The 72,089-nt window shown below is 38.9% G+C and overlaps 6 protein-coding genes across 6 annotated transcripts; 2 read left to right on the plus strand and 4 right to left on the minus strand.

The window, feature by feature from the left end:
• Positions 1-16,447: 16,447 nt before the first annotated feature.
• Positions 16,448-17,092, minus strand: LOC146724902 (uncharacterized). The gene has a single exon (XM_085488328.1). It carries the CDS (start codon positions 17,090-17,092, stop codon positions 16,448-16,450), a length of 645 nt encoding a protein of 214 aa, XP_085344454.1.
• Positions 17,093-17,140: 48 nt separating this feature from the next.
• On the minus strand, positions 17,141-18,331 carry LOC146724903 (uncharacterized). The gene has a single exon (XM_085488333.1). It carries the CDS (start codon positions 18,329-18,331, stop codon positions 17,141-17,143), a length of 1,191 nt encoding a protein of 396 aa, XP_085344459.1.
• Positions 18,332-18,522: 191 nt separating this feature from the next.
• On the minus strand, positions 18,523-19,452 carry LOC146724904 (uncharacterized). Its single transcript, XM_085488342.1, has one exon. The coding sequence runs from the start codon at positions 19,450-19,452 to the stop codon at positions 18,523-18,525; it is 930 nt and encodes a 309-aa protein (XP_085344468.1).
• An 843-nt stretch (positions 19,453-20,295) lies between these two features.
• Positions 20,296-21,477, minus strand: LOC146724905 (uncharacterized). Its single transcript, XM_085488347.1, has one exon. The coding sequence runs from the start codon at positions 21,475-21,477 to the stop codon at positions 20,296-20,298; it is 1,182 nt and encodes a 393-aa protein (XP_085344473.1).
• A 35,934-nt stretch (positions 21,478-57,411) lies between these two features.
• Positions 57,412-58,611, plus strand: LOC146724906 (uncharacterized). Its single transcript, XM_085488352.1, has one exon. The coding sequence runs from the start codon at positions 57,412-57,414 to the stop codon at positions 58,609-58,611; it is 1,200 nt and encodes a 399-aa protein (XP_085344478.1).
• A 3,346-nt stretch (positions 58,612-61,957) lies between these two features.
• Positions 61,958-64,157, plus strand: LOC146724907 (uncharacterized). The gene is given in 2 exon segments (XM_085488212.1): positions 61,958-63,747; positions 63,749-64,157. Coding segments are annotated over 2 exon segments (1,785 nt in total). The 5' UTR covers positions 61,958-62,007; the 3' UTR covers positions 63,794-64,157.
• The last annotated feature ends 7,932 nt before the right edge of the window (positions 64,158-72,089 follow it).

Below are 72,089 nucleotides of genomic sequence, written 5' to 3' on the forward strand. Positions count from 1 at the left end.
ATATAATTAACGGATGACAAATTAAATTTTTTAAACGTTTTGAATTTTATTACGTATATATCATAGATATTTTTGTTTATATTAAATTTAGTTTTTAAGTTTTTTACGCTGAGGATGGCCCAAAAAAAGGTGCCGAAACGTACGTTATTGAGATGATATTATTGTAATGTTTTTGTATATTCATGAAAAATTTTTAATTTTATATTAATAAAGGTACGCGTTTAAACATCGTAGCGCTTGCTCGTAATTGCCGTTTTTATTTAGATTATATGTAATGTATTAATATTTCTTTTTATAATTTGAATATTATGAATTGTACGCGCTGAAGAGAGTCCAAAAAAGGACAGAAATGTTCGCGATTGTATTATTTTAATGTGATTGAATAAATCTAATAATTTGCGCTTTATTTACTGCGTTGGTTCCTTGGCTCATTTTTATTGTTAATTTATTATCTTATGGAACCTTTGTTCTTATGTTTATTGATCTTATTTTTTGTATTTAAAATATTTATATATATATTATTGTTTCTTACTGAACGTATCGGAAAGGAATAGCGGAGTAAGGTAGCGAGCCAATTATTCTTAGTTTTGAACTGTGTCTTTATTTTCACTGATTCTCTCTCGAGATCCGCTCCCGTACTGACGCTAGAATTGGGCTGGTATCGATGAACCATTGATTTAGGTCCGCGATGATTGGATATTCGCAGGTCGCGCGACATTTCGACCAATCCGACGAACGGGATTTTGAATAGAGAGAGGTCGTGGAATGTGGGTTTTTGCATGTTTTCACGGATAAGATTTGAACCGTATGTGGCAAATAATATCATGAAACATTCACGTGCCGGAACATACCGCCCGCCTCGTATTGATCGATACGAAAGCAGATCTCTACGATTAAATATAATGAGATCGTAGCATTCGGTACAAAAGAATCTGTTCGCAAATTTATGTGAACATTAATCTGAAATGTAAAGCAATAGGAATTGTTGTGTATTTCGTGGGCAAGAAAATGAATGAATAGGGCACTTCGTATGAATCACTCGGAGAACGATTACCAAAAAATACTACTTTATTGTAAGGTATGGCTATCTTTACAATAAGATGAATTGGCAGGGTAAATATCTAATATGTGCCTGAAACGCTACGTCCGTTCTCGCACGCGGTCTACAAAAGAGTCCTCGCTCAGAGGACGAGGCTCACTTTCACGCTCTGCGTACACGGTGTGATCACGCTCTAGCGGCGTGATCCGCGAGCGGGAAGGGGTATTATAGCACGCGCGATCTGAACGCGTTGTCTCGCATAACACTCCTCCCCTCGTAACAACAAAAAGAAGAAACCGTCGTTACTTCCGATAGTATACAGTGTCCGTATATCTTTCCGGTGGCTTCCTCATGCGTACTGGGCGTCCGACGTCTCCTGCCTGGTTCTGGACGGATACTTCTGCTCTCTCTGGAGATTGATGCACTTCCGGTGGTCGTGGTTGTTCGGCGCCGCTATGGGTGTGTTGTATTTCCGTTTCCTCCGGTGTTTCTGGGACGTTTGGTTCTCTTTTTGTTTGCGGTTCGTCGGGGTGGTCCCAAAATTCTCCTGATCGCAGCAATTGGTTTACGTGGCGTTCCCAGACTCTGCCATCATCCAGTTCTATTTTATAATGTAATTTACCCAGGCGGTGAATGATCTTTCCGTGTTTCCATTTGACGTTTCCACTGTAGTTTCGGCATTGCACACTCTCCCCCACCTTAAATTCGCGGATTTTTTTGTTTAAATTAAAGTTTGCAGATACTTGTTCTTTTTCCGGTACACATGTAGTATAATATGTGCGCATTTGTCTATTGAACATTTTCTCGAAAGGTGCAACTCCTGTGGTACAATGAGGGGTAATTCTATATTGTACTAAGAATTGTTGTAATGCATCTTCTAAATGTAATCTTCTATTTGTAGGGTCGGTTAGTATTTTCCGTAATGAATTTTTCATTGTCTGTATAAATCTTTCCGCTTGCCCATTTGTGGCAGGGTGATACGGTGCAGTGTATTTTGGCGTAATTCCGTTAGTTTTAAGGAATTGTACGAATTCTGTTGAACGGAAATTGCGCCCGTTATCCGTTACCACGATTTTTGGGTTTCCAAAAATCGAGAAAATGCTTTTACATTTTTGAATTGTCGTTTTCGCAGTAATATCCTTAACTATATGTACAAAAGGCCACTTTGAACACGCATCTACTATAACGAGAAAATAGGCGTTCATAAAGGGGCCCGCGTAATCGAGGTGTAATCTATCGAACGGGACTAACGCGAGTTCCCATTCGTGAGGTTCGACTTTCGGTGGGTTATTTCGTAGGGAGTTACATATTTTACAATTTCTTGCCATTTCTTCGATGGCTTTATCGATACCAGGCCACCAATATAAAGTCCTCGCTAAAGCCTTCATTTTTGCTATGCCGAAATGGCTCGTATGTAAATCACGTAAGAATCGCTTATGTAATGATTGTGGGATAACAATTTTTCCATTGCAAAAAAGTACTTCCTGCTGTATACTAAAGGCCGCTTGATTAATATTGAAACGCAATTTAGCCGGTATTTCTTTGTTCTCGCGTAGCGCTCTGAGTATTTTTTGTAATTGTGTATCTGCTGCGGTCGCTTGTACTAATTTGTCTGTAGACACGGGTGTGTTCTGCAATATTTCCATCTCGTAGACGTCGACCACGTCGCGCTCTATGTTAGGTATCATTGGAACTGGTAGGCGAGATAGACAATCAGCGTTGCAATGTTGTCGCGTATTTTTGTACTTAATGTCGAAGGTATAGCCCTGTAGAAAAATAGCATAGTGTTGCATTCGTAATGCTGTGTAAGTAGGTAAGGCTTTTGTAGGTGAGAGTATTTGTACGAGAGGTCGATGGTCTGTAAATAGTGTAAATTTGTTTCCGTATAAATATTGATGAAATTTCTTAATTCCGAAAATAATTGCATACGCTTCCTTGTCTATCTGCGCATACTTCCGCTGCGTGTCTGTCAATGTCTGTGATGCGTATTGCAGGACACGCTCGGACCCATCCGGATAGCGGTGAGATAGTACAGCCCCGACGCCGTATGGGCTCGCATCTGTAGCTAGAATTAAAGGTAATCGCGGGTCGAAGTGTACTAGCACTGTATCTTTTTTAAAATTTTCTTTCGTGGATTGAAAGGCTCTTTCACACTCTCGTGTCCATTTGTAATTTACCTTTTTCTGTAGTAATTTATGTAATGGGTGAAGGATTGTGCTTAAATTTTTTATAAACCGCCCGTAATAATTAACCATCCCCAGAAAGGAGCGCAATTCGGTTACGTTTTGTGGCGGTGGCATATTATCAATGGCTTGGGTTTTCTCGGTTATCTTATGTATTCTGCTTTTGTTGATCTTGTAACCGCAGTAAAGTATGCTGTCTTTAAAAAATTCGCTCTTTTCTTCATTAATTCGTATGTTTGCGTCTGCTAAACGTGAGAGTACTTGTTCTAAACGGCACATGTGAGTGTTTTCATCAGGTCCTGTGATTTTGATGTCATCAAGAAAAACAGACACACCCGGTATGTCCCCTAAGATATTTTCAATTTCACGCTGCCAAATAGCTGGCGCCGACGCGATCCCGTACATTAGCCTTGTGCTTCTAAACAGACCTTTATGTGTATTCAATGTCAACAATTCGCGATCTTCTTCCCGAACTTCTAATTGTAAATAAGCCTGTTGTAGGTCAATCTTTGTAAATTTTGTGCCCCCGGCCATGGACGCAAATAACTCGTCGACGGTGGGGAGCGGATATTTATCGCTCAATAAATTAGGATTTATCGTGACGCTGAAATCTCCGCAAATACGTATTTTGTTGTTTTTCTTTAATACGGGCACAATAGGTGTAGCCCAACGCGACGTATTGACCTTTTCTAAAATCCCGTCCTCTACCAGTGTTTGTAATTCTTGTTCCACTAAGGGTACTAGTTTAAAGGGTACTGTACGTGCTTTTAGGAAGATAGGATTGACATTTTCCTTTGTAGTTAAACTGGCTTGTAAGCCTCGTATCTTTGTAAGACTCGGGTCTAATTTCTTTTTGTAGCAATCTAACAGTCGTTCGATTTTACTTCGTGTACTGTTTTCAATGACTTGGGTCATGTTTATCGAATCTACTAAATGAAATAGGTGTAGCTGACGTATCCATTCGCGACCTAACAAAGGCTCGCGATCGACCTCAGAGACGTATAGATTTAACGTAAGTATGTCGTCGCGCCACGTCACCAATACCGGAAGCACGCCGATTACTTGGATAGGTGTTTTACAGAAGGTCATCAATTGTATGGTCGTCTGTTTAAGCCGACGGCGGGGAAATAATCTTTGAACAGTGCTAGTACTTACAATAGAAACCGCTGCCCCGCTATCTATCTCAAAACGCAAAGGCTTTCCATCTACTACGAGCGTTTTGAAAAATTTGCCCCTATGTTCGCAATGCTCCACCTGCAATACTTCCTCGACCTGGTTCGCTGAGGCGCGCTTCGCCCCCATACAGACCTTGCGCAAGTGGCCTGGTGTACCGCAAAAATTGCATTTGATATTCCTATCTAAAGTGCATTTGCTAGCTAGGTGGTTTCTACCGCATCTGTAACAAGATATATTAGCATTCACGGACGTACTCGAATGGCCTGTACGTAGTTTACCGACATTCGTTTTGTGCGCTTCAATCTTCTCTTTCGCGGGCTTTCCCGAGGTGAATTTCTTCTTCCGCGGTCCCCGTTGTTCCGGCTTGCGGTCCTTCGGGCCCACGTACTCTATTTCGGCCGTCTTCGATTGTAGCTGGCGTGAATCTTTCTCCGATAACTCCATAGCGGTGGCAACCTGGACCGCCTTATCAAAAGTGAGGTCCTTAGTCTCCAGTAGACGGGACTGGGCCCGTGAACTTGCCAGTCCGAAAACCAGTTGGTTTCGTAAAGCTGTCTTTAAGTATGGACCAAACTTACAGTGAACGCTCAATTTTTGTAATGCCGCGACGAAGTCCTTAATCGGTTCACCGTCATTCTGTTTTCTTTGGTGAAAACGGAAGTTTTCCGCGATCTCCAACGGTTCCGGCGCATAGAACTCTCCTAGGTTATTTATTAACTCTTCGAGAGTAGTTGAGTAAGGATCCGCCGGTGCCATTTTGTTACAAATCACATCGAAAGCGGCGGACCCGATATAATGTAATAGGTACAGTACCCGTTGTTCTGCCGGAACTTGAAAAATAGTGATCGCTGCTTGGAATCTCTGCAACCATCGTTTCCATTCTGTGGTCGCCGGGTCGAAAATATCGATCGAAAGATTCCCGTGTAACACTACACTCGCCATGTTGGTCACACGCGCCGATGGCGTGTTCGTCTCCTCGGATTTTATCCCGTTGCTAGCCAGCGTTTTCGGTCTGCTCTCCTTGCTCCCGTTACTCGAAGCACGGAAGAATGAATTTTTCGGTCTCTAAGATCCCATCCTCGTCGCCATTTCTCTGTTGTGTATTTCGTGGGCAAGAAAATGAATGAATAGGGCACTTCGTATGAATCACTCGGAGAACGATTACCAAAAAATACTACTTTATTGTAAGGTATGGCTATCTTTACAATAAGATGAATTGGCAGGGTAAATATCTAATATGTGCCTGAAACGCTACGTCCGTTCTCGCACGCGGTCTACAAAAGAGTCCTCGCTCAGAGGACGAGGCTCACTTTCACACTCTGCGTACACGGTGTGATCACGCTCTAGCGGCGTGATCCGCGAGCGGGAAGGGGTATTATAGCACGCGCGATCTGAACGCGTTGTCTCGCATAACAGGAATGAACAATTTTCAAATAAGACGACTACATTACTTAAGAATATAGTTTACAGCGTTATGGCTTACTTATGAGATACGGAGAAGAAGAAAAGAAAAGAAAAAGACTTATTTAGTAGATGCTGCGTTACGATCAAACGGTACAGGCAGGCGACAAATCTGCGCTATTGGACGTTTATATACTGCATTGGTAGTTCTGAGTGTGACTACTCTTACGCGATCGTCGGAACCCGGATGTATTTCTTGTACACGAGCCAGAGCCCACTTAGATGGGGGTAGTAACGGATTTTTTTAAAGTACTAACTCGTTGACAGCGATATCCTTTTGTGGCTCTGCCCACTTTTTTCTCGCCTGTAATGATAACAAATAATTGTGCGTCCAGGAACGCCAGATCTGTTCCTGCATCGACCTCACGAATTGCCATCGAGACAATCTGTTGTTTTCAATATCTAATACGGATTCCTCCGGCACTGAAACAATAGGTCTACCTATAAGAAAATGACCGGGGGTCAGGTACGCACAATCATTTGGATCGTCACTCAAGGCCGCGATTGGACGTGAATTCAAACAAGCTTCAATTGAGCAGAGAAGTGTTGAGAATTCCGCTTTAGACAGGGTACGCGATCCGGCTACGCGGCGGAAATGTCTTTTAAAGCTTTTTACTCCGGCTTCCCAGAGACCTCCGAAGTGAGGTGCTGAAGCGGGAATAAAGTGCCACGTGATGCCATCGTTTGTCAAAACATTCTTTAATTTTGGATCAGAAGTTAGAACCGAAAAGCTTTTCGAGAGTTCGCGGTCGGCGCCTTGAAAATTTGTACCGTTGTCACTGAACATATGCGATGGAAGGCCGCGACGACTGGAAAAACGGCGGAAAGCTGCTAGAAAGCTCTCGGTAGAATAATCATCTACATTTTCTAAGTGGATAGCTTTTGTAGCTAAACACACGAACAAGGCTACATAAGATTTCGTGGTTTTTTGTCCTCGTCCCACATGTGGCGTGACTAGGAACGGTCCAGCGTAGTCTACTCCGGTGTTCGTGAACGGAGAGGAGCGTGTTACGCGAGCAAGCGGGAGATCATCCATGAGCTGGGTGGGAGAGAGAGCGGCATAACGTGCACAAATGACGCATTGTCGGATGTGAGCCTTTATCAAATTACGTGCACCGATTATCCAGTATCTTTGTCTGAGGACGCGCAAGGTTACTTGCGTGCCTCCGTGGAGGGTAGCTTTGTGGGCTTGATCGATGAGTAAATTTGTAATGTAATGTTTAGGAAGCAAGACAGGGTGCTGTTCGTTATAACTCAGCGCGGCGTTTTTTAACCGCCCGCCAAGGCGGATTAGTTGGTCTTCCCCTATGAATGGAACGAGCATATATAGGACGGAAGAGTGTTTGACAGAGGAACCGCTAGACAGAGCATGCCATTCGGCGGAAAAATGCAATTGTTGAACTCGACGTAACCAAAACGTAGTCGTATCTTGGAGTTCAGCTACCGTAAGAGAGAGGAGAGAACAGGAGCGCGTGAACGAATTTTTTCTCTTAAATTTTTGACAAAACGTCGCACGTAAGCCGTGACTCTTATCAACCTCGTCCAACTGGAGCAACTAGTAGGAAACGTCCATTCTGGATCACATTCAATGTAATAGACGGTCGTAGGGCGCGCCTCAGTTTGCATCTGATTCATAGCAAATTGATCTAGAGGAGTTGACTCATGTATGGGCCAGACAGTCGAAGGCTTTTGCAACCATGAAGGGCCTGACCACCAGAGTTTGTGAGCCACTAATTCTGATGCAGAGATACCCCGGGAGGCGCAATCAGCCGGATTATGTTTAGATGACACGTGATTCCAACGAATAGTAGGAAGAGTCGTTTGAACTTCGGAGACTCGATTTGCGACATAGGTTTGCCATTTCGACGGGTGTTGTTTGAGCCACGCCAGGGCGATTGTGGAGTCTGTCCATCCATAAAATGGAATGTGAAGCAGATTTAACGAATTTATTATCCATTTCATCAAGCGACAAAGAAGCACGATCGCGTTGAGTTCGAGTCGCGGAATACTTACAGATTTGATCGGAGCGACTTTGGTCTTTGCCGCGAGCAAACTTATTTGAAAACTGTCAAGCGAATGAAGAACTCGTAAATATACTACTGCCGCGTAGGCGCGATTGGACGCATCGGCAAATCCGTGTACTTCCATTCCGAGATTATCCTTTGAACACCCAGTCCATCTGGGAATGCGAGCAGATTTTAACTGAGGTAAATCGGAATAATAATCGAGCCATCGTTGCTTTAAATTTGGGGGAACTGGATCATCCCAATCACTCTTGAGCAGCCAAAGTTCTTGCAAGAGGATTTTGGTCGTAATAATAATAGGAGATGCCCAACCGAGAGGGTCGTATAATTTAGCGACAATTGAGAGTATAGAGCGTTTAGTTAAGTCCCTTTGCGGAGAGGGAGAGATCACGAAGTAAAATGAATCTTCTTTGGACGACCATGATAAACCGAGAACTTTAAGATTATCGTCTTTTATCAACAAATTGTCAATTGAATCTTGTTGTACGGTGGAAAGGTCTCTCAAGAGTTCGGTGGAATTCGCAGTCCATTTACTAAGCCGAAATTCTCCGCGTCGCAATAATTCTATTAACTGATCACGTGCTTTACGTAGTCCTTGCATGTCGTCATCGCCGAACAGCATGTCATCAACATAAAGCGAATTTTTTAATATTGAAACAGCTTTGGGGAACGAACAGCCTTCATCTTTAGCGAGTTGTAGGAGCACGCGTAAAGCTAAATATGGCGAGGAGGCGAGACCGTATGTTACGGTAAGCAGTCGGAACGATTTTATCAACGAATCAATGTTAGGTCGCCAAAGAATGCGTTGGAAGTCAGTATCGATCGGATCGACTAGAATTTGACGGAACATTTTTTGTATATCGGTCATATAGACATAACACCATTGACGCCATCGTAAAATTAATGCCGCGGGATCCGCCTTTAATTTCGGACCGATCAACAAATGATCATTTAAAGATGTACCGTCTCGCGTTTTACACGATGCATTAAATACAACGCGCAATTTTATCGTAAGGCTGGATTCGCGTAATATAGCGTGATGCGGAATATACACGGGATTTGCTATGTTTTTCTCTTTATCGTCGACCTGCTTCATGTGCCCAAGGAACTCGTATTCTCGCAAGAAATCATTATATTGTGTACTTACATCTCGCTTGTTTTGTGATTGTTTTTCATTACAATTATACAATGAACTAGCTATTGACAAAGATTCGCCAATGTTTATCGGAGGCTTCTCCTTGAAAGGTAGACGAACGACATATCTACCGTCGGGAGTGCGTGTATGCGTGTTTTTAAAATGTTCTTCACATTTTGTTTCTTCGGCGGTAAGAGGAATAGTATGAGGGACTTCCTCATCCTGCCAAAACTTGAGAAGAATAAGATTGGTATTAAGCGACGATTTGCAATGTAATACGGAAGCGTTTTCCGGTGAGCGTTCAGTACTTGTTGTGGGCCCTGATAATACCCATCCGAGAACTGTATTCTGAGCAGTCGGGGTACCTAACGGACCTTGCCTTAAATCATTTAATAATAACGAGCCGTAGAGGTCTGCTCCTATTAACAAATGAATGGGATCTTTGCTTGACGGGTTTGGATCCGCAAGCGTTAGATCTCGTAAGTGAGACCAATTTTTGAGAGGTTGAATCTGAGAAGCAGAGTATGACGTAATTTTCTGGTATACGTACGCGACTAGCGGAAAGAGGGGAGTCTTGAGCGAACAAGGTGACATATTTAGCGTGACGCGTGATCTCGATTTACCCGTATATTTTTCTCCGAAGCAACGTATTTGTAGATCAGCTTGATGTCGTTTAGTACGCATATTTTGACATAAAGACTCTGAAATAAAACTGTACGTAGACCCTTGATCTAGTAACGCGCGAACTCTAAATCTACGACCCTCGTTAGTATGAAGGTCAACCCAAGCTGTTGCTAGGAGGATGTGAGGGGGCGTTGAAATTTGAGTCGTCTGTACCGTTTGAACATTCGCGACGGCATGTGTTTCCGTGACGGTGTGTTCGCCGTGCGGTATTTGAGTACCGGCGGAAGAAACTGACTTTTGCGAATCAGAATAGAGGGGAGCTTCACGCGTTTTGCCATGCAATAATGAATGATGCATGCGACTACAGTGTTTGCATCGCGTCGTACTTAAACATTTCGAAGTAAAATGCCCGGATTTCAAACAATTAAAACATAATTTATACTGTCTTGCGAGGCTATTTCGTTCGCTAATAGATTTTGAACGAAATTCTTTACATTGATGTATATAATGATTAGCAGCGCAATGTTCGCATTTTACTACGGATATGCTGTTAACTGAGGATTTATGTTTATATTGATTACGTGAATTGGCCACGCTATTATTTATATCCGATAAATCAGTCAAGCCTTGTATACGTAATGTCATAAAGTCGTTAATATCTTTGTACGTCGGAAGCTCAGAAGACATGCTACGTCTCAAATTCCATTCATTTCTTGTGCGCGAACTGAATTTCTGAACGATGAGGAATACGAGCAAGTCATCCCATTGCTCAACGGGACGATTTTGATTTTTTAAAGCCGCGATCGATGAGGACACTGTATCGCGTAGTCTTTTCAAATCGGTAACATTTTTCGTTTTCATGTTCGGCAAACTAATGAACGAATGAAGGTGAGCACACACTAATGCTTGTTTATCGTCGTATTCTGCTAATAATAATTGCCACGCCGGTTCGTAATTCGTTTCGGAAATTCTCAGATTTGCTATCAACTGAGCAGCGTCTCCCGCAACACTTGATTTTAAATAGTGAAACTTTTGCGTGTTTGTGAGTGAATCTTGATTCGCTACAAGCGATTCAAATGTATTTCGAAAACGTTCCCATTCTACTTGGATACCTGAGAATTTCGGAAGCGAAATACGCGGAAGTTGTAACGCAAAACTGTGAGGCGCATCGCGGAAAGAGATTTCGGTACTATTAAGACCCTGAGGGGGCTCTACTTTTACAAATCTACTTATCGCATCGTTGAAATAATCAGCTGCCTCGTAGTAGTTTTCTTCAGCATCATCGTACTCATTGTTGATAAAGTAGGGTAGACCTTCCATTTCCTCCTCAAGCGAAATTCTGGTATGAAGGAGTTGAACCTTTTCCCAGTACCCCTTCAAGTCAGCCAATCGACCTTTGATTTTTGGAAGTGTAACGTTGGTCTTGGAAAGTTTCTTGAAATTAATCAAGATCCTTTTGATTCGAACGAGCTGATTAGATTGGTCCACTAGGAGCGAACGTAGATCATCTGACATCGTGACCAAGGAAATAACACACCGTTATAAGTGATAAAAAAAAAAGAGAAAGAAAATTTTTTTTTTTTTTTATGCGCGACAGAACAGGCGCACAAATTTCGGAGCGGATAGCTGTCCAACTGAACGAATGAAGCTATGAAGCAAAACCACTATTTTCACTTCGTTTGTTTAAGTCGATTAGCAGTAATGACTCATCGGTTTATTCATAAATAACACCGTAACATTTGTCAAGAGCGAGGAACGAATGGCGCGGCACTGTCGCCGTCGTCCGACGGAACGCTCGCCGACGCGAACGCGTGATTAAGTGCGAATGAGACAGCACACTTTTCAAATGTTTGATATAGTGATTGCGAGCAATATTCACTCGCTTTGCACTAATTCTCGTAACAGTTCTGTGAGAAAATTAGAAAGAGAACACGAGTACGAGCGCGATTTGGCTGGCGATATGTCGCCGTCTCGAGAGAGTGAACAAGCTTGCGCGGTAACAATTTGCTTCAGTGATCGAGTGAGAGATCTGATGCTCCGAAACGCTGCGGCCACAGATTGCACAGATAACACCCTCACTTTTCTGTCTTACACATTTCACCTCAGTGGGCCCTTTTAAGGTCGAGCCCCTCCTTTTTTTTACTCACTTACTCCGCGACGTAGCACTAGTTTTAACAATCCGGCTCGAAGGACCATTGTTTCTTACTGAACGTATCGGAAAGGAATAGCGGAGTAAGGTAGCGAGCCAATTATTCTTAGTTTTGAACTGTGTCTTTATTTTCACTGATTCTCTCTCGAGATCCGCTCCCGTACTGGCGCTAGAATTGGGCTGGTATCGATGAACCATCGATTTAGGTCCGCGATGATTGGATATTCGCAGGTCGCGCGACATTTTGACCAATCCGACGAACGTGATTTTGAATAGAGAGAGGTCGTGGAATGTGGGTTTTTGCATGTTTTCGCGGATAAGATTTGAACCGTATGTGGCAAATAATATCATGAAACATTCACGTGCCGGAACAATTATATATAATATTTATATATTATATTTATTATTATTTATTATATTTATATTTTACAGCACAGCAGTTTTGTCAGAATAAAATTTCTAAATGACATTTTGCCAAAAAATAATTTTATTCAATTTAGAGTCTAAATTATGCACAATTATTGTTCTATTTATTCTATAATAATTCTATAATGATTCTATATTTTGTAATATTTTATTTATAACATTTTAATATTATAATTATAATTTCAGAATAATTGTGCACAAACTTATATATATATATATATATTTATTTATTTATTGTATTTTATAAAATATTTTAAAAATAATAAAACTCAAATATATTTATCAATTATATTAGATAATTTTTTCCTAATTATATTTTGTAAATATTTCACCTAGATAATTTGCCATAACACTACTGTTTTGCTGAAAAACTATTTAGAAATAAATTGTGCAAATATTTTATATAATAGATTTTATTTTTTCTACATTTAATTGTTTTATATAGATACATAATTGCAAATTTTATTTAGATTTTGTCATAAAATGTTTTCCTATCAAGGATTATATTTATAAAATAAAGAAATATAATAAATAATATAATTATAAATTATAGGTGTACATATTTCTAAAAAGATTATTTTTCATTGTTAGTTGTTCGAAATCGAACGGATAAAGAAAGCTGAAAGGAAGGGCATTAATATATTACATTCAAATTCATGCAATATAAGCATGCAGCATGTACATAACTAACATTACTTATATAAAACCTTAAATTGTAACAGGCAGATTTTAATATTATTTAAATCGCGCTCGGCCGCACAAGTATACATATACCTCGCGCCTGCGAAAAAGAAGCGCTTGCGTTAACTTTCATTTAAATCGTAAACACCGCGGTCGCGCGAGAGGAGAGAAAGCCAAGTGCCAATAACAACAAAATAAGACTTGCTAAAAGGTAAATAATTATCGTAAACGTACTTTCGCTCTTAACATCTCAATCAAACAAGGAAAAATGTTCGCGAAGGTTCTCGAAATACGGGCCTATATAAACCTCCTCTTTCGTGACCGCGGCGCTTCTTTTCCGATTGCTCGTCGCGAACAGAGTGTGCTTATACAAAAGGAATTGCTTGTTCTTTCTCGTACTCTATTTCCGTTGCTTGCGGACACTCAGTACTTTATATTCGACACTGCTATTCTCTCGATTACAGTTCAATCGGTAATTCTAAACTCGGCTAATTCTCTCGATTAATCTCTGTGCGGTTTATTAAATTGTATTTATTGTTAGTGTAAATATAATAATTTTGTCGAACAATACGCGTGTGTCTAGTGCCGTGCTTCGTTGCCTTCTCGCTTCCGACCGTCCTTTCCCGCTTTCCGTCGCGCACATTAGTCATATAGGGACCGTGCACGACGTTTGCAGTGCCACTTAATGGCCAATGTCTGCATCAATGTGGTGAAAATAATTAAACGTGACAGGTGATAGTTATAATAAATAATTTACAATAATTTGATGAACTAAAAGCATTTTTTATGATGTCTTCATCAAGAAGATATTGTTGCATTCGAGGCTGTTTAAATACGCCATTTCGTCTTCGGGGAGTTAATAAATCGGTGAAATTAAAAATTAATTATTAATTAAAAATTACGTGTAAGTGTTATATTAATAATAATAGTAATATAATTTGTCATTTAAACCATGTAATATTCAATAACATCGTCTAAAATATAAGAGATCGAGATTAAATCTTTAAATAATTTGGATGATTACTTACTAATGTAGGATGCGATCCTTAAGTATAGGATAATCTTTTAAGTTACGCGCGCGTCCACGATGTGAGTGCGCGAGGTGTAGTTAGGAAGAAGTGAGGAAGGCAGAAAAAAGCGAGCAACGGCGACAGAAGCGATCGTGACTTTGAGGGTGTAACAACGTCGTGTGTGATACATCTTTCATTAATTCGTTCTCATTAAATATTGCTACCCAACAATATGGCCTTCTGATCATTTTTATCCTACACTAATAACCTTTGTTTCTTTCTTTATTTCAGTAAAAATTCGCAAAATTGGAAACCAACAAGAAATAGAAAAATCTGCAGTGTACATTTCATCAATAATACGAAATCGGAAAATCCATTGCATCCATCTTATCCTCCTACAATTTTTCCTGACAAAGTGCTGAACGTAAAAAAATCTACTCAATCTTTAGAAAGATTTGAACGACAAAAATCTCGTTCAAACAAAGTTACAAACATTAAAAAATTAGCAATTAATAATTGCACTAAAATGGAGCAACACAATAATAATTTTATGGAAATTGAACAATGTAATCGTGTAGAAATCAGTATGACAAGTACCATTTCAAGAGGATATTGCAGTATAACATGTCAGACTGATGAAAGAATGAATGACACTCTGGATGAGCCTACATATTTTATTTGCAATTTGAGTAATCGTGACGGTATAAATACTGCAGAAGTACAGGTGAACATATTGGTGAAAAAGACAGCAGACAAAATGTGTGAAGCAAATCTAACTTTGAAGAAGGATGTTCAAGATTTTGGTTATAATCCTATTAGTTTGGAAGACTTTACAAAATTACACTGTCCAGGTTTTCATGGGATTTCTTTTATCAATAATGACGAAGTTTTGAGCAATTTAACTGGTGTTAGTTTTTCAGTCTATTATTTTTTTTAAATATACTTCCAGACTTGAAAAGCTCAAAAGTGAATAAACGTACAAAATTATTAATTACTTTAATGAAATTAAAAATGGGACTAAGTTATACAGCGCTAGCTGTATTATTCAATATTCATTCTACTTCTGTGCAACACACGTTCATAACAACGTTGCAATGTTTGAATGTCTTGTTAAAAACCTTTATATTTTGGCCTTCAAAAGCTACTGTAAAAGCAACTTTCCCGGAAGCTTTTAAAAAACATTATCCAGAAACTCGTGTGATAATCGATTGTACTGAAGTAAATACCGAAATACCGCCAAAGGTAAAAGAAAGAGTTTCGATGTACTCTGAATGCAAATATCATCATACAATAAAATTTTTAGTAGGATGTATGGAGATGTTGTTTTTGCTGATAAAGGTTTTCCAACAATTCGAGCTCAAGTTGAAAATAAAAATGCAGTTTTTGTTATGCCCCCGTTCCTTAAAAATCCTCAATTTTCATCAGAGGAAGTAGAAGAAACATACAATATTGCTTCGGTGAGAATACATATAGAACAAATTATGCAAAAGATTAAAGATTTTTATATTTTTTCCAAAGTACCTGTATCACTATTTCCTTACATAGATAAAATTGTTTTTGTTGTTTGCGCTTTGATAAATCTTGAAAAACCAATCATTCAAGAATAATAAATAGTATAATGTATGGTAGAAACTCTTGCGGTTCAAGAGTCGATTCTTTGTTTTTTCCTTTCGTGATTTAGTATTTAGAGTTTGTGGAGAAATGAAACTACACCTTTGATGGGAAAAAGCCTGCGCGGCATAAAAAACCCATTTATTGAAATGTATTCAATATGTATCGTATAAGGATGTCGCTCGCCTTTCGTGCTCGGCACGAAGATCGGCCGGCGACGTCTCTTTGTAATATACGTATTCACTCTTGGAATTTTGCGAGCGTTTAACGTATAACACAATAAACGTATGAAATCAGATCCCGCAATGACATATAAAAACGTATACAAGAAACGTATAATATCAGATCACGCAATTATCGCTACACAAAGAAAGAACGACTCGCACGCGTGCACACGTTAAACGCTACTTCTCGAATGAATCCCGCACGCACAAGACACACACACCGTTGCGCTGTGGCGCGATAATTTTTGATTGGCACTGTCGTGCTAGCGGCCGAGAGACCTTTTTATCTATGCACTCATTAATTACCGACCGTCGTATATTAGTATAGAACGAAACTTAATAAACTAAATATTAAGAATAACGAATATTTATTGTCCCAAACGGGAAAAATTAAATTAAACTTAATCATTAGACTCGTAAATATTTCGCATAAATATATTCGCCATTCACCGAACATTCTCCCCCCGTTGGGAGTGCAACGAGCAAAACGAATTCGTCTAGGTGTGCGTCTGTGCATGCAGCGGACGTTCGATTCTTAACAATAACGCTTGTTACAGTTGGCGCATAAATTTCAAACAAGTCGACTGCTTAGTAAAGCAATCGCTTATTGTTTCGCATGGTCGTGTAAATATTAAATGATTTAAATTGTTGAAAGCAAATAAAAATTACATCTTCTCGATTACATAATAAATGAACTTAAAGTCTTAGGCGTCCGTAGGTAACGAACAGATAGACGTTGCATTTCTTTTAAAGGTCCCATGTGAGGTTTTAATCGTGACCACTCTGACCACGCCGTCGTCCCCCGGATGTAACTCGACCACCCGTCCCAGCCTCCACTGCATACAGGGTTGATTTTTGTCAATTAGTAAGACAATAGAGTCCAGTTTCAGATTAACATCCTTTTTAATCCATTTTTGTCGTTTCTGTAATTCCGTTAAATATTCTAATTGCCATCGTCGCCAAAATTCTTGTCGAATCTTTGTAATTAATTGCCATGACGATAAGCGATTATCTGCAACACAAGAGAAATCAGTTTCCGGCAGCATTGTGAAAGGTCTGCCAATAAGCAAATGTGCAGGCGTTAATGCGATTGGATCGTTTGGATCGGTAGAAAGGGGACATAAAGGTCTCGAATTCAAAATTGCTTCGATTTCTACCGTTAGGGTGTTCAATTCTTCGTATGTAAACAAGAGATCGCGCATTACTCGTTTTAAATGGTGCTTGCTCGACTTCACAGCGGTCTCCCAGAGACCGCTGAACTGTGGCGAATTCGGTGGATTAAAATGCCATTCGATCCTGTTTTCTAAGGTAAATTTATGCAATTGAGTACAAAATTCCTCGGATCCCATTAGGGCGTAAAGTTCGCGGAATTGATTTTTCGCGCCTACGAAATTGATTCAATTGTCCGAGTAAATATGCGCCGGAACACCTCGACGACTGACGAATCTTTTCAGAGATGCTATAAAAGCATCTGTTGATAAATCGGTTACTATTTCGATATGAATGGCCTTGGTTGACATGCATATGAATATACAACCGTAGACCTTGATGCTACTGCGATTACGATGCTTTTTCTCCTTGACGAGAATTGGGCCAAAATAATCGACGCCCGTGTGATAAAACGGAGCTACGTTATCGAGTCTTAATTTTGGCAAATCTGCCATTTTATATTTCGCGTTCTCGGAACGAAAACGTGCACATCTGACGCACCGACGAATGACTCTACGCACTTGATTGCGACCGTCAATTATCCAGAAACGTTGTCGAACATTATACAGTGTCGATTGTATTCCCGTATAATAAAATTTTTCATGAATGTACCGAATGTAGAGATCCGTGACGTAGTTGCAAGACGGTAAAAGAATTGGGTGTTTCTGATGAGACGATATGTTGGCCTTATGAATTCGTCCTCCGACGCGCAATAAACCGTGTTCGTCAATTATCAAGTTTAACGATCCAAGCTTTGTGCATTTTACCTCTCCGCCCGTTAATAAACGATTTATTTCGTCTTGAAATTGAACCTGCTGTATGAGCTTTATGATGCGTCGTTCGGTTTCCTCTATTTCGTTGACTGATAAAACGCCGGTGTTTTCGTTGGAACGCAAGAATCGTAAGCAGTACGCGACTATTCGTATTAATTTAGTATACGATGAAAATTTTTCCAATATCTCTTCGGAATGAATTTGTACCGTTAGACATGTTGTCTTCTTTATTCCGGGCAATTCGTCTGTATGTGTTACGATAGAGCGCGGCCATTTGGCTTCCGATCGCGAGAGCCACGATGGACCTTGAAACCACGTTTCGTTGTTTAGAAATTCTTGAGGTAGTTGACCCCTTGATAACGCGTCCGCTGGGTTGTGTTCCGTGCGAACATGCCGCCACTCGATTCCTTCGCTAACTTTCTGAATTTCTCGTACTCGATTTGCTTCGAATTGTTTCAATTCGCTAGGATGCTTGTTTAACCATGATAGCGCTATCGTGGAATCCGACCAAAATATGATCTTATTAGGCTTAAACGTGAGTATCGCATGTATTTCGTTGTAAAGTTGAGCGAGCATTAACGCTCCGCATAATTCTAGACGAGACATGGTCTGTCCCGCGGGCGGTGCGACGCGACCCTTAGAACACAAAAGCCGCATGAGAATTTCGTTATCTTTATTACTTGAACGTACGTATATGCAATCTCCGTAACCGGCCTTGCTGGCATCGGAAAATCCGTGAAGTTGAATATCGATCGCATCGCTTATCAGTACATGTCGATTTATTTCTAAATTATCAATTAATGCGAGCTGTTCTGAGAAGGACTGCCAAGCATTTTGTAATGCGTGGGGAACGGATCGTCCCAATCTGTTTTTGCCTTCCAGCATTGTTGCAGAAGGATTTTAGAAATGAGCATGACCGGACCAAGTAGGCCGAGAGGGTCAAAAATCTTAGCGATTTCGGATAAAATAAATCGTTTAGTAATCCTCTCGGGACGCTCAATAGTTTTAACTGTATAAAATAATTCATCGCGCTGTGCATTCCAGGAGATGCCTAACGTTTTTCGAATCGGATTTTTATCAGTAAGAAATTCTAGATCGTTAAGTCTTTCCGGTAGATTTTCTAAAGCTCGCGGATGATTTGATGCCCATTGGCGTATATCAAAACCACCGCGTTTCAATATTTCAATGATTTTATCGCGAATGTGAATAAGCTCTTCAAGCGTATTTGCGCCTGATAGTAAATCATCTACATAAAAATCATTGTGTAAGATTTTTGCTCCTATCGGAAATTTCGAGCCTTCATCTCTCGCGAGTTTTTGTCTTGTCCGAATAGCTAGAAACGGCGCCGATGATACACCGAATGTTATCGTATTTAATTGAAAAACTTGAATTTTATCCGCGTGAAGCCAAAAAATTCGTTGATATCTACGATCGTCCGGATGTATCCAAACTTGTCGATACATCTTAGCTATATCGGCCGTCAATACGTATTTGAACGTACGAAAACGCACGAGATGTTTGAATAATTTTAATTGAATGGTCGGACCGATCATCAAAGTATCGTTTAAGGAAATGCCTTTACTCGATTTTGCGGAGGCATCGAAAACTACTCGCGTTTTTGTAGTTGCGCTTGTAGCCTTTATGACTGTATGATGCGGAAGATAATAACCGCTGAGAGATTCGTCAGTAACTCGCGATATATGACCTAATTTGATGTATTCGTTCATGACTCAATAATAATCGCGTTTGAGTTCTGGATCAGAATCGAGTCTCCTTTGTATTCCGATGAAACGTCGCAACGCTATTGATCGAGAATTTCCGAAATCGGGATTTCGTATTCGAAATGGCAGACGAACCGTGTAGCGTTCTGAACTATCGCGTGTAACATTTTTCACGAAGTGCATTTCGCATTCGTTATTTTCTATCGTTTTGATTTGACAAGCGTTCGCGTCGTCGAGTAGCCAAAATTTTTCAATTTGTTTTTTTAATTCAGTTAATTGACAAAACCCTTGATTGCCGTTTGTGGCTTTTGCCGTTCCGCCAGCGATTGTCCATCCGAGCTGTGTTTTCTGTAGAAACAGATCAAGACCGTCGCGTGATAAATCGATTTGTCCGATTGATAATAACGACATTGTTGCTCCCGAGCCGATAAGCATGTCGATTTTTTGTAGTAGATAAAATTGTGGATCAGCCAAATTTATAATTCGCGGTATGTTAATTGATTCGCGAGGAAACGTTTCGTTTGGAGTCCTATCGGAAATTTTAGGAATCACTAAAAACTCAAGAGTTTTGTTAAAGTCGTTAAACCGTGAATAGAATGTGCACTTGACAATGCCTCTAGCAAACGTATTCATGTTGTCGATCGCACCTACAGGAAGAACGCATGAACGTATCGGTAATTTCAATTTCGTTGCAAGATCTGTTGTAATAAAATGTGCCGTGGAGCACGTGTCTAATAATGCACGGCATGTTACGAAATTACCGTTTGAATCTTTAATTCGTATTTGTGCGCTTAATATTAATTCCGATTGTAAAGTTCGCGCCGTAAAGCTATGAGCGATTACGTCTTGTCATGCCGATTCGGTTTTTGTCTCTGCGATGCCGTCAGACGCACCGTCTTTCTTAAATTTGGTTGATGTCGTTTCCGACTTGGCGAATTCCTCGTGTAAAAGGGTATTATGAAATTTCGAACATTTTTTGCAATGTGAAAATGAGCATTTGCCGTAATGTGTACGCAAACAATTTCTGCACAACGATGTCCTTTTCGCGAAATCTTGACGTTGTCGTATCGTCATTTTCATGAATTCGGGACACTTGTATACGTAATGCATTTCCCCCTTGCACAGCGGACAATTCGCCTTGTTTGTTGACATTTTAGTCATTAATGTACGCGTGCCTTGATTTGTTCTTTGCATTTTTGATGCTTTAAAATCCTTTTCGTCGAATGGTCTCTTGGTTTCTTCCGATTTAACGTGCGATTTATCTTGTTCAACTGAATACAAACGATATGCAGTTTCCGAAATAAATTTGTAAATTTGATCGAGCGTCGGTGCTAGATTTGAATCAAGCGTTTCTTCCCATTTCGCGCGAATGTGATTCGGTAATGCCCGTTCCAATATTCGAACTAATAAATGTTCGCCGAGTTTTATATTTAATGTTGCGAGCATGTTCACATGTTGACGCATGTCGTCGACGAGTTTCGAAAGACCCTTATGTGTGGCCTTCGTTTGCACCGGCAAATCTAAAATCAAATCGAGATGGTTAACGATTAGAATGCGTGGTTTGTCGTACGAATCGAGCATTAATTTCCAAGCTGTTTTATAATTTTCTTTGCTTACGTCGTAAATAGAAATTTTATTTAACGCGTCACCCTGTAAACAGCCCTTGAGATAAGCGAATTTCTGTAAATTGTTCATATCGGTACATGAATCAATTACCGCGACGAATATATTTCTAAAAGATAACCATTTGCCAAAATCGCCATCGAATTTAGGTAAATCGGCATACGGAAGTTTGATTCGACGCGTCCCTTGGTCAATTATTACTGATGTAGTATTTAATTCATTTGCGCGTTGCGTATTTGTCGACGGATAAAGCGACTCAAATTTCGCGACAAGCGCGTAATAACGATCTTGTATGTCGTCGAATTCTAAAAGAGCATCATTATCTGACTCAATTAATAGCGCGAGCTCATCATGTAAATCCTCGTATGCGGTAAACAATTCCTTTATGCGGGAGAAACGCGCCTTCATATTTGCGGGTTCAAGTTTTGCTTCCGCAAAAATTTTTTCCAGTTTGGTTATCTACGTTTTTAACGTAATACGTTTTCGATTTATTATCTTCACGCGTTCCGTCATCTTGATGACTCGTTACAAAGAACGCGCGAGAACAAAGAATAATAGCCGCTACGTCGCTTCGATGTTTATATTGCTGTTATGGTAAACACGCCCGAACCCGTATCGACTTACGGGCGCGGTGTCTTTTGTCGCTGCCCGCGAGACGAACACAGAACGCCTCTTGATTATAAGTATCGTATAAACTCGCACACTGATGCGACTGATAATAGCAAATCTATATGTAATATATTCGTAGAAAATATATTTTACATGAAACGTATAGCAAATGAACAATGCAAATATTCATGCAAGAAAGTACGTGTATTGAAGGAACAATGCAAAAATGTTCGTATGTAAAATATGTAATGAATACTTATTTTTCGGTTCTGTTGACCTTTGGCAGCAATATGATGAGGCTGGGGGTGGCGAGTCTGAGGACGACGAACGGCTGATGACAGAGATTTCTCGTCGATGTGGTCGTAGTTTCGCATCCGATTCTTCTGACACCAAATTGTATGGTAGAAACTCTTGCGGTTCAAGAGTCCCACCGATCCTTTGTTTTTTTCTTTCGTGATTTAGTATTTAGAGTTTGTGGAGAAATGAAACTACACCTTTGATGGGAAAAAGCCTGCGCGGCATAAAAAACCCATTTATTGAAATGTATTCAATATGTATCGTATAAGGATGTCGCTCGCCTTTCGTGCTCGGCACGAAGATCGGCCGGCGACGTCTCTTTGTAATATACGTATTCACTCTTGGAATTTTGCGAGCGTTTAACGTATAACACAATAAACGTATGAAATCAGATCACGCAATGACATATAAAAACGTATACAAGAAACGTATAATATCAGATCGCGCAATTATCGCTACACAAAGAAAGAACGACTCGCACGTGTGCACACGTTGGACGCTACTTCTCGAATGAATCCCGCACGCACAAGACACACACCGTTGCGCTGTGGCGCGATAATTTTTGATTGGCACTGTCGTGCTAGCGGCCGAGAGACCTTTTTATCTATGCACTCATTAATTACCGACCGTCGTATATTAGTACAGAACGAAACTTAATAAACTAAATATTAAGAATAACGAATATTTATTGTCCCAAACGGGAAAAATTAAATTAAACTTAATCATTAGACTCGTGAATATTTCGCATAAATATATTCGCCATTCACCGAACATATAGCTTATTGTTTATACAGTTGTCAAATAAAAGAAATCCTGTACACTAAGCTGAAATAAATAATTATATTAATAAATACAAAAAAAATATATACAATAGAATTTGGTTGACTTTGGTTTTTATTTTTCAGTGTTTCATGTTTTCCATCGTATACAAAGATGACCTATAAGAATACACTTAATCATTTTTTCAGTCTTAACATTTCTAAATTAACTTTTCTATAACATTTTAGAAATACATAAAAATTATAACTCATTCATAAAATTATAAAAATACATAACAGCCTCATAGAAATCTTTTAAATTACAGATAACGGCAGGCTTAGAAAAATCTGTTAAACTACAGATAACACACAGGTTTATAAAAATCTTAAACTATAACTAACATAATTACATATTTATGAGTACATTGCATATAATTTTGGAAGATAATAATTAAAGTAAAATTGCTTCATGCAAAGCTAGGTTTGTCAAAAATTTCTTATTTCGATGAATCGATATTAAAACGCTTCCTTTTGGAGAATAAATAAATAAATCACAGAGAGCAATATTCGTAACATACATTTGAAGCTGGACTTGAGTAAAAATTGAATGATTTTCGTTTAATTGCAAACCGTTCTCATTTATCTTTAGGTACTTAACATTCAATTTTGATAATTCTTTATCAAAGATTGGTACATTTCTACAATTATATGGACATTTGACTTTAACGACACGTTTTTCCCAAATATTTGACCCATAGACTAGAATTCCATCTGGAGAACAACTTAACCACGGTTGTATTAGACAAATGATGAGACTAACTTTGATCACTTTACTTGTAGAATTTAAGAGTTTCTAGTATTCTCGAAGAGCGTGATCTTCAGTTTTCTTCCCGTATGACATAGCAGAAGTTTCAACTTTTTTGGGAGTTAGCAGATTGGTAATAACTTTATCTGCATCGTAACGAGTTCCTTTAACTCTGTGGCCATTACTTTAGTAGTTAAGCGTAATTTTCTTTCTTTGAACCATTCGGAATTTTGTGATTGATCAATGGTCTCAACGCTAATTTGCAATCCGGCAATTATATGACAGCACACTTTTTCATTGTAGAAATTATACAATTCATTAGAAATATTAATATCGATAGAATCTGTAGTAGATTGAGTATTTCCCCATTGAAGCATAAATATCTCCAGTGTAATTTTTCTGACCTTCTCCTCTAAAGCTCTTTTTTCTGTAATCCGGGTAATTTCCACTAATGACTCTGCTGCCCATTATCTCTACGTGATTTTTTCTTCAAATTTTAACATGGTGAAAAGAGGCGTTTGAACCAAAGATTCTCCTAAAATTGTTGTTGAAACTTGACAAGGATATAGTGCAGCAGCTTTGGTACACAAAGATTTCGGTGAAAACAAAGTCGATATTTTTATGCCTTTATCATAACCTAATAACTGACGATGAGAAGGCTTTCCCCATTCTTGAGAACGACTTGTTTTTGATGTGGCACTCTCAGAATTAATAAAATAAATTAAAGCACACATATGTGTTTGCATTTTCCAGATTAGCCGGCTTTACAGGAACACACAGCATTCGTAACATTTCTGTTACAATCAAGCTAAGAAATTAAAGTTATTTGATTATTTTTAATTTTAAGTGTATATATATAATTTCATAAGTCACAAACAAATTTTTAATACGTACCGTTATTTTTATATTATAAAGATTTGACACATTAGTTTGCGCTACCACTTCACTGGTTATAATAAATACATTTTCGTTTACATCTTCTGTTTCTTCTACATTTAGTACATGTCTTGATTCGAATAATGTTTTTCCGGAACGATTATGAGTTCCGTTGGGATTCTCCGGTGATCTTGCATCAAGAAAAACAAACAAAAAAAAGAGAAATTGCAGAAATGTTTTATATAAAAAAACAAAGTAAAAGGCATTAATTTACAGAAAGATACGGAGAATTTTAGTGGGATTTATGATCGTGTTCTTGACGCTATTTAAATTATTTTTATTTTTACCTATTTATTTATTTATTTGACTTTGTTATGAGGTTTTACATTGCGAAAGACACATTAGTTTTGTCTCGATTTTCTTAACGCGTAGTGACTAAGATTCTTGCTAACTGTTAACATCTATTTATTTCTTGCTTACTTCTGTCAATTCTACATTGTTCATTAAAACAATGGTGAATATTGTCGGTGGTATGCAGTAAATTTGATTTATTGTATTAATTTATTATGCATTTACGTTTGGTATGTAACATATTTTTGTATATGAATTTATAATTATTTGTTGCAATAAAATGTATTAAAATTATAATTATTTTTATGTAACTTTTTATAGATTTACTTGAAAAGAGCTGCAATGACAGCCGAAACGTTGTATTTTAACTAATTATTTATAATAAATGATTGCCAGTTTAGTCGACTTTTACCATTGAGGAAAGATTTTTATTAATTTTTTTCCCTTTATATCATTTTGACCCCGTATCCGATTATTAATTACTGGACGAAAACCGTATTTTATAATTTTTTTCATTTTTGCACATTTAAAATTTTCACCACAATAATTTTATAACTGGACGCACGAGAGCGCGCACATCGGCAGTAGTGGTGCTCTCTATAGTTTACGCACGGTCCCTATTCGTGTGCTCGTATTTGGGCCTACATGAACGCTACTACACACATGATATAAGAGAGACAAATATAGATCCGAGAATGCTATAATCTCTCCTTGTCACTCTTGTATGTTACCACGGAAATTCCTCATGAGCTGCTCTTAGATATAGATCTAGTGAGAATTATATACGCCTAGATATTTCATCGAAGAAGTTACATGGCTTTGTGAAATATTTTTTTATATATTCTTTATATAATTACGCAACCTTGTTTAACGCCGAATTTTGCATTTTAACTCTTAAAAATTTATAATAAATAAAATACACAACTAAGATTAAAACACGGCTCTGCAATATATTCAATATAAATCACAAATAAGGCCTAAAGAGCCATACGCGGATGTTGCTGCGTACATTTCCAACAAAAATTAAGTTTTCGTTGGAAATAAACCATGCACAAGGCACGTATCCTTCTCGGTGTACTACCAAGACTTAAAATTTAAAATAATCTCATACTTGAGATTTCATTTCCCTTTAACCCTCCTACGAAAAATAATTAAAGTTGATAAGAGCAATCGCAACCCGGCAAGCGAAAGGTTTTGGGTTCGATTCCCGATTCAGCGACTTTCGGATCTATATTTTTGTTTCGCATTTATTTAATTATTTTTCGTAGGGGGTTAAAGGGTTATTGCAATTAAATCTCACGTATAAGATTATTTCAAATTTTAAGTCTTGGTAGTACACCGAGAAGGATACGTACCTTGTGCACGGTTTATTTCCAACGAAAACTTAATTTTCGTTGGAAATGTACGCAGCAACATCCGCGTATGGCTATTTAGGTCTTTATTATTTGTGATTTATATTGAAAATAAAATACAGATTCGCGGTTACCCTAACCTGACCCGTTGCTAGCTGCGTGGTTCCTCACATTTATTATAAATTTTATTTTGATCTTTTTGCCAGCAAATGACGTTGTACAAGAATGCGGAAAATCTTATTAATTATAAATATCATCATTTTATTGAGATTTATTCATTGTCAGTATTTTGGCTACAATTTGGAAAAGAATAAATTCTAGTTTCCAGCCGGCCGACAGACATCCGCCATGTCTCCTGTCGACCCTTAAGATATCTAGAAAACGTCTTTTAGTAATGTCTTATAGATGTATTAAAAATCTGTCTTTAAAACGTCTGCAAGACATCTTTTGAAAATGTATTAAAGACGTCTTAAAAAATTGTCTTTAAGACGAAAATATCTGTAGGACATGCTTCTTATCTGGGATCGTTCGCGCGTATCGATAATGCTTTCGGGCGTCGTCTCTCAGCGGCACATGCGATAAAGAGCTCAACTGCGCCCGCTGCGCCGGTTACGAATTCTCGCGGCCGCTTTCGGAACAATATAAATACATAATTTAAAAATAAATAATTTATGTTTACTATAATGTGCTTATATTTTTTTACAATATTTTCGACAAAAGATTCAATTATAATTCAGGATACAATATATATGTATTTCTACAAAATTAGATTAGATTTATACAGATATTTTCGTCTTAAAGACAATTTTTCAAGACGTCTTTAATACATTTTCAAAAGACGTCTTCCAGACGTTTTAAAGACAGCTTTTTAATACGTTTATAAGACATTGCCAAAAGACGTATTTTATTAAAAAATTGTTGATTATAGATATACACAGAAGCGGATATAAAATACGATTTTTATTTATTATTATAATTTTTTAATATAATAATTTTAAAACGATCTTTATTGATCAATGATTAATGATTAGATAATAATTAATAAATGAAAGTGAGATAATATAAAAGAGAAGAGAAAAAGAAGAAAAAAAATTAAAGAATTAAAATATAATATATAACAAGTTTAGAATCGAAGGGTCTGAATAGCTCAATTGGTAAGAGTAGTCGCCCGGCAAGCCAAAGGTCTCGAATAACAAAGTTAAAGATGCGATTGCCAGACTAGATTTAAAATACAAGGTTGAAAAGAATCTATTGACCAACACTGGCTAAAGATGATACTTTTTTTATTAAAAAAGCGACGTTTCGACCCTGAATTGGATCCTCTTCAAACTACAAAAATTAATTAAAATACTCGTACAATGCAAGTAACAGACAAAGTTAATAACGCAACCGAAAAACAATTTTGATTTATGGTAATAATTTAGTAATTAATAATACTTTGAATTCAATGTGGAAGTATAAACGCTATGCATGAGTGATGTCAAATTGATATGTGATGTTCATTTTGACAAATATAAAGAGAGACTGACACATTAAATTAGCTAACAAGGAGTCAAAACGTTATTAAGAAAGAAATAAAAGTCAACTAGATAAAATGAGAAAAATAAATACAAAAAAATTAAAAATAAAGGAGTATAAAAAGGCTTACAAGAGCTGTATAAATAGCAATTAAGTTTACTAAGAATCAACGCATATAATAAGAAGTTATAAAATACAAGCAAAAAATTAATAAAACACAGTTAATCGCATATATGAAAAACAATTACATTTATGGACCTGAAGGCGGCGTTTGATTCGGTAGATAGGGAGGTGTTAATGGAGGCAATGAAGAGGAGGGGAGTGAGGGAGGGTTTAAGGAGTAGGATAGAAGAGGTGTACAGGGAAACGAGGAGTAAGGTAAGAGTGGGGAAGGAGGAGGGAGAAAATTTTTGGACGGCAAGGGGGGTGAGGCAAGGTTGCCCAATGAGTCCGCACTTATTCAGTTTGCTGATAGCGGATATAGAGGAAGTGCTAAGAAAAGGAGGTTGGGGGGGGGGGTGAAACTGGGAGGGGAAAAGGTGCATTGTTTGGCGTACGCAGATGACATGGTACTGTTGGCGGAGGATGAGGAAGGGATGATACATATGTTGGGGAAAATGGAGAGTTATATGGACAAGAAAAGGTTAGAGGTGAATGTGGATAAGACAAAGGTAATGAGGTTTAAAAAGGGAGGAGGAAGAATGAAGAGAGTGGAGTGGAGATGGAAAGGAAAAAGGTTAGAGGAAGTGAAAGAATTTACATATTTAGGGTATAAGCTACAGAGAAACGGGGGGCAGGAGGCGCAGGTAAAGAACAGAGTTAGGAAAGCAGGAGCGGTGATAAGACAGGTGTGGGGAATGGGAAAGAGAAAGTTTGCAGGAGACTGGATGAAAAGAGTATGGCTAATGGAAAGGTTGGTGGGGACGGTGTTGGAATATGGGGCGGAAATATGGGGATGGAAGGAGAGGAGAGAGATGGAGGCAATGCAGGAGCGATGGATTAGGTGGACGTTAGGAGTAGACTGGTGCACGCCGGGGTATATGGTAAGAGAGGAGATAGGAAAAGACAAATTTAGGATAAGGGCAGGAAGGAGGGCGGTAGGGTATGAGAGGAAGTTGGAGGAAGGAAGGGGAGGAAGTTTAGCGAGGAAATGTTTTGAGGATATGAAAGAGAGGATAAGAGGAGGAAAGGAAAGAACGATGTGGGAGGAAGAGAGGGAGAAATTCTGGGAAGAAAGAGGAATAGAAGGGAAAGAGATGGAGGAAAAAAGGGGAAGGGGAGAGGAAGTATATGAGGGGTGGGAGCAGAAAGACAGGGAAAGGCAAAAGGAGGAAAGATGGGAGAGGATAAGAGAGTCGAGATATAATAGATGGTATGGGGAATGGAAGGAGGAGGGTTTACCGGAATACCTGAGAAAGGGATAGGGGGAAAGTAGATGGAGAAGGATAGTTAGGTTCAGAATGAACAATGAGATGAGAGGGGCAAGATACTGGGAAGAAGAGGAGAAAAGAAGATGTAGGTTATGTGGGATAGAAGAAGAAACATGGGAGCATGTGATAGGAGAATGTGGGGGAGAAGGGGAGAAGGGAAACTGGTGGGAAAGAATGAAGGAAATATTGCAGGAAGGAGGAGAAGGGGAAGGATGGATGAGAGAAATAGAGAAAAAGAGGGAAGAGGGAAGAACGGAAGAAAAGGGGGAGGGAGGGGAAAAGGAAGAAGGAAGTATGAGGAGGAGAATGAGTGAGGTATGAATGAGGTGGTGGAGAATATATGGGGAATCGGAAGCCGAAGCGAAGCGAGGTAGGGACGGCTCTTTCTCTCTCTAAAGTAGTAGATAAGTAGGTTAAGGTAGAATTAAGTTATTTGTAAATTAGATGTAAGAGTAGAGATAAGAGTAGATATAAGTAAAGATTGTAAGAGTTTGTGTAAGGTTGGGGAACGCTCCTTCAAAAGCGCCTTCAATCCCTCAGGGGAAGAATAAAGAATTGATGAAAAACAATTACATTAAAATAAATTAAATAAATATAGACTTATAGCGGAAAGTTAAAATGAAGTCAGACGGACGTTTCGACTTAAGAACCAACGTTACAGTCGTATTCTAACCGTAGTGTCGTGAAGAAGGCGTGGGTTTAAATTTTGTTATCAAGTTTGACATCATTATAATTATGTAAGCATATCTCATATATTTTAAAGATTGTGTTAGTTATCGTTTACAATTAGATTATAAAATTTGATCGGTTACAGAAATCACAAGATCATGTCTTTTATAATCAGAGTTCATCTCAATCAGTTAATTAGAGGTGAAATAAGTATTTATGAGATGATGCACAGAACAGATATCTTCACGACTCCCACAACGCTTACGGTTTACTTTTTTGTTTACTATTTGAATAATTATTTACTTGTAACTTCTCTTTAAATAATTGACTGTCTATTGCTAACTTATTTAATATCTGTTTATTGTAAAATATTTTAAACACATTATGACTTCCGTAGGTTATTAGTTTGATACAATGTTTTAGTTGATTTTTTTTGTAATTATTTATAATTTGTGCTGAAGACGACTTGAAAAATCAAGTCGAAACGTCCGTCTGACTTTATTTTAACTTTCCACTATGAGTCTATATTTACTTAATTTATTTTAATATAATTGTTAAATTTCATATATGCGATTAACCGTGTTTTATTAATTTTTTGCTTGTATCTTATAACTTCTTATTATATGCGTTGATTCTTAGTAAACTTAATTGCCATTTATACAGCTCTTGTAAGCTTTTTTATACTCCTTTATTTTTAATATAAAAGAGTTTTCTCAATTGTGATTCAAATAAATTAATACAAATAAAAAACTCCTTTGACACAAAAAACAAAAATATATATGAAACGAAAGTGATAATAATGTTAACACTGAATACTTAAAGGTAAAGTAATAATAATAAAATAAATATATAAACAGAAGTCGAGTAATACATTAAAAATAATAAAATAATATAATGCAATAATAACATAAATTAATATAATACATTAAAAAGGATAAAAATAAATTAAGAATATTGTCATAAATAGAATTTAAATTTTCCGTGTCTCTTTGCAAATTTATTCGAATTCTTTCGTTTCTTGTTAAAAATCATTTCACTTATTTCTCTCTTTTTTACATTAGCTTCATTATGTAAGATGAAAACATGCGATCAATTGAAGTCATGATTAAGTAAGGCTCTGTGTGTACTAATGACCGAGTAATTGAGTTATTAAATTCATGTTTCTTAATGTTAGAATTATGATCTTTTATGCATGTCTGAAGGTTTGGTTTGCCCGTTATAACATGAAGTGCAATTCTTACAAGAAATTCTGTATACGACATTAGTTCTTTTATATGGAGGCAATTGGTCTTTCCCTTTTTTAATCAATTTATCAAGTCTATTAGGAACCGTATAAACGACTTCGACCCTTATGGATGATTTAGAGTCTTACTGTCTGGATGCTTTATCTTTTTTACTATCTGTCTACTACAGATATATAGACGATATATTTGCTATTGTTCCGAGGAATCAGATTGACAATATTCTGTTGCAATTTAATGACTATCATCCGAGATTACAGTTCACTTGTGAAATTGAATCGAATAGTTGCATTAATTTTTTAGATACCACCGTAATACGGAAAAATCAAAATTTAATAACTAATTGGTACCGGCCTATTTTTTCAGGGAGATACATTAATTTTTATTCGAACCACCCGCACAAAAATATAAAATCAATACTATTCTTAGTCTTATCGATAGAGCTATTTTACTGTCGGACAATAGTTTTCATGCACAGAATATTTTAATGGTTAAACAGATTCTTCTTAATAACTGCTATCCAAGTTCATTAATTGAATCTATCATTAATAGAAGGATGAAGATTTTACAGTTTAGGTCACAGGATAATTATCCATCAGGTGGAAAAAAAGCTTTTGACACTTCTAATATAATTGTTTTTCCATTTGTCAAAGGATTAAGTGATTATATTCAACAAGTGTTAAAAGACTGTGGCCTTGAAGTCGTTTATACGGTTCCTAATAAACTTGATAAATTAAAAAAGGGAAAGACCAACTGCCTCCATATAAGAGAACGTCGTATACAGAATTTCTTGTAAGAATTGCACTTCATGTTATATCGGGCAAACCAAACGTTACCTTCAGACATGCATAAAAGAACATAATTCTAACATTAAGAAACATGAATCCAATAACTCAATTACTCGGTCATTAGTAAACACAGAGCCTTACTTAATCATGACTTCGATTGGCATGTTTTCATCTTACATAATGAAACTAATGTAAAAAAGAGAAAAATAAGTGAAATGATTTTTAACAAAAAACGAAAGAATTCGATAAATTTGCAAAGAGACACGGAAAATTTAAATTTTATTTATGACGATATTCTTAATTTATTTTAATTCTTTTTAATGTATTATAATATTTATATTATTATTTTATGTTTATGAAGTTAGCACCGCCATTTTGGAAAACAAAAAAAATCAAAGTTGTGCTAGATTGTGCTAGGCTTGTGCTATGTTGTGCCGCAAACCGCACTTCGATATCTCAAAAAAAAAGCGAAAATTGAAAAAAATTGTTTTTAAGGCCCAACACCGCCATTTTGTCAAAATGAAAAAAACACAATTGTGCTAGATTGTGCTAGACTTGTGCTAGTTTGTGCCGCAAACCAAAGTTCGATAACACAATTAATTTATTAGAAAATGGCAATTTAAAAAATAGTCGCAGCACCGCCATTTTGAAAAACAAAAAAAATCAAAGTTGTGCTAGATTGTGCTAGGCTTGTGCTATGTTGTGCCGCAAACCTCATTTTGATATCTCAAAAAAAAGAAGCGAAAATTGAAAAAAATCGTTTTTAAGATCCAACACCGATTCTATGTCCATAATTCGGCTTTTCGATTATCCGACGAAGATAATATGGCATATCTGAGTTGTGCTAGCCTAGCACAAGTCAGCACAATTGTCCATTTCCTCAGCACAGCGATATTAAGGACACTTTACTCTTGAGCGCGACTCTTTGCGCCCGCATTCTATGCCCATAATTCGGCTTTTCGATTATCCGAAGAAGACAGTATTGCATATCTGAGTTGTGCTAGCCTAGCACAAGTCAGCACAATTGTCCATTTCCTCAGCACAGCGATATTAAGGACACTTTACTCTTGAGCGCGACTCTTTGCGCCCGCATTCTATGCCCATAATTCGGCTTTTCGATTATCCGAAGAAGACAGTATTGCATATCTGAGTTGTGCTAGCCTAGCACAAGTCAGCACAACTGTCCATTTCCTCAGCACAGCGATATTAAGGACACTTTACTCTTGAGCGCGACTCTTTGCGCCCGCATTCTATGTCCATAATTCGGCTTTTCAATTATCCGACGAAGATAATATGGTATATCTGAGTTGTGCTAGCCTAGCACAAGTCAACACAACTGTTGATTGATATGCAATACCGTCTTCGTCGGATAATTAAAAAACCAGCATAACTGTTGATTTCCTTAGATTGGTGATGTTAAGAGTACTAAACAACAATTTATATGAGTCTCGCCTTGGCGCTTGAAGAGATTATAAAATTTCTTTATCGAGCTCCAAACAAATCTGTCATTGCGGAAACTAATGCCCGCACGATCGACGTTAAGATCGATCCTTATCAAGATTTTCGATTGATAAGGAGAATTAAGGAGAATTGAAAGTTAAAAACCCCAGGTTAAACCAATGCTCGGTTACTCGATATATGCAACTTCCGAGAATATACTTACTTAAGATTACAAGGATAGATTATACGGCAGTAATTAAACAGAGGGACTAGCATTTCATCACCACTCGTTTCAGTCGATAAGCGTTTTTCTTCTCTCGCGTGCCAGTGACTATCCTCTTCAGATTGTCGTTGTTGCTCCAACAACCGTTGTTCCAGTAACTTTTGTTCATTGTCAACACCACTGTTAAAACTGTCGATCGGATTGGCGCTACGCAACTGCGACTGCTCCGTCGTATTCTGTGGTTGTCGGGAGGGTTTTGGTGACGGCACATCATCTGCACCCCAGGACATGGCTTGTACTCTTCTGTTCTCTCGTCTCATTGTCTCCTGCTGCTGATGTTTCTCTTTTATCAAGATCTCATGAAGTTTCTCTAATTTCTTTAAAAGTTGGTCTCTTGCTAGATTCGTAACTTTAACATAAAGACATCAAGGAGTATAATCGTGACAGGCAGTGATTGGGAAGCACGAGTCGTTCTCCATTCTCCAGTTTACATAGCACTTCATTACTCTTCAAACCTTGGAATGGTTTGACGCCTAACATTAAAATCTCCCACATACATACACCGAACAATCCAAACGTCGGACGAAGTTGTAAATCTTCGAAAGTTTATGTTTTCTGGTGTCATCCACTTGATTAGGTAGTTTACACTTGCTTGCGGTATAATAACTCTGATCTTCCACTCATCTACTGAGGTCGAAATCTGCCAACGTAGATTATTGAGCAGAAAAACGGTGCTGAGTTAAGAAAAAATCTCTCTAGGAAATCATTTTTTTCGTTAGAGCCAGTGCGGAAAAGTAAAACTTAAGGAAAAAGAGACCGCCAATATCACGAAAGTAAATTTCGAATTATAAAAGATGGATGTAAAACCTAATATATCGAGACTGTGGCAATTACTGGAGCCACCTAACGGTGCTCATGTCGTGGACGAAAATGGCAAAGTCCTTCCACCGAGTTCGGCAGTTTTTAAAGATCTTTCTAAGACATTGATAGCCGAATACCCAACTATGACCCCACAAAATATTTACACAATAATTCTAAGTCGTAGGTACAATGTTTACGACCGATTAGTGGCGGCTCTTGATATCGTCAATGCTGACATATCCACGAAATCGAAAACGCTCGACTCAACAGGCAATGATAGCATTAGTGGTGTCATTGTGTTTACCATTGATATCACTGAATTATGGCCAAAAATTCAACCTGAATCGATATCATATGAATTCCAGGATGGAAGAAAACGCGATTTATATTGCTTGAGAAGACACTCGTAGACCAGTATATTATATGAAAAGATATGGGCGGAAACCAGAATGCCATGTGCTATTTCTTTCCGTAACGCAAAAATTTCCGAAACTGGTATTTTTGCAACAATCTCAGGAAAATGTTCTGAGTGTAAGTGTGAGTTTCTTGGGCGTGTTGCGAACGAACCCCAACCAGACATTAGCATACTTATGGAATGCACTATTCAGGGCTTTGATCCAGTCGTGAAACACGTTAAAAAACGGCAGTTCAGAGGCGAAACGCGGACCGCTGTCGCCAAGCAATTAGTTGAAGGCAACAGACTGCCTTGCCAATGGCGCCGTGCAGAAGCAGACAGACTAATGACACGCTTAGGCGAGAAAGAACCACCTCATCTATACAGCGGTAAGGTACTCCGCAAAGCCAAGCACGAGCGACAGGATAAACTCTTAGATATTCAATCTGAGAATGTACAATATTTGAAAGCCTCCATCTAATGATGTACAGCGAAAAGTTTAATGGCGCGATAAAAAGAATCGGCCTTAATCCACTGATAGTTATGTACTGGTCTAAGGAACAGGAAGCAGTGTACGACCACTATCACGATACCGTGTATATTGACGGTACAGGATCTTTGGTAAAAAAGTTGAAACTGCCAAATGGAAACCTGTGCCCGCACATATACTTATATCAAATCGTGACACAAGTAGGTAATAAGACTGCACCTATCGTCCAAATGTTGTCTTCTGCGCAGAGCACTGACGACATTCTGATGTGGTTACGAGTATTTTTGAAGACTGTCCATGCAAAACGATCCGTGATTCGTGTGCCCAAAGAATGTGTTACTGATTTTGATAAGGCACTTCTTGGAGCAGCAGCGCAGGCATTCGGTCAAGTACTCAGCCTCAAACAATATTTAATGATTTGCTTTGATCTTTTGATAAACAACACTGATACGTCCATGAACAGAATACCTCCATGCCTCATACGGCTCGACGTTTGTCACTTCTCAAACATGCTCGCGAGATGGAAATGCTTCAGTGACAAGCATCCTCAAGTACGGAAATTTTATTTGAGGGCAGTGGCAATATTACGAAAGCAGGAAACCTTGGAGAAGTTTACGAAAATAGCGACAGCAATTCTGATGCTAGCTCTGAATCATAACGGGCAACCCGGTGGACACGTGGAACAATCACGGAATTTTCTTGCTGGGAAGATCCGAGGATCGTCATCAGTTGAAGTGGAAGATGACATACACGACGATAAGGGAACAGAAGAGATTCCGCATTCTGAGATTGATGAGAATTATATGGTAAACTCGAACCTCCATCAATGAATAGAAACGCTGTACGGAGACATTCTCGAACGGATCGAGGCTGAAAAGAACACTATCGAGATAAACGGATATTACTGTCCTAAATTCGCTAAAAAGTTGAAAGCATTGCTCATGTATTTTCCTCTGTTTACCGAAGTTATGCGCGGTGTATTTCGATACGGATCGGTCAACGCCACATCTGCAGCAATCGAATCCGAATTCAATAATCTGAAACATCGTACGTTCAAGAATATCTCCTTACCATTGCGCGTGGACAAATTTGTCGCGCAACATATCTTTTCACTACCAGGGAAGTTAAAGATAGCGATGGCTGATACGGAAATCAATTCGTTTTGTGATTCGATTAGTGAGAATGAACGCGATCGCCACATTAATTCCGAGGTTTCATTTGAAAATTGAACCTGCCAAGAGCAAGAGATATCGATGCTGATAGAAAAGAAGGCAGAACCGATAAAACAGGACGTTTGTCTGATTCCATCGAAAATACCGAATATTACAGTCCCGCTGACAGATGTTGAAGATAAAGAGAACGAGGGAAATGTAATTGATCTTGAAGAAATGCGAGCCGAACACAACTGGCGTAATAAAAATCCAAGCCAGAAAAAAACGTTTAGATACGCGGATCTGTATCCTTGGATTAATACCAGTACGACTTTCTGCACTGACTTACCGATAATTCCCAATGGAAACCGATGCTCGATTGTGCGAGATAAGAAACAATCGTTCATTGTCCGAAACACATGTGGCTTTGACAGTCTTTGTCAAATATTAGCCCTTACAGCATCGCATAATAACGTTTATGGAAACGAGATTAAAGATTATACATCTTCAATCTTCTCCTGTGTGAATGAATTGCTTAAGGCAGGTCTATCGACTAAGTTTTATTCAAGCAGAGTGAATGCCCTCAATATTCCACAACTGAAACAGGAGAATCGTCAGAATCGTATCATACAAATCATTGCTACGGCCAACATTGCAGACATGGCGATTTGGATGTTCAAAGATTATCCAAGCTGTATTATAGAAAAACGCTGCGCTACTTGCGAGAAAGAAAGCGTCAAACGCATAATTGTCATGTCTGTCGATTTTGACATGTGGATGAGATGGTGCGATCGGTCTTCCTGACGCTCTATGTCGAGGCGACTCCTGGCCCAGACCATGCTGTGAAAAGCTTCCGATGTGTGAAATAAAATATGGTCTACACTTAATAATCGAAACAGCCTTCGGCGATGATAAGCTGCAACGATTAAGAGACTTCCCAGATCGTCTCACAATGCCGGGGAACGCGATCTATCAGTTAGCCGGGATAGTGGTGTACGAAGGGAGCTACAATCCAAACTCAATAGGGCATTACATAGCGTACATTAAAACTGGCTCTATTTGGCTGTTATTCGATGATCTGAAAGTAAAGGCGAAGCCGCAGAATATCGATAGCGAAATCGAAGTTCAGGCACATTTGTGCATATACGTAAAAGTATAGCTTAACGCCAACACTACACTAATGCGATGAAACTCCATTTAAGAGATACATAAGAGAGATTTCATCATTACTCATATATTTTATCTACAATACAATACGTTTGAAAATTAACAAAAAAAACAAAAAGAAACAAAAAATAATCCTATATTTTATCTACTATACATTTTAAATTCTTATTCATATATCTTATCTACTATAATTATTCATATATCTTAGCTAATATACATTTAAAAAATTAATTAAAAAACAAACAAAAAATAAAAAACAACGAAAAAAAACAAAAAAAAAACAAATGGGACACATCTGTTAATACACTAGGATTTCAGCGGTAGCCTCCACGTGGCGTGTCCTGGGCAGGCAAATAATGTACTGGCTAATATCGCTAATAATATTTCTAAGGTTGTGACTAACAATTTTTGATATGTGCTACACCTGAGAAACTAGATGTTTATGAAGTTAGCACCAGATATTGCATATCTGACTTATGCCAGTCTAACACAACTCAGATATGCCATATTATCTTCGTCGAATAATCGAAAAGCCGAATTATGGACATAGAATGCGGGCGCAAAGAGTAGCGCTCAAGAGTAAAGTGTCCTTAATATCGCTGTGCTGAGGAAATAGACAGTTGTGCTGACTTGTGCTAGGCTAGCACAACTTAGATATGCAATACTGTCTTCGTCGGGTAATTGAAAAGCCGAATTATGAACATAGAATCGGTGTTGGATCTTAAAAACGATTTTTTTCAATTTTTGCTTCTTTTTTTTGAGATATCGAAATGCGGTTTGCGGCACAACATAGCACAAACCTAGCACAATCTAGCACAACTTTGATTTTTTTTGTTTTTCAAAATGGCGGTGCTGCGACTATTTTTTAAATTGCCATTTTCTAATAAATTAATTGCGTTATCGAACTTTGGTTTGCGGCACAAACTAGCACAAGTCTAGCACAATCTAGCACAATTGTGTTTTTTTCATTTTGACAAAATGGCGGTGTTGGGCCTTAAAAACAATTTTTTTCAATTTTCGCTTCTTTTTTTGAGATATCGAAGTGCGGTTTGCGGCACAACATAGCACAAGCCTAGCACAATCTAGCACAACTTTGATTTTTTTTGTTTTCCAAAATGGCGGTGCTAACTTCATAAACATTATTATTTTATTATTTTTAATGTATAATTCGACTTCTGTTTATCTATTTATTTTATTATTTTTACTTTACCTTTAACTATTCAGTGTTAACATATTATTATCACTTTCGTTTCATATATGTTTTTGTTTTTTGTGTCGAAGGAGTTTTTTATTTGTATTTATTTTTCTCATTTTATCTAGTTGACTTTTATTTCTCTTTTAATAACGTTTTAACTCCTTGTTAGCTAATTTATTGTGTCAGTCCCTCTTTATATTTGTCAAAATGAACATCACATATCAATTTGATAGAATATTTGATACGATATTCTGTTAAGTTTTTAAATCTTCGACTCATACTCTAATTTGACATCACTCATGCATAGCGTTTATACTTCCACATTAAATTAAAGGTATTATTAATTACTAAATTATTACCATAAATCAAAATTGTTTTTTGGTTGCGTTATTAACTTTATCTGTTACGTACATTGTATTTTAATTAATTTTTGTAGTTTGAAGAGGACCCAATTCAGGATCGAAACGTCGCTTTTTTAATAAAAAAAGTATCATCCAGCCAGTGTCGATCAATAGATTCTTTTCAACCTTGTATAATATAAATATTTAGCATTATTTATTGCACATATATTTATTGAAAACTATTATTAAAAATTAAGTAATGAGAAAAGCACGCGCTGCGTGCTAGTTTCTTTTCCGTTTCTAAAAAAGGCATGTTATTGATATTGTTATCGCTTTTACGCAATGCTGATTGACTGTCTGGATTTGCGTTGTGCGTATATTCGTAACATTGAGAAATTGTTATCGCAAGGGTTAGCAATTTAACAGTTTATTCAAAATAAAATTTTGTACCATGGTGCGGCTGTTATTACGAGGATTAGCAGCTTAATAGTTTGTTAAAAATAAAATAATAATAAACTATATATTATAATACTTTAAACTTGATTAATAGTTTTAATAGATAAAAACTGATTCAGTCAAAAAATATTAATATAAGAGTTTTAACAAGGCTCTGTAATATAAATATAAATTTAACGTATAAGACGGGCAACAAGAGCCAAATCGCGGATGACAATGCGTTATCCTAACGAAACTAAATAATTTTCCGTTAGAATTAAATACCGGTGCACAAGGCACCAAATTTTACTTGGACACGGCCAAGATTTTAAAATATGAAATAATCTCATATTTGAGATTTAATTTCAATACCCCCTTTAACACCCCCACGGAAAATAAATAAATGAATGCAAGAGAAAAATATAGATCCGAAAATCGCTGAATCGGGAAACGAATCCGAGACCTTTCGCTTGCCGGGCGACAGCTCTTCCAGCTGAGCTATTCAGATCCTTTCGATTCTATACTTTTCTCTGTTATATATATTAATGTTGGTAAACAAACGCATTTTTAAGCCAGCGTGTATCAATATAAGAGTTTTAACAAGGCTCTGTAATATAAATATAAATTTAACGTATAAGACGGGCAACAAGAGCCAAATCGCGGATGACAATGCGTTATCCTAACGAAACTAAATAATTTTCCGTTAGAATTAAATACCGGTGCACAAGGCACCAAATTTTACTTGGACACGGCCAAGATTTTAAAATATGAAATAATCTCATATTTGAGATTTAATTTCAATACTCCCTTTAACACCCCCACGGAAAATAAATAAATGAATGCAAGAGAAAAATATAGATCCGAAAATCGCTGAATCGGGAATTCATTTATTTATTTTCCGTGGGGGTGTTAAAGGGGGTATTGAAATTAAATCTCAAATATGAGATTATTTCATATTTTAAAATCTTGGCCGTGTCCAAGTAAAATTTGGTGCCTTGTGCACTGGTATTTAATTCTAACGGAAAATTATTTACTTTCGTTAGGATAACGCATTGTCATCCGCGATTTGGCTCTTGTTGCCCGTCTTATACGTCAAAAAATATTAATAAAGGGATAAGATTATCAGATATTCTTTTTTACTCTTACTTATTATATACAGGGTGTTCTAAAAGATACGGTTAAAAGAGATATTCCTCACACCTAAAGATGAAAAACTGTGATATGAACATAGGTGAGGAAACGCTCTTTTCAGTTAAAGCTTTTCTGAGTATGCGACGTTACGGTAAATGAGAGTGATCTTGTTTGCCAGGCAAAAATTAGAAAAATATTGACTTTTAAGGGGATGCCGGACTGACGGCCGAACTCCGATAGATTAGCACCATACAATCACACATATGCACGTATATACACATACACATGCATATACACACACACATATGCGTGAAAATTTATTAATATATAACTTTTTTATTAGATTTGTAATCTTACTTCTAATTGTTCATTAATATTTTTTCATGTTACCCCTATAATTACACTATTATGCGAGCTATATCTTATGCACAGACAAACTGCAGAACTTTTTTTATTAAATAATTATTGTAATGAACTGACACAAAAGAAACCGATAACAAAACTGTAATTTTTCATTTTTTATGATTTATGGAATTACAGCTAACGCGGTCCGTTTTTATAAGTACTTTAATTGTGGAAAAGGATTTATTGATCTGTATAATCAATAAAAAGATATCCCAAAATAATCAATATTTGCATTCGGTCGGTAAAAACATACCTCCGGCATCCCCTTAATGTTATGGTTACTTGTTTACACCTAGTAGTGTGACTGAATAATAACAATATGAAAAACTAACTCCTAAAAAAAGCGTTACTCCACCCATGTTCATATAAAATTGTTGCATTCTTTAAATGTACATCTTCCTAAATTTTGACTGTACCTTTTTAGAACATTTTGTGTATACACACACAAGCACGCACGCGTGCTCACATTACACACACACGCACACGCACGCGCGCGCAGACACACACACACAACGGCAAGATATCTAACAAATATAGATTTATTGTCAAATGTTTCAAACAAAAAATATGGCTTAAAAAAATATATTTAGCTTATGATATCTATTTGACTTTGGGATAACTTTAAAAAGCCTGATCAAGGTCAACATAAAAATATTAAATAGGATCACCTATTTTTTATTACGTATTCTTATACTAAAATCGAGATTTTGTCAAAATATTATATATAATAAAGCATTTTTCTATTAAGCACTTTTCGAGATATAAGATTTGAAAATTATGGTACTGCCATTAACATCACCCAATTTTTACATATTGTTATATACATCCACACACATTCACACATACAGCAGAGAGGGTTTGAAGTAAAAAAATGTTATAGAAATGACGACTCGTGGAATTCTTATTTTTATTGTGACACACACACTTTCACGCACTCGCACACATATCCTGCCCCTCCCCCCCCCCTCCATACAGGTGCAAAATATGTAAATTCTACTGGTCAACCTTCACGTTGTACACCTTGAGTAATGCTAATGTTGGCGTTACAATTATTTTCAAGTTTTATAATTCAAAAAGTACTTAATGAAAAAATATTTTATTATAGTGTTTTGAAAACGTCTTGACTTCAGCTAGAGGGACAAAAGTTTTGGAACAGCAAAATATCTCAAAAAATATTGATTTATTGGGAAAATATTTAAAAAAAAGTAAAGTTTGAAAGAAACTATTAGATAATATGATATCTATATCTATTTGACCTTGCAATGACCTTGAAAAGCCCGGGCAAGGTTAACATAAAAATTTTACATAGAAACCTACCTACACACATTTATACACAGCAGAAAAGGTTTGGAGTTCAAAAGTATTACGGAAGTGACAAACCGTTAAATCCTTATTTCTGCTGTGACATACAACCACACGTACCTGCACATACACATATCTACACACACACGCACATACGTCTCGACTTCAACTATAAGAATATATAATAAAATATAGGTGTTTCTATTTAAGATTGTTACGTTGACCTTGACCGGGCTTTTCATAGTCATCTTAAGGTCAAATGGTTGTAGCATCATCTAAAAGTTTTTTAAACCCTACTCTTTTTGTTTGAAACATTTTTCCAATAAATCATTACTTTCTGAGATATTTTGCACGTACGCACGCAAACATAATTTAATCTTTAAAAAAAATTCTTTTTGTAAAAATATTTTTATGTAACATTTTTTTAGTATATAATTAATTTTAGTAAATAAAGATTAAATATTAAAAATAATCAAAAATTTAAATAAAAAAACTAATTTAACTAATATTTAACGTAATTATTATTTTTTAAAATATTAATTATTTTAGATATTGATTTCTAAATTATTAATACTTTTATTTTGCAGATCAACATGTGTCCTACAACTTCATTGCTACGCTTCATACCGGTGAGTTTTATAGCGTCTTCTATTGGGAAAAACTCGCTGGCACTCAGTATTCTTTAATTTTTGAATTTTTGTCGGCATTACACGAAACGCCACCAGTTCTAGCTAGTTTTGCACATTCAATGAAATATATCATTTGAACACAGTTTTGAGTATTAAACAAAAGAGTAATGTTTAACAAAAAAGTGAAGTTACAACTTTCATATAACCTCGTACAATTTTTTCATTTTTCCTCTATATGTATATGTATATTTTTGATAGAACAATGACGAGTGAACAAATTAATCTCAAAACAGTGTTTTTTAGAATAAATTCATTAAAACCAATACGTTATAAAATGAACAAAAATACGTGATATCGATTAAAACATAAATAAATTATCTTTTCTAGATTAATGAAAATATTTGTTGATTAAACGCAATAAAATTTATAGATTTAAAACTTATTAAATAAATTCAAAAATATATGTTTTATAGATATTATTAACTATGCGGTGGATTTTGCTCTTCAATTAGTAGAAAAACAAATATTAAAATTAGAAGAAAGCATATTCACTAGCTCAATCTTTTGATGGCACAACATTGTAAGTATTTCAAGATTAGTCATAATTTTTTAACCTCCTTTTTTTCTTCTGTATTTGATATAATCCTCTTTGTTTGATTATTTTTGTATATTTCTTAAAATTTCTAGTTCGATATTGTCTGATGCTGAAATTTTTTAAATTTATTATTTATTTATTTATTGAAATGAAATGAAATAAAGTGAACGGCTTGAAAGATTATACTACATTAAATTGTTTATTTTTTTATTATAGTATTCCAGTAGTTCTCGAAACAGCTTATCAAATAATTCTGAACTTTGATTAACATGTTCATCAATAACAGAAATAGATTCTCAAGAGGATATTTTGACTCCTTAAATGAAAATAATATGAATTAAAAAAATAGAAGATTGCAATTATGATAGTGATATATACGTGTTTATTATTATGGTTCTAAAATTAAAAAAGTTGAGTGATATATAAGGCGTTACATAATTATAAATCTCATTTTTACAGACCGAAACAAAATTTTTATTAGACAAATATAATTCATATCTTTCATTAGTTGGTCCAATGAAAACATATGAAACAAAAAAAGTTATGTAGAACAGAATTGTTCAAGATTTAAAGGAAATCTTGAACGTTGAACGGACTAGTACTCAATGTGAAAATAGATACAAAACAGTAATAAAGAGGAAGAAAAAATCAATAAACAATGACAATAAATAAGGTGCGAGCAGAACAGAAGTAGAATACAAAGATGAATTTAAAAAAATTTCAGCAACAGACAACAGTATTAAACCAGATAGAGACGTTACAACAATAAAAAATAATCAAGCAATTAAAGCCATACCAAACTCAGAAGTTAAAAAAAGTTTAAAGTTAAAAAGGTTAAAAGTTAAGTTAAAAAAGGTTTATAAATCTTACAAGATATTTTATATGATATTAATGAAAGAAAGGAAGCAGGGAAAGAACGTCGTCATAAAGAAAAAGAAAAATTATTAAAAGATCTATGTAAGCTAATAACAATAACAATAACAGCACAAAGGACCAGCAGTCTATTCCGACCATTGAAAGGCCTTTTTTTAAGTGTGTGGGAAATCCATTCACGAATGTCCCCATCCCCTTGGGAAAGGGAGACGGGGACGTCTCTCCGGCGCGTCTCTGATTTACGCTCTCCTTTATATTATTAATAAATCGTAAGCAATAAACTGTAACCCGAAGTAGTTTCACGTATAATGAGAATCTATTAAATAAATTCTTATCAGGTTTAATTGCAAGGCACGTTATCTTGTTTTCCTTTAATTCAGGAATATCTGTGATATGCGTATCGTTCGTAATAGGCCAGTGAGCTGATTCGAGTCCTAGCCATGGCGGTCTATTCCACTATAATTGTGCTGTTGCTAATTTATTTAAACTCATGCCTCTGGAGATAACATCTGCGGGATTTTCGCTACTTATAACATGGAACCAACATTTATCGTTTGTGATTCGTTGTATTTCTGCGACTCTGTTGGATACAAATGTCTTTAACAGACCGGAATCCGTAGCTATCCATGCGAAGACAATAGTAGAATCGCACCAATAAAAATTATCATATTTACATTCAGGGATACGAAATAATGCTTCTGATACTTGTAGGCATACTAACAGTAATGCTCCACATAATTCAAGACGTGGTAAACTATTGTTTTTACCGGTGCCACTCATGATTTCGAACATAAGAGCCTGTCGTAATGTTATCGAAATTATCCACTGCTCTCACGTATATGCATGCACTATACGCTGTTTCTGATGCATCGCAAAAATCGTGCAATTATATGTTAATACATTGATGATTTAACGCATATCTTGAGTATTGATATTTCATTTACGAATTTCATATCATCACAAAATTGATTCCATAATGTGAGCAAATCGAGAGGCAATGATTCGTCCCACCCAATTCCTAATTTCCATATGTTTGCATGATAATTTTTCCTAACACGATTGTAGAACTGACTAATCCCAACGGGTCAAATAATTGCGCTACAAATGATACTATCGTCTTTTTGGTGACTCTCTTTGATTTACAATTGCGTTTGCTTGATAATTCAACGTGTCTAAATTAGCGTTCCATGACAAACCGAGTGTTTTAGAATTGACTTCTTGAGTTAAATGCGTTTGATTATTACCCGGTTCAAATTGTATTGAATCGATGATTTCTTTACTGTTACTGTTTCATTTTCGTAATGGAAAACATCCGCTGCGTAAAACTGTGTCTATATTATGCGTAAGTTCTTTCGCGTGATCGATCGTATTAGATCCCGAAATTATATCGTCTACATAAAAATCCGTTAAAATGACATTACATAGTAGGAATATAAGGTCGGTTCTAACCCAGGTCCTCTGAGGGGGGTGCGGGGCGGGGGGTTTTTCGGGGGCAAGGGGGTATGACGTCACGCGGGCGGGGGGTCTTATCAGCAGATAAGCTTATCTTATCAGCTCAGGTTACCTGATAAGGAGCTCATGTTACCTTATATGTTTATAAACAAAAGATAAACATTCCAGCGATATTTATTAAAAGATAAGATAAACATTCCAGCAATATCTATTACAAAAGGACTGCCGCTGCCGACAAAGATAAACATTTCAGCGATATTTATTAAAAGATAAGATAAACATTCCAGCAATATCTATTACAAAAGGACTGCCGCTGCCAACAATCAGGGGAGGGGGGGGGGGTTGCGTTTCTTCTCCTCATACGTTATCTGTATATTTCTAAAAAATATAATTAAATTTTAAGAAGGGCCACCGCTTGGCATACGCCGACAATCAAGGAGGTTGCGTTTCTTCCCCCCATACGTTATCTGTATATTTCTAAGAAATATAATTAAATTCTAAGAAGGGCTGCCGCTTGGATCCGAGCGCCGACAATCAGTTCTCTGAAAATCTAAGATAATCAAATTTTAAGAAGGGTTGCCGTTAAATCCATGCTTGGCATACGCCGACAATCAAGGGGGTTGATACATGATCTATACGTTATCTGTATATTTCTAAGAAATATCAGTGGGTAAAGTTTCAGGGCGAACGTGTCGCCGCTTGCGACCTCGTTGCCTGCAACCTCGCCGCTTGCGGCCTGCGACATGTTTTTGCATGGGATTGTATATCACCCTCGCGGTATCTCCCCAATAAGCGGCAGTTCTTTATTGTTTATCTTAGGAAGAAATACCAGCACCGATAACCAGCGGCTGCAGGAATTTATCAACAAAACAATCGCCGAAAATTTACGTCATCTAAATTTTTCTCGTTCGTACGTTGACGAACAAAGGGTTGATCGGGATATATAATGAGGACCGATGCCGCTGCCGGGCCATAGTACCACTGGCGAGCGCACGCTCTCTTCATTCGGGGTGCAGAATGTTTGTAATATTATCAAGTGCTTCCGACATTCTCAGTTTAAGTGCCGAACAGTTACAATATATTCCGAAGATAGTTTTACTGCAAAAGTGCGGCTATTTCGTAGAGCATTTGTGGGACAAGCTTCCGGAGCATATCAAGACGGATCCGGAGGTTCAGACATATCGTCGCTGCCTCGAACACTACAATCGGCCGTGGATGCGAACGCATATTGACGGTCCAGCACCGATGATCAGGGATTGCAGCGAATGTCAGCAAAAATAGCTGTGAGAAAAAAGTTTAGTGTGCAATCAAAGTAGTTATTTCTGTGCAGTACAAGTGAATTTTTTACAAAAAATGGAAAACGCGGAGAATGTTGAGCGCGACCTGTTGGAGCGTTCCCGCCAAGTTGCCACCTTGAGCGAATATTTCGGATGGCTGCAAGAGTGCGAACGGTTTATCGAAGAGCTGGAAGAACGCAGCCGTGTCAAGCGTCCGCGTCTCTCGATTGGACATAGGCAATCTCTCGTGGCGAGAATAGCGCGACTCGAGGGTGCAAAGGTGCGCTTGCAGAGACAGTATGTCGGCGAATCCATGCCTGGATTCAGTGGTGGATCCATGCCTAGTGGCAGCGGCGGTGGATTTAGTGGTGGCGGCAATAACGCGCAAAGACTTGTTTGGCGCGAGATCGATACGGCGTTCGATAGCCGTATACTGACCGGTGCGGTAATTAACGCAGACTACATCGAACCGCGTCAGTTTTTGGAAAATGCAGCAGACATTATAGTCGAGAACGTGGAGAATGTGCTGCAGAGACACATCAGTGTAAAAGTGAACACCGTTTTCAACGGCGAATTTGTGACCGGTGACAAGCGTGCCAATAAAAGTATCAATACGAGGAACTTTGAACTCTTTCGCACGTCCGATGTACGCGAGTGGTACGAGCGCCGCGTAATCGAGCCCACGCTAGCATCGCTAGAAGAGTTCCAGGAACGCGATAGCGGCTGGACATTGTCGCGGATAATAGATTTGACTGTGAATATTAACAAGTATAATCCAATGCGCGCTGGATGCCATGTCAAATTACCGCAAAAAATTGTGACAAAGAGAGCGGTTGTTAATGTGCGATCAGCGGACAATGCGTGTTTCGCATGGTCAGTGGTGGCCGCTCTGTACCCCGCTGAAAGACATGTGGATCGGGAATTCTCCTATCCGCATTACACCACAGTGCTGAATCTCCAAAACATTGAGTTTCCAGTGACTGTGAATCAAATTAAAAAATTCGAACTTGCAAACGACATCTCCGTAAACGTGTACATCATCGAGAACAAGAACATCGTCCCGCTACGTCTTTTGGAAAAAAAGAAAGACAGACACGTCAATCTGCTGTACGTGGAAGACGAAAACAGCGTCGGGCATTTTGTTTTGATAAAAAATCTGTCTCGCCTCGTGAGCTCACAACTGAGCAAAAAAGCTCATAAAAAATTTATCTGCGATCGGTAAGTATATATTTATTAAACTTAAATTATATTTAAAATATTTCTAATTAAATTTTTTATTTTTTACAGATGTTTACACTATTTCGGAGCGGCGGATAAATTGCAAGCGCATACGGAAGATTGCGGGAAATTGAACGACTGTGCTATCTGGTTGCCGAGCGACAAGGACAAGTGGCTCAGCTTCGACAACTACACGAGGAAGGAGCAGCTGCCGTTTGTAGTGTACGCCGACCTCGAGTGTGTTTTGGCAAAGACCGAAGATGTCAAAAATTATCAACACCATCAAGTATTCAGCATCGCGTATTACGTACAGTGTTCGTATGACAGTTCGTTGTCCACATACAATTCCCGCCGTAGTGTCGATTGCGTCGCGTGGTTCGCCGAACAGCTTAAAAATTTAGCAATCCGCGTAAAAAATATTTTAACGACCAATGTCCCCATGATAAATTTAACACCTGACGAGTGGGCAAAATTTCGCAGCGCAACACATTGTCATATATGCGAAAAACCGTTTGACGAAGACGATACACGCGTTCGCGATCATTGCCACCTCACCGGGCGGTACAGAGGCCCCGCGCACTTAAATTGTAACTTAAATTACAAAGAATCATTTTGTATTCCTATAGTCTTTCACAATCTGTCCGGCTACGACGCGCATTTCATTATCGAGGACATAGCCACAGCGTTCGAAGGGGAAATCGAATTATTGCCGATAACAAAGGAAAAATATATATCATTCTCGAAAACTGTTAGATTGACACAAGACAACAATGCAAAAAATTATATCAAATTACGCTTTATCGATTCGTATAAGTTTCTCAGTGCTAGTCTTGACAAATTAGCATTATTTTTGGATAAAGATAAACTAAAAATTTTACATTCGGAATATCAAAATTTAACTAGTGAAAAATTCAATTTATTGACACGAAAGGGTGTCTTTCCATACGAATACATAGACTGCGTGGACAGATTACAAGACACACGTTTACCGCCGCGCGACTCATTCTACAGTTCCCTGACCGGCGACACAGTATCCGAGAGTGATTACGCGCACGCCGAGACCGTCTGGAGCCGATTTTCCCTTCGAACGCTAGGCGAATATAGCGATTTATATTTAAAAATTGATGTCTTGTTATTGGCAGACATATTTAAAAATTTTCGCGACAGTTGTATAAAAAGTTATGGACTCGATCCCGCATATTATTATACTCTCCCCGGATATACATGGGACGTTATGTTAAAACATACAAATATAAAATTTGAATTATTAACAGACATTGACATGGTAATGTTTGTCGAACGAGGTATACGCGGCGGCCTTAGTCAATGTTCAAGTCGATACGCACAGGCAAATAACAAGTACATGCAATCGTACGACCCATTGAAACCCTCATCGTACCTCATATATTTTGATGTAAATAATTTGTACGGATGGGCAATGTGTCAACCATTGCCATATGCCGATTTTCGGTGGGTCGACGATATATCGAATTTTGACGTATCATCTATGGCGTTCGATTCACCTATAGGCTATGTTCTCGAAGTAGATTTAGAGTATCCGCGGCATCTTCATGACGCGCACATTGACCTACCGTTTTGCCCGACGCGCGATAAGCCGCCTGGCAAGCGGGAGTATAAACTCCTCGCAACGCTTTACGATAAGAAGCGCTACGTAATACACTATCGTAATCTGCAGCAATGCACGCGCCACGGGCTACGCATAACAAAAATATATCGCATACTACAATTCACGCAGTCAGCGTGGCTTCAAAAATACATCGAATTCAACACACAGTTTAGAACACGAGCGAAAAACGATTTTGAAAAAAATTTATATAAATTGATGAATAACGCGGTATTCGGCAAGACGATGGAAAATGTGCGCAATCATATGGATGTAAAATTATTAACAAAATGGGACGGACGGTACGGTGCGGAGGCAATGATCGCGAAACCAAATTTTCATAGTACAAGCATATTTTCGGAAAAATTAGTTGCCATAGAATTACGCAAACTCGAAGTTAAATTCTACAAACCAATCTACGTCGACATGTGCATACTCGACGTATCAAAAGTATGTCTTTATGAATTTCACCACGAATACATGTCACCGCTCTATCGTGACAATTGTAGAGTAATGTACACCGACACGGATAATTTAATATATCAAATTAAATGTCAGGATGTCTATGAAAATTTGAAACGCGACATCGCTCGATTCGATACCAGCGATTACACCGTGAATAATGTGTACGGTATACCGCTCGCGAATAAAAAGGTGCCGGGTCTGATGAAAGATGAGAATAACGGCGCGATAATGACCGAATTCGTCGGGCTTAGAGCAAAAATGTATGCTTTGCGGATGGATGGTAAAAAGGACACTAAAAAGGCAAAAGGTGTCAAAAGTAACGTTGTAGCGCGTAGTATAACATTCGACGATTATACGCGTTGTCTTAATGACGAGATTGAAATGACGCGTCAGCAGTCATGTATAAGATCAAAATTGCATAAAGTGTATACCATCAGCGAGACGAAAATTGCTCTAAGTCCCTACGACGACAAGCGGTATGTCGTACCTGATTCGACCGACACCTTGCCGTGGGGACATTATCGAATACCATTGTAAATAAATTATATTGTAAGGACATATTAATGGGAATTATATATATTTTGTTATATATTTCATATATTTCATATATGTTATACAATATATATTATAAAATCTCAACGGCAATCGGAGCCTGTGCGGACGACATGCACAAAATTAATAAATTAAAATGAGATCTCAAATCAAACTCATTTATTAAATTCTACTAATTAAAATTTAATAAATGAGTTTGATTTGAGATCTCATTTTAATTTATTAATTTTGTGCATGTCGTCCGCACAGGCTCCGATTGCCGTTGAGATTTTATTTTTATTGTAACACAATAATTCGAGCCGAGATTAACTGTTTTTATAATATATATTATGTTATACAATGATTGAATAAAATACATTAAATAACATTGTTTTTATGTATCCAAGAGTTGTGCAAACTGTCGAATCCCAGCCATTTCACATAAACCTCGTCACCCTTCCTGCGCAGTATTTTCTCCACGAGGTACACATCCGGATAATTTGCGCGATGAGCTCATGCTCGTAAAACGCTCCAGCGATAGATGTCTTGCGATAATCCTCGAGTAGATATGTTACGGGATTAGTATGCTGCACTTTAACAATCTTAAACACCTCGGTTGTCCAATTTGGCGTGTATCCCTTCTCGAAAAGTTGTTTGTACTTGCTAACGCGTACCTGATCACCTACTTTGAACTTTGCCGGGCCCGCGATTTTTACACGATTGTACACGGTAGCCAAGAGTCTTTCAGCGATCGCGGGGGTAACGTCAGCGGGTCGCATACCAATCGTTCGATGCTTGCGTCCGTTGTAATCTGATACGAGACGTGGCAGCATGTCGAACCACTTGTAAGTACCATTCAGCGTAAACATCTTCCACATGTCGTTCTTTAGCGTGCGATTGAATCGTTCGACGACCGACGCCTTCAATATCGAATATGTAGAATAGTGATTAATGTCATGTCTTCGCATAAGTCGTTGCACATCGGCGTTGTAAAATTCCTTTCCGTTATCGGTTTGCATGTTTTTCGGGCATCTCTTGCTATCCCGAATTATCTTGGCGATTGCATCAGCTGTCTCGCTTCCTCCTTTACTCTTGAGTGGTACAGCCCACGCATACTTGCTCAACACATCGATGATGGTGAGTATGTAGTGGTAACCTCTGTTGAAACGGGAGTATAAACGCATCTCGACAATGTCGGCTTGCCACAAATCATCGTATCCTCGCACTATGACATGTCTTCGAGGGAAATTTTTTCTCGCTGACGCGTGCAACTCGTTTACCAACTGCCGTCTCTCCAAACTATGTTGCTCGTTGTTATTTTCACTATTCATTCTCGTTCTTTCGGGTTAAATTCTCGTTCTTTCGGGTTCGTACCTCGTTGTTTCGGGTTCGTGCCTCGTTGTTTCGGGTTTTTTCGGGTTAAATTCTCGTTGTTTCGGGTTTGTGCCTTGTTCTTTTGGATTAAATTTTCGTTGTTTCGGGTTCTTTCGGGTTCGTGTCTCGTTGTTTCACGTTCTTTTGCGTTCGTGCCTCGTTCTTTCGGATTAAATTCTCGTTGTTTCGGGTTCGTGCCTTGTTCTTTTGCGTTCGTGCCTCGTTCTTTCGGGTTCTTTTGCGTTCGTGCCTCGTTGTTTCGGGTTTTTTCGGGTTAAATTCTCGTTCTTTCGGGTTCGTGCCTCGTTCTTTCGGGTTCTTTCGGGTTAAATTCTCGTTGTTTCGGGTTTTTTCGGGTTTGTTCACGTTCGTGCCTCGTTGTTTCGGGTTCGTTGTTTCGGGTTCTTTCGCGTTCGATCACTCACGTCCTTGGCCCATTCAAAAATCGTTCCTGACTCGATCACAGCCTCGTCCCAAGTCGTTTCTGATCCGTTCGTAGCCCGCCTTGGTCCGTTTGCAGCCGTCCCTGACCTGTTCGCAACCCTTACTGAGTTGTTGATAGCCTTGTATGTAACCTTTAAGGACTTGTTTGTAGCCTTGTTCGCAGCCCTGCTTGATATGTTCGTAACCTCAATCGTAGCGGTTGCGTTCACCACCGCTTCCAGGTCGTTCACTGCTGCTTCCGGGTCGGTCACTGATGCCACTCATTGTTGTTTGGTAGCACGCTGATAATCCTTCGTAGCTGTTCAATAACTGTTTGCAACCACTCGAGAATCCTTTCTAGACGTTTCACAACTGTTTGATAGACGTTTCTGAGCCAACCGCTCATTAGATGCCTGTGTCTGAGGTAGTGTTTGACGCACGCAGAAGCTCTTTTATCGCAGTTTCCAACGCTCGTACATCCTTCTCTAACGCAGCCAGCTTCTCATCTGACTCTTTCTGTTGGATCATCAATGTTTTAAAGCACTCTTCCAGGTACAATTTGTTGACGACATCGGTATCCGCCTCAGGTTGCGCTACACGGCGAATCTTGCGCGATCTCGCGTCATAATCTGTAGCGACGCGATGCAGAGCGTTTTTGCGCACGCATTTTCTAATCAATCTATACCATTGGTCGTTTGTGCCAGGGGTTGCATCATTTCTCCTCTCGAATAATCCAAATTTATTGATAGACATTTTTTTCAATGCTTTGTAAAGTGTCACACGATGAACTGAATAGATTGTTGGGAACCTTGTTTAATTTATAATAATGCCCGCTTCCCGCAGTTCCTCGATAATCGACAAGATCTCGTTGTCATGCGCGTTGTTGCCAGCTTGGTGCAAAGCATCGAGTAATCGTAGGCGACCCACTAGCTCGTTGGGGTCGTCCCAGTGCACGTAATCAATCTTATTGTTGGTTAGCGTCATAGCGCGAGGCATTCCCATGCCAGATTTTGGGTCGTCCGATTCCACCCGCGTCAACGGTGCGATTATATATTTATACTTGTCCCCCTTGCTACTCTTTACACGCCCTTGCATCAAAGTTGCGTCTATGCGCATTTGTCGCCAATAATATATGTTTGTATTTTTGCAAATCATCCTCCTGGTAATCAGGTCTTTTCTTGAAGATCAACTCGTACAATCCGGGCGTTCCAATGTACCGCGTGTCGCCTATGATTATATTGTCATCTTTGTCAATCGCGAATCGCTTGTTTCCGATGCGCATTTCATTCTCGTCGAAATAGACTCCGTATACATTATCAATTTCTTTCTTCTCATCAGCACCAAGGAGAGCGTCCATGTACTTTTGTCCTAATGGCCCCCAATCCTTTCGCATCATTTGTCGACCTTCCGACGATCTTAACCAGTGTCGAAGGGATATTTCGGGCGGGTTACGCGTGGTTTCGAAAACATTTTCGTCTACGAGTGTTTTGGGTATCACAGGTTGTGCGTTTTTCGGTGTAGATGTTGTCGGCAATGAAGCGTCTAATGGCTTCGAAATATCATATTTTTTTTTTTTTTTAATGTCTCCTCCTCCTCCTCTTTATATCGCTTGATGGTTTTATGTTTTCTCTTTTTCTGTGTCTCCCCCTCATATTATGTCTCAATCTTCACACCATCGTCGTTGTCGTCATCGGTGTTAGGCTCGTTTTTCACCAAAATCGTCGCGTTGTCGACCATCTTTTGTAGCGGCTCGATAATAGATTTAAAGTGAGTCTTGACAGCGATATCATCATCGATCTTTCCGGTCTTCATAGCGCGGTGTTTCTTGCGGATCGATTCAGCCGTCTTCGCAATCTCCATGGCAACCTTTTCACGCTCGCGAATATTATCAGCCATGTCGGCAGCACTCTCTAGAGTTTCTCTCGACCGGGAGGATTGTTGGCGGCGACTAATGGCTCTGCGGTATCGCGAACTTGTTAAATCCTTTTCTGTATCGCCCGTTCAAAAGCGAGCTGTCCTTGTCTATCACTAGAAATCCATACTTTTGCTGCCAACAAGTACGACATAACTCACTGAAATCCTCATACGACATGTCAGTATTCACGTGATCGTTGTACACGTGCTTCAAATTGGTGGCATCCTGTTTAAATAGGATTAGCAGGTTCGCGTTGTCGCGTATAAGATGTTTCGGTATTCTCGCGTATGTCTGACAGAGATAGAAGCAGTCGATGTTCGAGTGGCGCTCCATTGAGAAGTACTCTCTTATCGTATCTTGCTTGTCGCATGCCACGTCATCAAAGACAAAAATTGAATTTGGATATGCCTCGCTCGATGGAATGACGTCACTGTTATTGGAGAATGTAAAGTAGCCGATTTCGTCAATCGGCGTCAATAAATCTTCCAAATAGCGATATATCGGCTGTTGCAGCGATTTAGAGTACACGTACACGTTCTCGAAACGCACACCGTGCGGACTTTCCAGCAGGCTTATCAACACGTTGGTTTTACCGCAGTTTGAGGGGCCGCAAACGATCGCGCGTATAGTTGTCGGTAGCATCGTACCGTGTTTGCGCACACCTTTGTTCACGCTGCAGCGTACTCTGTCGTCGTAATTCATCACTCGTATCGTCAGAGGTTGTTGCACGAATTTCATTTTCTCACTCCCGATTTGACCTCCAACGTCCGCCTATTTATAGTTTTCGGACTCGCGCTTTGCTCAGTAATGTCTAGAGATTGCAGCGGATGTCAACAAAAATAGCCACAGGTCTATTAAATCGTGCGATAAACGCACTTCCGATCGAGCTTCATATTCCCGGCTATCAATTTTGCGGCCCGGGAACTTGTTTGGAAAAGTGATTGGCTAGAAGTGATCAAGGTGTCAACCCATTGGACGCGGCGTGCCGTGAACACGATATAGCTTACTCTCGGAGCAGCGAACTCACCGAGAGACACGCGGCGGATAAGGTACTCGCCGAGAAAGCGAAAACTCGCATCGTCGCGAAAGACTCGAGTCTCGGTGAGAGAGCCGCGGCCACAGTTGTCTGGACAGCGATGAAGGCCAAGACGAAGCTCGGCATGGGCTTGAAAACGAAAAAGAGGAAGACGAAGAAGAGGGTACTTTCGGCAGCGAAACGAGGCGGATTTTTGCCGATTTTACCAATGCTGGGCGCGCTCGGATCCCTGGTTGGCGGAGCGGCTGGCGTAGCAAAAGCGGTAAACGACAGAAAAGCCGGGCAACGTCAGTTGCAAGAGATACTACGCCACAATCGCGCCATGGAAGGCCGCGGACTGTATCTCGCCCCTTACAAATATGGACGAGGAGTGAGGAAAAAAAAAACGTCAAAAAAACGTTAAAAATGCCGAAAGGTGTAACTACAAATGTGCAATTGCTACAACTTGCAAAACGTATGCACATTCCATACTTTAGAGGTGTATTTATGCGCAATAATTTACCGATAAATGGCGCGCGAGAAAATAAGAGTGGTATCGTTAATCTAGACAGTACAGACGGTCCTGGCACTCATTGGGTGGCGTATGCAAAAAGAGGAAATCGCGCAATTTATTTCGACAGTTTTGGCAATCTTCGACCACCCGAAGAATTGGTGCGATATTTAAATGTGCCGAAATTGGAATACAATTACACCTCTTATCAAACGTATGATCAGAGTATCTGCGGACAGTTGTGCTTGCAGTTTCTCCGAGATTTCTCGCCGCAAATTTAAAGACTGACATTGCGTTATTTAACTCAGTTTTGTCAACATGTCGCTAACACTAACATTGACTGGGAAGAGTAGTGTCCTCGCGGCGACCTACTTTCCCCCCATAGATTTGAGCGATGCGGACTACGAGCTCGGTCTGGCAGACTTTGAAACTTATCACACTATATCGAATGTGAATTCCTCAAATAATAAATTTTACTACGGCAAAGACGACGCGGAAATTACGATTCCCGAGGGATCGTACGAGCTGCAAGCGATACATGAATTTTTGAAACGCGCACTTTCCCGAAAACATAAAGCTGTTAGTGATAAAGGTGTCGACGATGAAGATTACTCAATTGTGCTCCGCGCTAATTATAATACGATGAAAAGCGAGATTAAATGTGCATACAGAATAAACTTTAGCATGCCCAACAACATTGGATCGCTGCTGGGATTCTCGAATCGTATACTGCAACCGCGAAAATGGTACGAATCGGACATGCCAATTAATATTATCAACGTGAACATTATCCGCATAGAGTGTAACGTGACCGCGGGTGCATACAGCAACGGTAAACTCGTTCACACGGTACATGAATTTTCACCGAGAGTACCACCTGGATATAAGATATCGGAAACGCCGGCGCAGATCATTTACCTGCCGGTCTTCGTACGGAGCATTACTGATTTAGTGTTACGCATTGTCGACCAGAAGGGACGATTGCTCGATTTTCGAGGCGAAGAGATAACAGTTAGATTGCACGTACGACGGCGAGCGACAGCAACACTTCGTGCGACGGGATGCTCGTGTTGAATAAAGACACGAAGAACACAATCAGGCTAGCAGCAACATCATTCGCTAATATCAAATCAACCACGAAGAAGAGACTCATCTCGTCAAACGTTGCGTTTTTACAATCTTTGGGATTTGCGGTGCGTGCCATCTGAACAATGACTGATATTCTCAATTTCGAGGAAGAGCCAGTCTTTGACGATCGCATCGTCAAGATTGAGACTCACACATACAACCCGTTTGCCAACACAACATTTGGACACAGCGATGAGATAAGAATATCCATACAACAACAGGATTTGTATACATTGCCGTACGAGAGTTTCTTATATATCGAGGGAGAACTAAAGATAAACCATCCAATTGAGGGATCCAATGTGACACTGGGAAATAATTGTGTCGCATTCATGTTTGACGAAATTTGCTATGAGCTCGATGGTGTGGAGATTGATCGCAACAGAAATGTAGGAATAACAAGTTTGCTCAAAAACTATGTAACGATATCATTCGATAGAAGCATGGTTATGAGTAACGCTGGCTGGAGTGATCCGATTTCTGCGAGTGGACACTTCAATTTCTGCGTACCGCTCTACACGTTGCTGGGATTTTGTGATGACTACAAACGAGTAGTGATTAATGCGCGTCATGAGTTGATCTTAATACGATCGCGCAACGACAATAATTGCTTGTATGGAGATTCTGCATTGGAGCCTGTGATCAACATATTCAAGATACAATGGCGAATGCCACACGTGTTGTTGAGCGAGATTAAGAAGCTGTCGATGCTGCGCGCTCTGGAAAACGGACGTTACCTCAACATGGGTTTCCGCTCGTGGGATCTATACGAATTTCCGCTATTGCAGCGTACGACCAAGCATTTGTGGGCCATTAAAACCGCAACTCAACTGGAGAAGCTGCGATATGTAATTTTTGCTCTGCAGACAGGGCGTAAAAATGTCATGTCCGAGGATATCAGTCGATTCGACGACTGTAAATTAACCAATGTGAAACTCTTTCTGAACTCGGAAAGTTATCCGTACGACGACATGAATCTGGATTTTGATAAAAACAGATGGTCAATTCTGTACGACACCTACACACGTTTCTGCAAGAACTATTACGGATACGAATACCTCGAGCCCAATCTCACCATCACACGGTTTTTACAAAACGGTCCGTTTGTGATTATCGATTGTTCTCGACAAAACGAATCGATCAAGAGCGCAACGGTGGATGTGAGATTGGAATTTGAGTGTAAGGAAAACGTGCCTAATTATACCACTGCGTACTGTCTCATTATACACGATCGTGTGATCCAGTACAACCCGTTGACCAACGTTGTGCGCAAAATCACCTAAAAAATGTTTACACAAATACGCGTGTGAAAGAGGGGGAGGAGGATACATAATCAAGATGATGTGAGATGTCTGAAGAGTATCGTAATACCTCTCGACTGACTCACATTGAAGAGATCATGTCTGCACCAACGTTTGTCGATTTGCAAGGATTTATCCTGAATAAACGATTTATTGTGAAAGAAGCGGCAATCCTGAGAAGAGGATATATCCTGTCGCACTATTTCTTCGCATGCCCTGTGCCATGGAGCGTGCTTATAAAGTCGGAAAGGCGTCAGGCCTCGTGGCTAACTCAACATCATCACAGCTTACAATGGGAGGATGGAAATGTTCCATACGGCATGGCTCAGCGCTTGATTACGGCAGCTATCGTTGGCATAAATGAGCAAGAAGACGATGAAGAGTCTTCTCTCGTGTATGTAAAAGGACTCGAAAAGCGAGAATGGCTGGCTGAAATAATGGACGATGCGAGCAGCGGTTTCACCATTGAGACCTTGGATGCCATATATGAAGATGTACCTGCATTAAATAAGTTAGATCTCACATATACTCTACGGTGTAATAAACATGTAAAAAATTGCGCGTTACAAAATGTATTTAAATTATTTAATTGGTGGTCGGCCGCAAAATCCAGGCTTGGATCCGACGATCATCCGTTTTTTTGAATAAACATATTGTTTACATACTATTTTCTTTGTTATTTCTCTCCTTCACCAGATATATATTTCTAAGAATTTGTTTTACCCCTTCTCCTAATATTTTAAATATTTCTCTTTGTTCCCCTCCAGATATATATTTCTAGGAATCCCCTTCTCCTAATATTTTAAAAAATGAGTGTTACTCGATTATTAGTACTTTTATACGATCAGTCTTTTGTCGACTGTTCTGACTGGTGGTTCACTTTTTAATACCCTCGAGAAAAATATTCTGCACCAAAAAAGCAGCAGCATGAATTACTACATGCCGAGACGCGATGAAACGTGCGAGAAGAAATGCGACGAGTAAGTATAACTTTTTCTATTTTATATATTTTATATTTTTCTATTTTTATATTTTTTTACGAGTTTTAATTTCTTTTTCCTAATTTTACAGCGTTTTGCTGGAGTCTCGTGCGGTTCGTATACTAGGAAGACGATACGCATTGACGGCCACGGAATTCAAATTTCTCAAAATCGGCATCAGAGTGGATCCGCCGAGTTACGTGGAGATCGCCATAGGAGATCATCGGGGAAAACTGCTAATACTATCTCTCGAAACGTGGAAAGGACTCTACGAGCAACGTCACGCTATTCAAAATTATTTGAACAATGACTCTCCCAACAACGATGTGTATAACTTCATAAGAGTCGGGCCGCTAACAGTACGTTTTCACAAGATAAACGACACCAAGCTCATAAGTCTCGAATCGGCGGACGCGCGCATGATGATCGAATCGACGTTACGTCGTATGTTCGAGCTCGATTCATGCATCGAAATAATGTTCGATCGATTGACGAGACTCATCGCAACGGTCGATATCAAACATACGCAATTCTCCAATATTGCATCCACTGTAACGAATGCGAGAGAATTGCCGAATGCGATACGCGCTAGCAACGCCTTCGACATGCACCAACTTGTCGATTGCGAGCTGGTGGCTTTAGTTTTTAATATGTAATAAAACTTTATATATATAATTATGTATTAAATATAAGACAAATAAATACTTATATGTATATCATGGTGTACTTTATTTGCGCACCACCCGTTACATACTTTGCGAGAGAGCAACCACTAGAAAAGAGACAGCGCGCGAGAGAGAGATCGGATGTGGCGGCGAGAGAGAGAGATTCGACGGCTCGCGGCGAGAGAGATTCGGCTCGGGCCTGTGGCGAAAGAGAGAGACGGTGAATTAAGACGCGAGAGAGAGAAAGAAGACGGGCTGCAGCGAGAGAGAGAAAGAAGACGGGCTGCAGCGAGAGACGTACGCGAGAGAGAGAAAAAGAGACATACGAGTTTTGAGAGAGACGGCAAAATAAGACGCGAGAGAGAGAGAAAGAAGACGGGCTGCAGCGAGAGACGTACGCGAGAGAGAGAAAAAGAGACATACGAGTTTTGAGAGAGACGGCAAAATAAGACGCGAGAGAGAGAGAAAGAAGACGGGCTGCAGCGAGAGACGTACGCGAGAGAGAGAAAAAGAGACATACGAGTTTTGAGAGAGACGGCAAAATAAGACGCGAGAGAGAGAGAAAGAAGACGGGCTGCAGCGAGAGACGTACGCAAGAGAGAGAAAAAGAGACATACGAGTTTTGAGAGAGACACAGCGTGAGAGTGAGAGAGACGTCGAAATAAGACGCGAGAGAAATGTGAAGGAGAGAGAGAGAAAAAGAGAGAGCTTTTAAAATAATTTTTAATAATTTCTTTATATTTACTTATAATTTAAAAGGGAACAAGAGGTAAGGAAGACATTTTAATCTAAAATAAATACACTCATTTGATAATAATATTTTTTTTAATCTATAAAATATGTGTAAATTTACATTTGTGTGTGTGTGTGTGTGTGTAAAATTAAAAACGAAAAAATATAAAAATAAAAAATTAAAAAATATAAAAATAGAAAATAGAAAAATATAAAATATAAAATATATAAAAAATAAGGATATTGTAGGCATTTTTTATAAAGACGTTAACCGACGATGAGATTAGCTGATTTACGTGTTTTGTTTGTCGACCTCGTGCCGGGTACTTATTTATTTGTAATATTTATTATTGAAAGCGTTCTGAGCGATCCTTTGTTTGTCGAGAAAACCGAAAACACATCTCTGCGCGATGAACGAAGAGAATTCTGATTGGTCGGATGTTTCGGGTAGGGAAGGTTTTAACACCGGGTATAAATACGCCGACTTTTTGGGAATCGACACAGATCATTATTGAGAACATCATCTTCGGAGCGTTTATCGAGACACAAGCACGCATTCTCTCACGAACCGGCAGACAATCCTTCATATCGAGGCGGCGGAAGGAAGATAGAGTAGAACCGGGACTTGGACAGCGAAGACGTTTCCGACTCGCAATAAACATATATATATATATATCTTCCGAGCCTGACTTCTTTTCCTGAGTCAACAAAATTAATCCGGCCTTCTCCTGCACTCCTACATTTCCATAATCAATAATTAATTGATATATTCGATATTAGATAAAAGATACGCCTACAGTTAATCAGAAGTGGGATCGAGGCGTTGCATCCGGTTTCGCGAATTCGACTGGAGACAGGCGATTTCGGGATTTGTTCGCGATACGTGTCGAGTGTGAGACGCGCAGGTAGAGACGATTGACGCGTGGTGATCGTCGGGTTGCGTGAGTATCGTGGACATCGCGGTGTGCCGAATAGTCGAGCGGATCGGAGTGACAGCAACGATGCAGCCGAGTGATTTCACCATCGCTGAGATGAAGGAGGCTCTTCGCGAGAGGGGACTGACGTTAGGAGGATCAAAGGCCGAGCTCATCCAGCGGCTGAACACCAACGACTCGGGGGTGTGGACGAAATTAAGCGATCAACGGAGGCAAGCGATTTGTTCGGATGACATCCTGGATTCGGAAACTGCGCGTTCGCCCAGTGAACAAGGTGACGCTATGGAGATGGAGACCGTGGACGACACCCCGAGACTAGTGGACCGAGTGAGGATGACGACGCCGGAACGGAGAGAGCATGACGACGCGACGCAGGCAGAACTTTTATTACTGCGTCGAGAGCGAGAAATTTTGGAGAGAGAGCGACAGTTGCTCCAAAGAGAAATAGAGATGATGAGGAGTGCAGCCTCGACACCGACGACAACGAACGGCAGCGTCATTTCTGCGTTCGGCGGCGTGAGAGGAATCAAGGAGCTGTTGCCCGAATTTGACGCATCTGATGGCACTTTCTGGAGATGGAAGCAGCAGTTGGAGCTGCTGAGACGCACGTACCAGTTGGACGAGAATTCGGCGAGAGTATTAATTAGCTCTCGGTTGAAAGGTCGTGCGTTGACGTGGTTCTACTCCAAGGCCGAGTATGTGACGCTGGACCTGGAGGACCTTCTGCGGGAAATGGAGTCGATGTTCGACCTGCGGCCTGGAAAGTTGTCACTGAGGAGGGAATTCGAGGCTCGTGTGTGGAAAGGAGACGAGCAATTCTGCGATTATTACCACGAAAAGGTGATTCTCGCAAATCGCGTACCAATCGCGGAAGATGAGCTCCTCGATTATATTATCGAAGGAGTGACGGATCCTCGTCTGCAGAGCCAGGCGCGCCTGATGAACTTCAAATCCGGAAGAGAATTATTGAAGGCGTTCGAGAAGGTGGTCCGAGGGAATCCAAAGAGACCAGACGTCCGGCCGGGGAGAGACGGAGTGAGGACAACCAGCGGAGTCAGAGCAGAGGCGGCGACGCGGGGAGGCCCGACGAGGTGTTACAAGTGTCGTGAAACAGGCCATACCGCGGCCCAGTGCGTGCGACCGCAAGCGAAGCGAGCGTGTTACGTGTGCGAATCTCCGAACCATTTCGCCAGAGAATGTCCGAAGCGAAATCGGTCCGCGGCGTCGGAAGCGCCGAATAGCGTTGCGCAAGCTGCGTCGACGAATGTCGTGCAACCGGTTGCATTACTAAAACCATACATGATTACGGTGAAAATCAGGGCTAAAAATGAAAATAACGGGTTTGATAATTATGTGGTAGACGCGTTGATAGATTCGGGTTCTCCGATTAGTTTGGTGAAAAGCGAAGTAATTCGGGGCGACTCACGTCTGCTCGCCGGTGAGAGCATCGATCAGTTTTGCGGAATTAACGGCTCGCAGTTAATTATCGACGGCATCGTTCACGCCGACTTAGAGGTGAGAGGCGTGCGTTTGAAAATGAAGTTTTACACGGTGCCTCATAATACGATGGCGTATAGTGTGCTACTCGGTAGAGATTTCTTGAATTGTCCGTCGCTGCGTGTAACATTAGGGCGAGATTTTGAAATTACAAACGCGGAAGAAGCGCGCGTTAGTCAAATGATGCATATTGAATGCGACGACAATGTGGCGTGTTCGAGCGAAAAAGTAAAAATTAATCCGGCGGTTGATGAAGATACCACCGAAAAGATCTGCGAGGTCTACGAATCTCATGATATGAGTATTCTTCGAGCGGAGAAGTGCGTGCCGGATCTCGAGAGGGTTATCGCATTAAAACACGAACGACCGAGCGATGAGAGTATAGAGTCTGCGTTGAATGATCCGGTGCCATGTAACATCAGGGACGTACATAGGTTCGTCGGACTCGCGAGTCATTTTCATCGATCTATGCCGAGATTTTTATTGGTGGCAAAATCATTGTACGATTTTATTCGAAAAAACTCTGTTTTCAAGTTTGGGCGTCACCTGTTTGTCGTCATCGACGTGTTCGCTAAATTTATCCGGCTCTACCCGCGTAAGTCAACAGCATCGGAGGAATCGGTAGAGTATCTCTTTAAATATTTCTGCGCGTATGGTAAATCGAGACATTCAATTTCGAACAGAGGAACTTGTGTCAAATCTGACATATTTGAGAGATATTTGGGATCCGGTGCTGTAGAGCACGTATCAATTGCTGTGGGCACGCCGAGGGCAAACGGACAGGTGGAAAATATGATAGCATGATAATTCCGATGGTGAAAAAAATTGAGCAGCGAGGTGATGCGAGCGATCTATTAAGGTGAGCGATTATCCGTAGCGCGACCTCGACGCGAGATAAACCTCAGACAAATATTGACGAAGCGCAAAAGAAAAAAACGAGATGTGATATAATTTGCGACGGATCAAATGCACCCGTATATTCGAGCATGATTATGTATTATTTGGTAAAGGAATTTTATTTATTGCGTATTGTAATTTTGGTAATAACGTTGACCGGGACGGTCAAAAAGTCAGGATGGCCGAGCTGTAGGCATTTTTTATAAAGACGTTAACCGACGATGAGATTAGCTGATTTACGTGTTTTGTTTGTCGACCTCGTGCCGGGTACTTATTTATTTGTAATATTTATTATTGAAAGCGTTCTGAGCGATCCTTTGTTTGTCGAGAAAACCGAAAACACATCTCTGCGCGATGAACGAAGATAATTCTGATTGGTCCGATGTTTCGGGTAGGGAAGGTTTTAACACCGGGTATAAATACGCCGACTTTTTGGGAATCGACACAGATCATTGTTGAGAACATCATCTTCGGAGCGTTTATCGAGACACAAGCACGCATTCTCTCACGAACCGGCAGACAATCCTTCATATCGAGGCGGCGGAAGGAAGATAGAGTAGAACCGGGACTTGGACAGCGAAGACGTTTCCGACTCGCAATAAACATATATATATATATATCTTCCGAACCTGACTTCTTTTCCTGAGTCAACAAAATTAATCCGGCCTTCTCCTGCACTCCTACATTTCCATAATCAATAATTAATTGATATATTCGATATTAGATAAAAGATACGCCTACAATATAAATGAAAAATAAAAAAAATAAAATAATTTACATTATGGACGATTGGGGTGGCGACGGTGATTGCGACGGTGATTGCGGCGGTGATTGCGGCGGTGACGGCGGCGGTGACGGCGGCGGCGTGGCGGCGGTGTAGGCTGAGGCCTAACATCGTACGGGTCTGGTAGAGTGAAAAGCTGCACCAGACCCCAATCGAGCAGGTCAGCTTTGTCGTCGCCTCTTAAATATGCGTCCCAATCCAACATCTCTGGAACCATTATTGGAACGTATGGTTCATCTGTAAACATAACAATTATTAATTTAATAATATAACAATTATTAATTTAAATATATAATACAATATTATAAATTTTACAATAAAAATAAAATCTCGACGGCAATCGGAGCCTGTGCGGATGACATGCACAAATTAATAAATTAAAATGAGATCTCAAATCAAACTCATTTATTAAATTCTAAACGTTTCGACCCACTTCGGGTCTTCTTCAGTAGCTGCAAAATACAAAGAAACAAAAATAAAAGATAATCGGTACAATCAGACGGTACAATCATAGCGACACCGACAAATTAAACGAGAATTTTGATCTGTTAATTGAAAAATTTACCAAAATCTAGCTTTGTGATTATACATAACCGGATTTTTTCGTTAGACCTTTGACATGAGTGCCGATAAGTATTAGTTGTTTTTATTTTTATTTTCATATTTTATTTTTATATTTGTTTTTTTGCGTATATATGTATCGACTGTGTCGAGGTAGAATACCGCACAGCCGTTAGAGTGATGTGTCACGTGTAGCATCGTCTTCTCTCTGTTTTTGCTGTCGGGGTGAGTGTTCTTCTCGGTTTTAATTTATAATTCTTGTGGATCTTATACGTTTAATTTTGATTAGTGTTGGTAAGGGAGTCACTGCTCTGCTTCCTTCCTGACGATGGTCACCGTTAGGGAGACACTCCGACGGCCGGACGGTTTGAATAGGGAGGAGAATGATATTTAATTTATTTGCGGATTGTATGTATACGAGTTTTATAATTTTCTGATTGTACCGATTATCTTTTATTTTTGTTTCTTTGTATTTTGCAGCTACTGAAGAAGACCCGAAGTGGGTCGAAACGTTTAGAATTTAATAAATGAGTTTGATTTGAGATCTCATTTTAATTTATTAATTTGTGCATGTCATCCGCACAGGCTCCGATTGCCGTCGAGATTTTATTTTTATTGTAACACAATAATTCGAGCCGAGATTAACAGTTTTTTTATATTATAAATTTTATTCTTACCGTCCCAATTTTCATACACAGGTACAGGGTCCGGCTCGAACAGCCACACCAGACCCCAATCATATAAATCGCCGTCATCGTCTCTTAAATATGGGTCCCAATTCCAATCACACATATCTGGAACCATTATTGAAATGTAAACATAACATTATTCATTTAAAAATATAATACAATATTATAAATTTTATTTTTACCGTCCCATTCGTCATCCCCTATCCATTCTTCAAAGTCATCATCTGAATAATTTTCCCATTCTGCATCCCTTAATATATCATAAACGAGGTCCTTGATCACCCAACAACAACAAATAATCCAGAGGGCAAACTACAAAAAAAATATTAATATTAATATATTTTTTCCTCCACTATTAATTAATATTTTTCCACTTAAAAAGCACTACCATTTTCGTTGCAATGTCCCGACACTTCGTTGATGACCGTTCGAAACTTTATGATTGCAGAGACAGCCCTGCTCTCCACAGGCTGTACCCCACTTAAAAAATCTTCACAAAGAACTATATCTATTTCAAAAAACATTCCAAGTGTCGAATGTTTACATCTCGCGTTCGAGAGAGCCGGCGGTTCGCATCCATGCGAGAGACACGTGGAGAGGCGCGCGCTCTTCCATGCATATGCGAGAGAGAAAACGAGCCGCAGCGGCGACAGCGCGAGAGAGAGAGACGGTGAGAGAAGATGCAAAAGAGAGAGACAGCGCGTGAGAGAGAAAAAGAGACATACGAGTTTTGAGAGAGACGTCGAAATAAGACGCGAGAGAGATGTGAAGGAGAGAGAGAGAAAAAGAGAGAGCTTTTAAAATAATTTTTAATAATTTCTTTATATATTTACTTATAATTTAAAAGGGAACAAGAGGTAAGGAAGACATTTTAATCTAAAATAAATACACTCATTTGATAATAATATTTTTTTTAATCTATAAAATATGTGTAAATTTACAAAATTTGTATGTGTGTGTGTGTGTGTGCGTGTGTGTGTGTGTGTGTGTGTGTAATTATTTATAATATAAAATTTATAAAATATATATATAAAAAAAGGCCGTCGGAGGCGAAAGAGGTACGGCGGCTTGGGATTCACGCCTGGATTCAGCGGCGAGAGAGAGCCGGCGGCTCGAGGTAGCGGCGAGAGAGAGAGCCAGCGGGCCTGCTGCGACTGCGAGAGAGGGGGTCGCGTTAACCATCGCTGTCAGACTGTGCCTCGGCATCTGCACATAGAAATATAATAAATTATTATACTATTTTATAGATTTTTTTGGTATTTTAATATATTGGGTCTGTGCATAAGTCCGTAGCGAAAATCGAATAAATTTCAAACGCAAAATTATCTTAAAAAGCGATCTTAATCAACTGTATATGTCCCATTCTGTTCGATGACTTTCTGCCATCTATCCACAAGCTTCATTATCCCTCGTTTGTAGAAGTCTTGAGATTTTTCTGCAAAGAAGTCTTCCAATTGCGAACGACATCTCACGGAATTTCGCTACAAACTTATGCACAGACCCAATATATATATATATACTTACAGCCTTGACAGATTGGGCACAAGTTGGTCAGGAAGAGTACGAACACTCTTTCCAAACAATCGATGCAATAAAGATGCGGTACATCCCTGTACCGCATCGTCACGTGCCTGTGCGTTAGTGTAGTTGCCGCGAATCTTTCCCTGTTTCTCATGAAACAGGGAATGCAGATTTTCACTGACCCTCCTGGTGAGACGTATGCTGTTATAACGCATACCCATGTTTCTTCGTCGAGGGATGCAACTGCTCGTACATCTAACGTACGCGAGTGGCACGACTCCCGAACAGCGTTTTCGCTTTCGTACCCATCGTCATGCAAATCTTCTTCCTCCTCTTCTTCTTCTGCTTCTTCTTGCTCAACAATGGGTATGACATCACCTTCCATTTCTTCTATATCATCTAAGATGATATTCACCTCCCTGTCGTACACAGGGTCGTACATCTCGGCGTCGCTGTCGCTGTCGGAGATCGTGATGACCTCCATCTTGTCATCAGAAACGTCGATCGCAATGTCTTTTTCCATTTTTTTTTCAACACGCGTTTGCACAATTATGATACAAGTCAATGAATTTTTTCCGCACTTCATTAAATAAGTATAGCCACTAGACTTTTTTCACGGACTGGTCAGGGTGCTGTCAAAACCTGGACTGGATGATTTTTGAGAGCGCATAGGTCCTCAATATATATCTCGTTCAGCCCTTTGTGCTTCGCATGCGATCGAACTTATCTCAGAAAGAAAGATGATCGGTCATAAAAGAGCAGCCGCTGCAGCAGTTGATTATTGTTTTGTTTACACCTCGTGAAAATATGTCTTGACACATTTACTACAATCCTCTCTTTCACGCGTGATAAAACTTATCTCATAAACACTGCTATACTCTTCTCATATATTGTACACCTATTTATTCAGACAAATAAATAGGTTGCAACAAGTAATCTGACGATGACGATGACGACGATGGCGGTGGTGACGGTTCTCTCCTATCTGACTCCTTTATTTCTTGGTCCGAATCATAATCAGATGATTGTGTTTTGCATGACACCGATGGTGAAGGCATATCCATGTCGGCAAAATAAAGGTTGTCCATAGTGAAATATTCTGCACAATTTTTGTAGCGACGCTGATAACATGCGACTCGCTTGTGTTGTTTAAACGATCTGGTGCATTTGGATAACCCACCAGTCACTCTTAAAATGTCTTCGTGAATTTCTAGGAAATCGGCAACATCTCTTGTATGCGGTTTTTGCTCACCAAGTTCGCGATTTTTTACGAATTGCACAACCGAAGTCACCGCTTCACGTTTAAAATGAAACGGGTCATCTTTTTTTTCATCATAATAGCATTCATCGAGATGTCTATACCATCTCTCAACATTCTCAAAACACCTCGAATGATCTTTTACCGCGTTCTCCATTTTTGTAAAAAATTCACTTGTACTGCACAGAAATAACTACTTTAATTGCACACTAAACTTTTTTTCTCACAGCTATTTTTTCTTGAGGAAAGCATGCGCTCGCCAGTGGTACTATGGCTCGGCAGCGGCATCGGTCCTCATTATATATCCCGATCAACCCTTTGTTCGTCAACGTACGAACAAGAAAAATTTAGATGACGTAAATTTTCGGCGCTTGTTTTGTTTATAAATTCCTGCAGCCGCTGGTTATCGGCGCTGGTATTTCTTCCTAAGATAAACAATAAAGAACCGCCGCTTATTGGGGAGGTACCGCGAGGGTGATATACAATCCCATGCAAAAACATGTCGCAGGCCGCAAGCGGTGACACGTTCGCCCTGAAACTTTACCCACTGATATTTCTTAGAAATATACAGATAACGTATGGGGGAAGAAACGCAACCCCCTTGATTGTCGGCGTATGCCAAGCGGTGGCCCTTCTTAAAATTTGATTATCTTAGATTTTCAGAGAACTGATTGTCGGCGCTCGGATCCAAGCGGCAGCCCTTCTTAGAATTTAATTATATTTCTTAGAAATATACTGATAACGTATGGGGGAAGAAACGCAACCCCCTTGATTGTCGGCAGCGGCAGTCCTTTTGTAATAGATATTGCTGGAATGTTTATCTTATCTTTTAATAAATATCGCTGGAATGTTTATCTTTGTTGGCAGCGGCAGTCCTTTTGTAATAGATATTGCTGGAATGTTTATCTTATCTTTTAATAAATATCGCTGGAATGTTTGTCTTTTGTTTATAAACATATAAGGTAACATGAGCTCCTTATCAGGTAACCTGAGCTGATAAGATAAGTTTATCTGCTGATAAGACCCCCCGCCCGCGTGACGTCATACCCCCTCGCCCCCGAATACCCCCCCGCCCCGCACCCCCCTTAGAGGACCTGGTCTAGAACCGGCCTAGTATTCCTACTTATATAAAAATATAATATATAAAAATAAATAAATATACAAATATAGGAAATACATAAATAATACTATTATTTATTATATCTGAATATTACAGATAAATATAGTTTTTCAATAATATATTATTGGTATACCAGTAATGTTTTCGTATTTTTGTAATTTTTCTTTTTCGTAATAGAATACATGCAGATTCAATATTATTTTGAAGAGGTAAAAAAAGTGTGTAAAGATTGAGTTCCTTTAACAATTTTAGATTTAGAACATCGAGCATTTAATGAGGACTTTGTTACATTAGATTGTCCTTTAATAATTTTAGATTTAGAACATCAAGCATTTAATGAAGACTTTGTTACATGCTCGATGTTCTAAATCTAAAATTGTTAAAGGAACTCAATCTTCACACACCTTTTTACCTTTTCAAAATAATATTGAATCCATATGTATTCTCTTACGCAAAAAACTACAAGAATACGAAAAATGACTGGTATACCAATAATATATTATTGGAAAACAATTATATCGGTAATTTTTTCGTATTCCTGTAGTTTTTTTTCGTTAAACCTATGTCAACATCTAAAAATTTTGCTAAAATACAAATTTTTAAACGGTAACGGATTTGCATTTTATCTATTCCCGTTTGTATAATATTGTAATATCTTTGTATTTCGGACAGCTAAGAGATAGTGCCGAGGTGCATGACAGTAGTGGCTTATTAGTAATCAAACATAGAGTAAAGCTAAATCATCTGATAATTCTATACAACGTACGTAAGGAAATGTTTTATCTATATGTCTATATGGTTAATAATACTTTAAACGCTAAAGAAGGCACTGACAACCTAAAGTGATTTGTGATAAGGTTGTTTAGATAGTTTTAAATTTCATCGCGCATTGTTACGGACGGGACATTTGAGATCCAGGGTCTTCTTCTTGAAGATGACCTAAAACAAATGTCGAAACATTATAAGGTATTAATAAGGGTGTGTGCTCCTGAATAGGGATATATATATATATATATATTTATTTATATATATATATATATATATATTTATTTATATATATTTAAAGAAACAAGGCGTCCGTATGGTTGAAAAAGACATAACTTCCATCGCACACAAAAGGAAAAGGTTCTTAGGTACCATATTTATAACTGACACGTTTTGTTACCTCTTTGTGGATTCCTCTGTTATGTTTAAAATTTGTTGTCAAGTAGAATAATTGTACAGTATATGTATACGTATAGTAATAGTCTCTATAATTACTAGTCAAAGTTTATATTAAACGTAACGTCAACTAGTGAAATAAAGAAAAATAAGATTAATTAAAGTTATAGAAAAATCATAAAATACTAATTCTTTACTGTGAATGGGTTTCAATTTAGTAAGGGAGTAAGAACAAATATATTTATTCCCACAGAGATGATTATCTCATTCTCGAGGTTTTTGGAGAATGGGAATAAAACTGTTTAATTAAAGGGTAACTGAAAAGAGTTGATTTAGGCTTTGGGGAAGTAAAATGTTTATTGAAGGTGCATAATATCAAACAGGAATTTAATTTGTGAAGGTGACGGAGGTTGTTTTTAATTAATTTCGTGAAGAGGTGAGGAGTAAAAAAAAGAAGATCGCAGTCGGAAGGAGGTAGAAGGTTTAGGCAATGGGGAGATAGTTCTTTTTGTACACAAAAGGGGATCTTGCGCATATGTGACTCAAGCCATTGTCTGAGTCTATGCAGAGTTTTACGTTAGAATTCCGATGTCACTTGACTCTTTCTCCTTTCACTTTTCGAACCTTACATCGCATATGTGTGCACGCTACTATATCCCT

This window comes from Nylanderia fulva, unplaced genomic scaffold, assembly GCF_048542155.1.
Source record: "Nylanderia fulva isolate GAGA-0341 unplaced genomic scaffold, ASM4854215v1 Scaffold111, whole genome shotgun sequence".
Taxonomy (NCBI): domain Eukaryota; kingdom Metazoa; phylum Arthropoda; class Insecta; order Hymenoptera; family Formicidae; genus Nylanderia; species Nylanderia fulva.

What these genes read in the sequence shown, in the direction of transcription:
- LOC146724902 (XM_085488328.1), bottom strand. Translation starts at nt 17,092, where the DNA reads ATGGGATCCGAGGAATTTTGTACTCAATTGCATAAATTTACCTTAGAA.
- LOC146724903 (XM_085488333.1), bottom strand. Translation starts at nt 18,331, where the DNA reads ATGTCTCGTCTAGAATTATGCGGAGCGTTAATGCTCGCTCAACTTTAC.
- LOC146724904 (XM_085488342.1), bottom strand. Translation starts at nt 19,452, where the DNA reads ATGAACGAATACATCAAATTAGGTCATATATCGCGAGTTACTGACGAA.
- LOC146724905 (XM_085488347.1), bottom strand. Translation starts at nt 21,477, where the DNA reads ATGAAGGCGCGTTTCTCCCGCATAAAGGAATTGTTTACCGCATACGAG.
- LOC146724906 (XM_085488352.1), top strand. Translation starts at nt 57,412, where the DNA reads ATGACTGATATTCTCAATTTCGAGGAAGAGCCAGTCTTTGACGATCGC.